Source organism: Rattus norvegicus, chromosome 2 (genome assembly GCF_036323735.1).
Source record: "Rattus norvegicus strain BN/NHsdMcwi chromosome 2, GRCr8, whole genome shotgun sequence".
NCBI classification, from domain to species: Eukaryota; Metazoa; Chordata; class Mammalia; order Rodentia; family Muridae; genus Rattus; species Rattus norvegicus.
Genome location: NC_086020.1, coordinates 53,746,414 through 53,818,502, shown reverse-complemented (window position 1 = coordinate 53,818,502; position 72,089 = coordinate 53,746,414). Strand labels below are relative to the sequence as shown.

General features: G+C 43.9%; 3 long non-coding RNA genes and 2 pseudogenes across 10 annotated transcripts; 1 reads left to right on the top strand and 4 right to left on the bottom strand.

The window, feature by feature from the left end:
• Positions 1 to 10,380: 10,380 nt before the first annotated feature.
• On the bottom strand, positions 10,381 to 16,786 carry LOC102547847 (uncharacterized). Its single transcript, XR_005500702.2, has 6 exons — positions 15,902 to 16,786; positions 13,573 to 13,674; positions 13,190 to 13,432; positions 12,617 to 12,701; positions 11,078 to 11,185; positions 10,381 to 10,577 (listed from the first exon to the last, which is right to left on the bottom strand). It is a non-coding gene; the product is annotated as an uncharacterized LOC102547847 (long non-coding RNA).
• Positions 16,787 to 26,827: 10,041 nt separating this feature from the next.
• Anxa2rl-ps7 (annexin A2 receptor like, pseudogene 7) lies at positions 26,828 to 27,440 on the bottom strand (annotated as a pseudogene).
• A 1,506-nt stretch (positions 27,441 to 28,946) lies between these two features.
• On the bottom strand, positions 28,947 to 29,541 carry Anxa2rl-ps5 (annexin A2 receptor like, pseudogene 5; annotated as a pseudogene).
• Positions 29,542 to 40,270: 10,729 nt separating this feature from the next.
• On the top strand, positions 40,271 to 51,942 carry LOC120093149 (uncharacterized). Of its 3 annotated transcripts, none has more exons than XR_005500698.2 (4): positions 40,271 to 43,837; positions 44,664 to 46,431; positions 51,183 to 51,289; positions 51,759 to 51,942. It is a non-coding gene; the product is annotated as an uncharacterized LOC120093149 (long non-coding RNA). The 3 variants fall into 3 exon arrangements; XR_005500700.2 differs by having other exon boundaries at positions 40,275 to 44,839; positions 44,964 to 46,431; XR_005500699.2 differs by having other exon boundaries at positions 40,275 to 44,884; positions 44,964 to 46,431.
• A 5,938-nt stretch (positions 51,943 to 57,880) lies between these two features.
• Positions 57,881 to 63,227, bottom strand: LOC120093165 (uncharacterized). Of its 6 annotated transcripts, none has more exons than XR_005500693.2 (4): positions 61,821 to 63,227; positions 59,168 to 59,269; positions 58,706 to 59,019; positions 57,881 to 58,084 (listed from the first exon to the last, which is right to left on the bottom strand). It is a non-coding gene; the product is annotated as an uncharacterized LOC120093165 (long non-coding RNA). The 6 variants fall into 6 exon arrangements; XR_010064120.1 differs by having other exon boundaries at positions 61,796 to 62,728; XR_010064122.1 differs by lacking the exon at positions 61,821 to 63,227 and adding an exon at positions 60,312 to 60,641.
• Positions 63,228 to 72,089: the final 8,862 nt, after the last annotated feature.

Below are 72,089 nucleotides of genomic sequence, written 5' to 3'. Positions count from 1 at the left end.
ATGAGTCTGGCCAGAAACATGAAGGGTTCACAGATCCGAGCTGCAAGCTGGCGACTTTTGCACAGTAGAGGGCGCTCAGGCGCCAGCTCTGTGTTTTGTGCCAATTCTGATGTCCAGTGGCCTTGCTAACCTTCCCTTTTTTGCAAGTGCTTGAGACTTGCTGCCCAGAAAAATCCGCTAGGCTGCCAAGGCGACATCCGAAGTCGATTTCAAACTCTACCTGATTTTGTTTCTCGGTGCGTTCGGTTAGCTGACGCGATCAAACTCTGTCAGGCAGGCTGCTGTGGGATTCTGTGGGAATCCAAGGTTCTGATCGCGTGCGTCTCATCACTTAGGGAAAGAATTAACATCTGCTGAGAGTTTGTCGGAGATGCGATGCAGATGCCCCGCCTTTCTTATTGTTTTCTGGTTCTCTGGGCCTCCAGATGTTTCCAAACGCTGAAAAATCATCTGATTCTTTTCGATAGCACAATTCGTGTCATCCAAACAGAAAATTCAAGTTTCAATCCCGCAAGTGCACCAAGAAATGCGACGCCTTTCCCGCAAAGAGGACAACTTCCGAGAAAGCAATGACCTGCATCGCAGCTGCTTTTCATTCTGTGCCTACGATTTTCAGTTTCGGCCTAGGCCTCCAATGTCATTCCGTTTTGGATGCTTCTTTCTTCTCCATGTCTTTTCTCTGCTGGGGTCCAAGTCTCAGGAGGACGCCTGGGTAACGCTTCTCACAGCACAAGCTGTACTTTAGGCAAGACTTGCGATCCTGGGCAAGTCTGTGATCAGTCCGCCCGCGCTTGTCCACAGTGGTGGGCGCCACAGCTGGGATGGGGGCCATGAAGGATTTCCAGCTAGAATCCAGCTTCACCCATTAACAATGCTGCTTCTGACCTCCCGGTCGGTGAAGTCTTCACAGCAGGGGGCGCTGTGCGGCCTGCTCTTCTCCCAGCACAGATTCAGGGTGGTTAGCCAAGGGCTTTCAATCTCTCCCCAGGAATGCCTCCCCTATTGAATTGTCCCAGAGCCACGTTCCCTTAGGTGCACAGCAGACTAGGGACAAAATCAGACAGTTGTTGAGCCTCCCTTTACCTTACTGGTTTTGTTAAAGTGGATTCTCTATCTATCTATCTATCTATCTATCTATCTATCTATCTATCTATGCATGTATGTATGTATGTATCTATCTGTCTGTCTGTCTGTCTGTCTGTCTCTTAGATAGTTTTGCTAAGGGTTTGTTTATCTTGTTGATTTTCTAAAGAACCAGGTCTTGGTTTGGTTGTTTCTTGAATTGTTTTCTTTCTTTCTAATTGATTGATTCCAGCCCTGGTTTCTATAATTTCCTGCCTTTTACTCCCTTTTTGTGTGGTTGCTTCTTTTTTTTTCCCCTAGATCTTTCAGGTGTACTTTGTGATAGTTATTTATGGCTCAACTTGACTATATCTGGAATAAACTACAATCTGGAAATGATGGCACACCTGTGCCCCAGATCTCAACAGGGAGTTCTGGAAGCACAGTGGCCTTGAAAAGCTTAGCCCCAGGCAGAGTAGTACACAGCTTTAATCCTAAGGGTTTGAGGCAGTCGGATTTCTGAGTTTAAGGTCAGTTTGTGACAAAACAAAGTTCCAGATCAAGGCTTGGGGTTACATGCCTTTAATTGGGGCCACACCTTGTGCTAGAGACCTATATAAAGACACTGGAAGGAGGAAGACTCGTTCTGCCTGCTTGCACTTACTTGCCAGCACATCTGTTGGAACCTACCTCTTCAGGATTGCAGCTTATCCAGAAGACCAGCTGAAACTGCTGGATTTTGGATTTCCCATCACAGCTGCCCATTGTTGGGTTAGTTGTGCTACCAATTGTAAGTCATTATAATTAATTCCCTTAATATATAAAGATATTCCACAAGTTCTGTGACTCTAGAGAACTCTAACTACTATGACTTTTAAATTTCTAACATGGGAACTTTCTGATTTTTTTATGGAGAGAAATTATTATGAACTTTCCCCTTAGGGCCACTTTTTTGTCATATATTTGGGTACGTGTTGACTTCATTTTGATTAAATTCTAGAAAATCTTTAATTTCTGTATTTCTACCCTGACCCAGAGACCACTGAGTAGAGAGTTGTTCTGATTAAAAGAGTGTGGAGGCTTCCTGTTTCTCTTCTTGTTGAAGCCCAGATTTAAATCCATGGTGGTCTGACAAGATACAAGGGGTTATTTCAATTCTCTTGTATCTGTTGAGGCTCGCTTTGGGATCAACTATATTCGCAGTTTTGGAGGAGGACCCTGAGGTGCTGAGAAGAAGGTCTATTCCTCTGTGTTTGCCATTGAGCTACATTCACAGTCATTCTGTAACATAGCATTCTGTCCTTGAATTCAGGCAAAATACAGAAAGCAGCTATCATGAAAGAACTATCAATTAAAAGTGTTTGATAAATTGATCTCGATAGATTTAGGAGCTGCATCTGTTGATACAAGTAATAAATTAGCTAAATCTGACACCACTCCTGAAGTGAATATATTAAATACATATTACAAGGAGAAATGTTGCAGAATAAGAAGTAACAGATAAATATAATGTTAATTATATTGTCAATTTTTTCAGATTAATATAATTACATCATTTCTCCCTTTCCTTTGCTCCCTCCAAAGCCCGAGCTACAAACAGAAACCCTGTCTCAGGAAAAAAGGTTGTAGTCTAGGTCAAACAGAAACTACATGGGTAATGGCTAACTTATTTCATTTTAAATATGAAAATCATACCAAAATGAACGCTCATTTGGTAGAGGTAATCTAGGACTAGGTTCCAAGTGCTAAAATTCTAAGTGGGAACACAGGTATTTTTTGTTTCATTTTGGTGGTTGTTGTTTGTTTGTTTTGAGATGCGGTATCTCTGTGTTGCCCTGGTTGAACCAGAACTTGCTCTGTTGGCCAGGCCGGCCTCAAACACACACAGAGTAGCCTGCCTCTGCCTCCTGAATAGTGGTATTAAATGTCTGCATCACCACTCCACAGCTGCACAGGAAAATCAACCTAATTACTGTGTTTGCTGCTCATTTCTCTATTCCAAGGAATCTGGGCATTAACAAATCCTTTACACAGTACTCCATTTTCACTTTGACAGGATTAGGCTCCAAACTCTTTTGCTCTATGAAGAAGTGTTATTCTTCAGACTTTGGAACTTGCCCTAAACTGCAGTAGAACACTATAAAAAAGCAGCTTCCAGTCTAGAGAGCATCAGGTGCTTAACTCTGCTGCTTAGGTGGGAAGCTGGAGCCATGGCTTTCATTGGATGTGCCCCGGAAGAGCTGCCTGGAAGGAAGCACCACCCAGAGCCAGACTTGAACCTAGAACTGGCCTGGGCCTGGGCAATGGATACGTTTGAGGCCCTGAGCCATCACTCCTGCCAGCACCCCTGGTGCTGTGGACCTGGGAAACCCAGCACAGCCTCACTGCTCGATGAAGCTGCATTTGGAGATGAGAGGGGACAGAAACGCTGCAGAGAGCCACATGTTGAGGAGCAAATGGATGAAACTGTAGAGAGAATTTGGGGTCCTCAAGACGTAGGAGCCTCTTCCAGGAGAAGGGTCCATTGGACTCTGAACCTGCCAGAAGATGACGAAACCCACCGAGGTGCAGAGATGCTTGCCCCAGGTGAATCCTTGAGCCAAGAGGGCTCCCAGAAACGATTCAAAACCGAGGCTGACATGAGAGAGGAATCTGGAAAGGAAAGACACCCAAGCATTGTGGACAGCATACGCCTTGAGATCCTTCAGTCCACTCCCTGGGAGGCGCCAGAGAAACATGGAGCAGAGCCTCATGCTGCCTCTCTGGACTTAAGGACTGTGCCCTACATGCCCTGGAGCCTTGAAGACTCTTTATTTTGTGCTCCTAATTGTTAAATGCATATGTTATGTAATACTTCCTTAAATCCATGTAGAGTCATTACATTCTGATGGAAAGTGTACATAATTAAAATCTTTTTTCTTGTTTTAGGGGCAAAGTCAGGATTCGAATCTGGGATATGAAGTGGTCATTAATCAAGTCAGAGGATTTTTGCTGTGGGTAGGGGTACATTGGTCATAGGATATGGACACTAACAGGCTTGGTAGGGACAAAAGAGTGGTCCGCTCACTCGGATTTCTTAAATATGGTTTTCCAGAAGAGGACAGAGTGGAAGTGTGGGTACATGAGTGGGTGTTGAAGGGATTGGGGGTGGGGGTGTGGCTGTAAGAAATCTGCAGGTTATAATGACAAGAAAGGGACAATCTGATTTTACATCTTCTGAATTGGCCACCCAGAGGTGACAGAATATCAGGTCCAGGCAAAAACAAATTACTTCCCTTTAAGCTCAGCCCTTTTCTGATATTACTGTGTAAGTTTGACTGCCAGATCCTACAAATGGTGTTCATGATTGGGTTCAAAGTACAGCAAAAGGCCTCTAATGTTTATAATGGAAAATAAGAATTCCCAGAGCCCAGAGTGCTGGTGCACACTGTAATCCCAGCACCTTAGAGTCAGGCAGATTTCTGGGTTCAATGTCTGTCTGTCTGTCCTATATAGTAAATTCCTGGACAGCATGGACTACATAGTGAGACCCTGTTCAGTAGGGAAGGACTCTTTACATGTTGTGTACAGAGTTTTACTGACAAGAATTTCAGATGGTCAGGTTCTTTGATAATCTGAGCTCTTGCAAGGGTGTGGGGTGGTGTCTGTGTGCAGAGAGGAGAAGATAATTAGCAACTCCCAGAACAAGGAAATAAATCCCTAATGCTAATAGAATTTAGGGAAAAAGTCCCTGAGCTGACCAGGTCAGTCACGGAACTGGACACAATGTAAAGCAGCACCTGAGACAGCCAATAATGTTGTCCCACTCTAGGAGTGAAAGAGCTTAGGGAAGTTGTTAGGTAGGATGCGAGGTCTGGCTAATCCCTCTACAATAGCAGCCCCTGGGGTTTGAGAGTTCAGAGATGCCTGACTTAGAAGGGGAGTGGAAATCCAAGCTCTATGGTGGCTCAGATGAGACCTACAAACCTGCCACACCCACTCCAGTGGAGTCTCCGTGACAGGAAGCTCTTGTGCTTCATTTCTGTCCAGAACAGAGGCCTGTGTCTGGAATGGCTTGGCCTCCTGGAGGTCCTGGCCGTCTCCCTACAAATAGATGATGACCAGGGTCCATGCTTGCAGTGGAGGTACCTTCTGTGTTCTAGCCTTGGTGATCTTAGCAACTTTAAGCCTGTCAACAATATCTAAATCTAAGAATATAGCAGTGTGGGAAGATGGTCATGGACCTTTAGATGTCTCAGGAACTGAAAGTTCAGACGGAAACGTCTCACACCATCCTGATCCTGATGAACTCAACGGCTGCGATGAATTCACCTGCTGCACCCATTCCTTCCCAGCAAATAGGAGAGAAATTAATTGCAGCTGTTAAGAACATGACTGTTCCAGAAAAGTCTGTCCCCCCTTTTGGGAAAGTTTTGTTCAGAATAGTAGTGACTCTTTTAGAAAGATCATGGACAAGTTCCAACAAGTTGAGCAAACTTATCGAGAGTTAACGAGAAGGAAAAAGAGAAATTAATATTGAGCAAGAAATGAGAGAAATTATAGAATGGTTACAAAAGTTTCCATATTATCTTGAGGGGCCACAAACACAGAGTTTAAACTTTATTAAAATAAAGGTAAATGTTGAATGCATACCTGGTGCCCACAGGTCTAGCAGTATAACTGCAGTTTTCTAAACCATTGTCTGCGGTTGAGAATTGTTTCCTAGACTGTACGTTCAGCTTTCCTCTTTGAAAGGGACATTTGGTGGGGTGATGAATAAGAGCTGGATGATTGACAATTATGATGTACCTGTTCTAACTGCTTAAATCTGTGCCAAGAAGTAAAGCTTTTAGCAGCAGCACACACCTGGAGTTTGTGTCTGTCTGTCACTCCGAATCTATTCCCTACCTGAAATCCAAGCCTTGGTCCCTCTGCTGATACACTCCCCTGGGTGGTCTGCAGCTCATACCTGGGTTCTGTAGGAAGGTAGTTCTTCTGTTCTTTCCTCTTTGTATTTTTATGTTTGGGCTTTGTCTGCTCATCCTAAGTAGTCTTGGCTGGTTTTCTTTCAAAACAGTTTTCCAGAAAGAAGAAATAAAATCAACCTTCAGGGACCAGAACCATCATTTAAAGGGGCAGCAGCCTGCTTCCCTGGATGTACATCCACTCCCCCATAAAAGTCCTGCCCAGTGGGGAAACCCTTCTCCCAGCTTCTCTCTCTGTTCTTGATGGATGGATTTCCACAAGAAGTCTTAATGCTGAAGCCTCCTGCTGAGCTGGAAAGCCCTTCCTGTACTCCTGAGGTGGAGGGGAAGGGGTGCTGTACTTGGTGCTGTGAGACAGGACCCTGCTCACCAGAGTCTCCTGATTTCCACTGTGGTTGGTTTACTTTAAAACGTCATTAAACAGGATATCACACAAGCATTTACATGTAAGAGTTCAATGTACTTCAGTGTCTTAGAGAACACATAATCATGACAATTGCAAACAAGGAAAGTACACTGGACATTTCCAAGTTAAATAATCCTCCAAAATCCAGAGTGCATCCCTGGGAGATCTCGGAGGTCAGCCTGAGACCTAGATATGTGACTCCTTGTGTCCAAGGCACCTATTTAAGATAAAACACCTGTGTCCAATACTTTTCAGGATGTGTTTGAAGTTCACCCATGGGTCAAAGAGGGTAGGTAGGCAGGGAATCCAGCTCTCACTTCCCTTGGGACCTTCTCTCTGTCCTCACAGTCCTACTAGATTCCACAAGGACAGTATAGCAGGACCAGTGTTATCAGGCCCATGGCTCAGTGACCAGGCTGGAAGATTCCAGAGCTTGACTGTCCTGGAGCCAACCAATGTGTCCTGGTCACTAGAGTGGCTGTCCTTTGACCTGCAGATACTCAAGCAATATCTAAGCCAAACGCCTTCTCCAACCCAGCTCTAACAAAACATTTTAGAGGTCAAAGATTCAGTAGTAAAAATAGACCATATTTGTGTATTATCTATTCCAAGGGATCCAAACTGAAAAGCCTTCTACTTTTTTAAATTTATACTTAACAAAATATAAAAAAATGCAGAAACCAAACAGTTTTGGAGTGGAGACAGTGCTCAACCATGAGTTTCAAGATAATCTCCACTAAATTTACTACAAAACTATTTTTTGTCGTTTTTGTACTAGAAAGAGAAGTTCTGCAGGAATGTCTGGCATTGGTATTGTCGATGAAGTATTGAAGTACTATTCCCCAGGTCTGCTCTGTAGAGGACATTGTGGACAGTTACCATTCTCTCAGGGATCAAAGCTGAATTATCTGAGAATGTCCACCTCTTTCGAAATGTCCAGGAGATGTAAATTGAAGAAATGTTAAAATTCAAAGAGAAACATTCTGGTCAACATTTCTATTCAGGGATTACATTATTTCCTGCAAACACTTGTAGAAACAGGAAGTTCAGAGAGAAAATTCAAAGATTGTAGGCAATGATACTTAAGTGTTTTAGTCACACTGACATCTGTGTGGTTACTCTCTACCATGGCACATGACTTAGTTCACAGATTCGTTCTTTTGGGGGAAATAAAAGATCACTTAAAATTCTTGGGAATTCTGAAATGTTAAAACTGCAACTTATAGTCCAACAAAGTACACAGGATGAATCACACGGGACATTGACCATGCTTGAGCACTGGTATCCACATCCTCAGCATGGTGTAGAGAACACAGGGGGCACTGGAGGGAAAGGGTGGGCTGCAGAGTGAGAGCCACTGACTTCCCAGGCACTGTCTCACACACGTGAAATCCAGGGGAAATGTCATCCCTGACTCTCCCAGGATCTGAGCACTGTTTTCCATAGCTGCTTCTTTTTATTCTCTACAAATGTAGTAAGGCCTGTCATTCAGACCCATTGATGCCTCCCTCCCTCCCTCCCTCCCTCCACACCTTTCTCTCTCCCTTCATTTATTTGTTCCTCTCACTGTCCAGGGCTCCAAAGCAGCAGGGTCTGGGCTGGACCTCTCCAGTGCTTCTTTCTTTCCCCAGTAAGCCTGTGGCTGGGGCTACAGCTTGCATTTATTCCTATGAAGGGAGGCTGACCAGGGGGCTTCTCCTATGCACGCTGGAGTTTTTAGGCAAGCATTGCCATCCCAGGAAAGTCATTGGTTAGTCTGCAGGCCCGCTCCTCAAGGCTGGTGGGAGCTTAGGACAATGAAAAAGCCAGAGCCAAGAGGAAAACCATTCAGAGGCCAATTCTCAGCTCAGCCTCCCAGCTTCCGGTTGCTGGCTTGTTCCCTCTTGGGGAGTCTGTCCTCAGCACTAAGTCTCAAGGCGCTTCCGGATCATCAGGGCCCCTGCAGTCCATTCTCGGGAGCCAGGTTCTCCAGAGGCTGCGACTTGTCTGGCGAATCAAGTTCTAGTCAGCTGCCTGCAGGAACCGACTTAACCCGGACCATGATTTTAAATAGCGTCCCTGACTTTATTCCTCCGCACTTTCTTTTTGTGCTTAAATCCGGGCTCCTCCAGGCAAACTGAGGTGGGATTCGGCTACAGCAAAGGATCCGGTGTCAGCCTAACCCATGGAAAACCGGCTGGGTCCGGGGAGAGAGTGTGACTGACAGGCGGCCAGGACGCTGCGGTTTCGGTTTGCTTTTGCACACTCTCTCCTCTTCCAGTCATTTCTAAACTCTGACAATTCGTCCGATTTTTTGCGGATTTCGCGCAGAATGCCCTCGGCAAATGCCCGGGCACGTTTTAAGTCCGGCAATATTTCCTAAAGCATCAGACCCCTGACCCTGGAACAGTAAGTAGGTTTTAGGTTTTTGCACTGAATCCCCTCAGTAGGTCCTGCATTTCTTTCTTTGAGCACTGTCCAGGTCGCCTACACCACACACACACACACACACACACACACACACACACACACACACACACAGGGGTGGGGGAGGGGGAGGGAGAGACGAAGATGGGAGAGGGAGGGAAGGAAGGAGGGAGAGAGGGAGAGAGGGAGGGAGGGAGGGAGGGAGAGAAGGATCCTTTTTGGACAACGCTAAGCCCTTATTGCCCCGCAGGGAGTAGGTCAGCTTGGAGGCTGCTCATTGGCACACTCTGTGGTTTAGCCAAGCACCTGGATCCAGGGAAAGACTTGTTACCCCCATCCCCCTCCGCCAGCTCCTCCACTCAGGTGAGAGGGCACAGCCTAAGCAGGAGCCAATGAGGGAGTCCATAGCCAGAAACCAAAATGATTCATTCAGGAACTGCCTATTTGCTCTTCGAAGAAGATTAATGGGGTGGTCAGAGCTGGCATGCTAATGCATTTCCCTGGTTTTGTTTGGTGCTTTTGTTGGTTGGAGGTTTACTTTACTTCTCTGGGTGTGAAGCCTCCATGTATGGCTGAATACCATTTGAATGTCCAATATCCTTGGGGACCAGAGGATCAAGACACCCCAGAGATACTTAACCAGCGATCCCACTTGCAGCCCTGTTTCTAAACACTAAGTGAGATAACCAGTGAAAGAATCCTTTGCTCTGGTGAAAGACTGAATGAAGAGGGAGTGGGGATCAGATGTGTAGCAATTATTGTTCTTCAAGAGGAATGAAGTTGTGAGGTCTACAGAGAGATGCTTGTGCCCGAAGACAGCCACACCCAATGGATGACCAAGTCTCCAGATGACAGATATCCAATTTCTCTCATTACTGGGCCCTAGGCTTGCTAGATCCATAAAATCAAGTTTTCCTCTTGTCACATGAGAGGAGCTGGGGGAAATGTGTGGAGAAAAGTTGGCTAGAAAACTCAAGGTTGCTTGAGAGGTAGGAAGAGAAATAGCCAGAAAGAGAACAAATAGCTGTGTGAAATTAATAACCTGCAACCCCACATCATCTGTAACAGAAGTCGTGAATCTGTTACTGTCCATGGCTCTGATTTAACAACATAATCAAAGTCAAAGTAACTTATGAAAGAAGGGGTTAGTTTGGATTAAGGATTCCAAAGGGTTAGAGTCCAAGACAGCAGAGAGAAGGAATGGCTGAGATTGCACACATCTTGTTCCACCACCAGATGGCAGCACCACCAGAGGGGGGAGGGGAAGACAGAGAGAGAGAGAGAGAGACAGACAGACAGACAGACAGAGAGAGACAGAGAGAGACAGAGAGAGACAGAGAGAGACAGAGAGACACGGAGGGAGGGACGGAAGGAGGGAGGGAAGGAACACCTAGAGTCACATCTTCACATCTTTCCAAAATAATCATACTTCATCATCTTTGCAAAAGAATTCAACCAATTAGGAACCAAACATTCAAATATGAGCCTGTGAGGACCTCCTTCCTTTAAACCACCACAATGAATGAAAATGTATGCATGAGTGAATAAATGAGCCAATATATTTATTAAAAATGGCAAAGATTCCATGTTGATATGCTATCAATTGCAATCAGAGTGCATGCATTGGGAGGTGCAGTGGGTCCACCACCACATCTGGGTACCCAGATATTTCCTTCAGCTCTCTGAAGACTGAAACACCAGCAAGTTCCCAAGTTCCCAGGTTATCTCTGGTTCCATGCCTAGAAGAAACAGAGTCAATGTCAAGCACTAATGGTCATCCTGTTTTAAGTTCTAAAGTAGATGGGTATTTTGTTTTGTTTTGTTTTCTTGGGTTTTTGTTTTTGGTTTTGGTTTTGGTTTTGGGTTTTGGGTTTTTTTGTCCCTGAAGGCAAGAAAGGCTTCCATTGGATGAGAGAGTTGCAGGGGGATGCAGTCCACCACAGCAGGGCAGGCACAGCAGCAGGAGGAAGAGGCCAGCTGTTCTTACTGCATGAACACTTAAGAAAGACAAGAAATGTATCTCAGGCTTTCACACCTCTATGCAGTTTGAATCTCAGGGGACAGACTCCACCATCAGAGACAGAAGGCATGGCAGCATGAGACAGAAGCATGATAGTCACATTGCTCAAAGTTCTTTCTTGTGTTAGAAAGAGAAGGAGGCAGGCCATTGATTTTGCAGTCCGGTGATGTTTCTGTGAGAGGATTTCACATGAGGTTTTTGGCTGTCCACTGAACTTACCTTACTTTCTCCAGAACCAGGAGTTCTCTTCAAGATGTCCCTTCTGAACGGCCTGGTGCAACTCTGCTCTCAACCTCCTTCCTTCCTCAAAGCTTCTTTGGTCTCTGCCTGAGTGGAAGACATTGCCATGAGAATTCAAATTCTCCAGGTGAGGTCATCAATGTCCCTGAAAATCTGTTACTGCACAGGTGGTCTGCACTCTCACCTGCTGACTCTCTCATATCTCTCTATCCCTGAGTGAATTCAGAGGACCTTTCTTCCTAAGATATGGTAGCAGGAACAATATAGATCTTGGGGATATCCCAATTCTACAGGAAACTACCCAGCTTTGATTTGCTTTAAGATATCTTCTGCACAGCACATGTGGGAGACAGGAGATATAATAATGACCCCTGAATAAATCAACAAATTGAAAACTAAAAATTTAAGAGAATAAATTAAATAAAACAATTAAAATCCCTGGTCAGTTTTGTCTTTGGGAAAACTTGTAAATAATACTTGGTGACCCATGAAACAAGTTTCACAAAACCTCGAAATATCGTAAGCAAAACATACAGAAGTAAACCATCTCTTAAGAGAAGTAATGTAGGAGAATGTGAGATATCTGGATTCTTTATAAAAAGTTACCTTTCTTTATAAAAACTCTTTGTTATGACAGATCGTTACATGATGTTTTAAATGTCATTTCCTAAAAGTCATTGCCCTTACACAATATACCTAGAGTGTATGAAAGTCTTCTCATTAGAGGTAATACCTTCCTAAATGTATGCTATACTATTTCTTTCTTTTTTTTTAAGATTTATTTATTTATTGTATATAAGTACACTGTAGCTGTCTTCAGACACACCAGAAGAGGGCATCAGATCTCTTTACAGATGGTTGTGAGCCACCATGTGGTTGCTGGGATTTGAACTCAGGACCTCTGGAAGAGCAGTCGGGGCTCTTAACCACTGAGCCATCTCTCCAGCCCGCTCTACTATTTCTTAATTCAAGGATATTCTATATTTTAAAGAGACCCATTGGTTTTTATTGTATATGTGTGAGTGTTTTTCCTGCATGCATGTGGGTTCATAATGTGTGTGCATGGTGCCCACAGAGCCCACAAGAGTGCATCAGACACTCTGAAATGTGGTGAGTATCCATGTGTGTGATTTGCAAAAGTGATTAGTACTTTAACTGATTTAGTACTGAGCCTGTCTATCCCCTGCAAGAGTACTGTAACTTGACTTATTTCTTTAATTACTGCATACTGCTCTGTTGCATGCATGTGTGTCTGTGAAGCAAATGTGTGCTGGTACCTGCAGATCCCTAAGCAGACTTTCTGACCCCTGGACCTAGTACAACACACAGATAATTTATATGAGTGTTTTAATCAAGGCTATAAAATACAGGATAGGAAAATAGGTGTTTATCAAATATCTATATATTAAACTGTATTTTTATTGTCCTAATGTCAAAAGACACAATTCCCAAACATGGTAACATTCAGAGTCTAGAAAATGCTCAGTTCGTAATTTTAGAATCATTTGAAAGACTAACTTGGAGACTTCTTGGGGCTGGCTGTATGCAAAAAAACACAATGCTACTCTCTGCTTCTTCCAGATATATGCTGTCGATAATATCTCTAAAAGAACAAAACAAATCAGAATTTAGAATAAAAACATAAATCAGTCTTATGAGTTTGACCTTAGTACAGGGAGTTTCAAGATGCCCTGGGCTACATAGGGAGATCTTAAATAAAACAGAAGGAAGGAAGGCAGGGAGGGAGGAAGGAAGGAAGAATAAAGCAAAAAAGAAGAAAAGAAAAAGAGATGCATCTCTCTCTCTCTCCCCCCCTCTCTCTCTCCTCTCTCCCTCTCTCTCTCTCTCTCTCTCTCTCTCTCTCTCTCGCTCCCTCTGTGTGTGTGTGTGTGTGTGTGTGTGTAAAAATGTTTTTGGAGAAGATGGAATGAAAATACTTTTAGACGAAAGACAAATGTTTACAGTGGAAATTTCATCCTAAAATATGGGATTTTTCCTAAAGAGAAATAAAGAAAAGGACAGCATAGAGCTTTTTATGTGTACAGAACTTAGCACTTAAAAGCAGGCTTTGGGAGGTTACAAAGAACATACCAGGGAAGAAGATAGAGTTTTGTATCCAGAGACTTCTTTACAGGCTCTAGTGCACTCCAGGATCCCTGATCTGGTCCAGCCCAGTTTAGCATCTACAAGTGTGGTCTCAGGAAGGCTCTGTTGTTCAGGTGCACAGCTCCTTTCTGAAGAGAAGCTGGTTCCTGCTCTGGGAGGCAGGATCTTGCCTCAAGACATTTGCTTTACCCTGTTGATGGTGTCTCCTGGGACACTATCGATGCTGATCTAGGAGACAATCAGGGTGTGAAGAAAACTCATGTTCTTTGGTCTTTAGTGGGCTAATGTGCGAAGTTAAACTGGTAATCCAAGGGGAACCAGTTTAACAATTGAATCAAGAATATAAATTCCCTCTGCAATCCCTTTACCTTCATGATCGAAATGAGAAGTTGATCCTTCTCAGAAAGGCTGAATTTTTCATAAAATCAGCCTTTGAAGTTGAATGTCTCTTCTGTAAATAAATGTCGAATCTGTAAAAACCAATCAGCAATGTTCATGAAAAGTCAATCTATTCAATGGAGTCTGAAATATCTAAGGTCTCACCACTCTATTCTGACTCAGTTTGCTTTGCCCAGACAGTTCTCAGCCCTCTACCCCACCCTCCAACGTCCACACATTTGAGATTTTTCATCATTTGAATAAAATATCGATCTTTTTAATGTAGAGTCAATCCTTCAAGTAATAAAATCCAAGCTTTAAACAAAAATCTAATCTGTTCAATAAAAAGTGAGTTTTTGAATAAAGAGTCAGTCATTGATGAAATAAAACCAAAGAAAACAAAAGACAGAAAAAACCCTACTTCTATATTAAAGTGTTTCCTTCTAATGGAAATTCCCCTTTTGCTATACCACTGCAGTCTCAGCCCCGTGAACATGGAGACTGAACAAGGAGACACCAATAGCCATGCAGACCTGGAAGTGGGGGAGCCCATGAAGCCTCAGCCTTAGCAAAACAAATCAAAACAAGCAAACAAACACCGCAGTCAACCAAACAACAACAAAACAGGCAAGACAGGATGTCCCCCATACCTGGGCTGTGGTGGTGCATGCCTTCAATCCCAGCACTAAGGAGGCAGACACATACTTTCCCTCCCTCCCTCCTTTCCCCCTTTCTAACTCCCTCCTTTCCCCCTCCCCTGCTTTCCCCCTCTTACCCAGTCTCTATTGGTCTCCCCCAACCTCCATACAGGCTTACTTTATGTCTCCCTAGCTATCCTAGAACTCACTTACTAGACCTGGCTGGCCTAGAACCCAAAACTCAGCTGTGTCTGCCTCTGGAGTGCCGGGATTAAAGGCGGGCACCACCACTGCCAGGTGCAAGCTGATCTCTTGATTTGAGACCAGCCTGGGTTACAGAGTGAATTCCAGGACAGCCAGGACTGCACACAGAAACCATGTCTTGAAAATCATAAGCAATACCAACACCAACCACAAAACACAAACCAACCTATCAATCAACTACCACCACCACCACCACCACCACCACCACCACCACCACCACCACAACCACCACCACCACCACCAACACCAACCAAAATCAAGTAATCTGATCAAGAGAAACAGTCTTCCCAGGTAAGAGCTCCCAAACTGCTTACCCAATACCAGGGCTCAGCCTTACTTGGGACAGTGTACAGACTGATCAAGTTGTCCGTCTATGTTAGGAATATACACAGGAACACCCATGTACACACACATACACAAAATAAAATAATTAACATATACCACGAACATGGAAGAGAGGCTGTTGCCACTGGGGTACATAGACGGGGATGGAGGGGGAGAGTAAAGCAGGAAAATAAGTTAATCATATTTTAATTTCAAAAGTAACAAAATTAAAAAAAAATACACTTTCCGAGCCAAGCTTGGTGGTGCACATGTTTAATCCCTGCAGCCCCCCAGGCAGCAAGAGAATCTCTTTAGTGCAAGGGCAGCCTGGTTACATAGGATCTTCCAGGACAGCCAGGGATAAGTAGAGATATCCTATCTCAAAACATAAATACCCAGGGGCCAGAGAGATGGCTCAGTAGTTAAGGGCACCCACTGCTCTCCCAGAGATCCTGAGTTCAAACTGGGCAACCACATGGTGGCTCACAGCCATCTGTAATGCGATCTGATGCCCTCTTCTGGTGTGTCTGAAGACTGCTATAGTGGACTTATATATAATAAATGAATAAAACTTTAAAAATAAATAATGAATCAAAACACATTCTTTAACATTCAGACTTGATTTTCTAACCAAGATGGGCTATGGAATGAAGTATCCCTAATTTCTAAGAACCTCACATTCTACTTCTCAAATCCTTAATGGATTCTGAATCTAAATGTGTTTAAGAACATAAATGTTGCATGCACTCTGAACATGCTTCTACTGTTCCACATATGGCTTCCCCTTCTTTCAGTCAAATAGAACTAGTTTAACCACTAGTTTAATCCAATGTTTGCTAAATTTTGAACAGTAGAAGGAGGCAAAACCATACAAGATGTCAGAAGTTATAATTACAAAACATATTTCCTATTGTAAAGGAGCTTCAAAACCATGTTTAAATGGAAACTCTCATTTTTATGTGAAATTTGTACTGAGGTATGGGACTGACTCAAAGAGGAAAAGACGTAAAGATACAGTCAAAAGTTAAACTCTGTGATAAAGAAATTTCTACAGTTTAAAACCCAAACCTGGGATGAGTCTTCCAACACTTACAGGAGCAGGGCTGGTGGGAGGTTCAGTGTCTACACCAGGAGAATTACTTAGTTTCTCCTGCTGTGGTTCAGGCTCCTGAATTAGAATCTGGGTTTGGCAGAGACTGGACTGATTCTGCTGTGATTTAAATTCACTCTTCTTTGCAGCTTCCATCCATTCTGAAGACTGAAGCCCAATCCCTTTTCCCAAACTACAGCAAGTGCCCTGCTGGGTGTAGAGCCTCCAGGCCCAGATGAGCAGGGACCTTCCTCCATAACACGGCCCAAGGGCCAATCAGGCAAAGGAATACAAGGTTTTTGCTGCCTAGATTGCTGGTGGTTTAACAGTCCCCTTTCCGTATCCCCTGCTATGGATGGCTTCAATCTGGAATTGGAGTTCATCCTAGGTGGAGATCCAAAGCTCCCAAGGTCACAGAGCAGTGGGAGGTGAGCAGCAGGGCCAGGCTAGCAACATCTGGATGGGACAGATTTCTCTCTGCAAATAGCCACCAGGTCCTCTTGGGCCCAGCACGTGCATTTTGCTGAATGTAAGAAGCAGTTTTCAGGTGCCAGGGTCATCCAGGTGGAATACAGCCAGGAGAGCAGTGTGTCTTCAATTTTGATGTGTATTTTCAGCACAGCTCTGGTCTGAGCTGTCTTTAGAGAAACTCCAGATACCAGGAAACCCAAGTGTAGCCAGGACAGGCTTCAGGTGGGCTTTGGGGGTGGGGGATACCCCGGGTGCTCTGAAGGCAACTCTGGGCCTTCTTCAAAGGCCACAGGGCAGTGGCTGAACTTTCTAGCTGTTCCTGCTTCTGTTCAGGTCTGGTCTGCCTTAGGTTTCTTTTTCTCAGCTGCTGACAGGGTCCCTGTTTCCTCTTCTGAGCCTATTTGCTTTCTGGTTTTTAGCAATGGTGCAACTTAAATGGTTTTCCCCTGTGTGTGTTTTTATAGGGGTGAGTAGGAGGCTGGTAAGCCAGGATTTGCATAAAGCTGGCTTGAGGACTCTTCAAAGACAAACTCAGCAGGCTACAGAAGGCCTTGCCCTACCACACTGAGGTGCTAAGCAGGCACAGCTGTACTAAACTTGTAATACAGAAGAAAGATTTATTTATTTAGTGTGTGTGTGTGTGTGTGTGTGTGTGTGAGACAGAGACAGACAGACAGACAGACAGACAGACAGACAGACAAAGGAGAGAGACACAGAGAGACACAGAGAGAGACACCTAGAGAGAGAGAGAAAGAGAGAGACTGAGGGGAGAGAGAGACACACACACACAGAGAGAGAGAGAGAGAGAGAGAGAGAGAGAGAGAGAGAGAGAGATATTGATCTGTCGTCATGTACAACAGAAGAGGGACTCTAATCCCATTACAGATGGTTGTGAGCCACCATGTGATTTCTGGGAATTGAACTCAGGACCTCTAGAAGAGCAGCCAGAGCTTGTAAATGCTGAGCCATCTCTTCAGTCCCCTGGAAATAGTCTTAAATATTGCAATTCATGTGGAATCACGAATGACCCTTGAGAGACAAACTGCTCCCATGTGTAAAACAAGACAGGCAGTGTCACCACACTTGATGTCTGGAGTCTCATTGAGCCATAGAAGTAGAAAGGGCACTGAGTGCACTGACGACCACAGAGTTGGATGGATGCATCAGACCTGAGTTTCCATGAACAAATTCATGCTAAAGCAGCACTGGATTTTTTTTCCACTCCAAGACAGGGTATGTTTTGTGTAGCATGGCAGGGATTGTGGGGTTTCATCAGTGTCTGCCTCTGTAAACTGAGCCACTGGTATCTTGCTTCCAGGCGGAAGGCAGGCACCGAGCAGGAAATTGTGCTACTAATAGGAAACTGTGCCACCGATGGCAAGTGGGAAGTCATGAAACCGAGATGGGCAAATGCTCACAGAATGGAAGAAACTCCTCCATAGCTTTTCTTCTGGCAGAAGATTTGGTATCTGAATGCACAAAGAACTCAGATTGTTTTTAAATCATTTTAAAGAAACTCTTTTATCTTTATTTTATATTTCTATATTTATTATTTCTGATTTTTATGTGCATTGGTGTTCTGACAGAAAGCATGTCTGTGTGTGGGTGTAATAGGTCCTTGAATAGAGTTATGTGCCATTGTGAGCTTCTGTGGGTGCTAGGAATTGAACCTGGGTCTTCTGGAAGAGCTGCTTGTGTTCTTAACTGGGACTGAGCCATCTCTCCAGGCTCCAGGATTCAGAGTATTAAAGAAGAGAACACCTGTTGGGATACACTACATGAAACTGTCTCTGTCCTTCCTCACCTGCCTAAGGGATTTTCTTATTTGCTTTAATTAGTTGGATGGTGGGAGGTGGGAGGAAGAGAGGACTCTGGGAAGAAGAAAGAGAAGCAGGAAGGCCTTTTTCCAGGAGACAGGGGAGGAGATGGATGTGATCCCAGGCCTGGAAGGGATTGCTAGGCACATACTGGATGGGGCCAGATTGGCAGGTGAACTGGGCTGAGCTACTTGAATAGTTGCCCAGCTGAGGCCTAAGGCTTTGAAATATCAGAAGGTCTCTGGTTTTTCTGGGGAAAGCTGGTAAAGGAATAATTACCACTGGACTAATTTCCAGCATTAGGTAGTATCAACAGAATATTAATAATCTTTCATTTATATTACCCTTTTATGTTGCCTCTCTTCCCTTTGTGTTCTCATAAGAATTGGGCATATCCTATTCTGTCAAATCTTTCTCTGATTCATCACTTTGCCTGCCACTCAATTAAACATCACTTTCAAACATGGCTGCTTCCTTCTGCAAACTAACTTAACCTTCATTGTGTGATTAAAAAACTCTGCGTAGTTATTACTCTAATGAAATGACTTTTAATATACTCTAGGTATACTCATTAAAGAAAAAGGATTTTTCTATCCCTTTCACTTTACTTTTTAAATTGTCAATATTTAAATATTTGACAACTTAAAAAGTAAATAATGTTGAAAACTTCATCTTACCATTTCTTTAAAGGAAGAGTTTTATAAACAAATGGTACTTTCTGTAAATTATCCAAATACCGCTCATCCTCCCAATTTACTTCTCTTGAGAGACTCTGTATATCTTTGTTGGTGTACAGGAATCACCACACAAACCACGCAAACACTAATTCAGACAGATAGGGATAGTTTTCTGAATGCACACCCAAGATTGATCAATCATTGTCGCAGGACACACACACGAGCTGGTTGTGATGCTGGTTTGTTCTTAGGGCAGACTTTTTATAGGAAAACCAGGTGCAGAAGGCAAGGGGCGGGGATTGTTACATTTTTGCCTAAGTAGACAAAGTATTACCAGCTGACCTTGAAGCTGATTGGTACCAAGTGATATTAACGGAGGAAGCGGTCAGGGGTTTTCCAGAGCATTGGGATAGCAGAGCATGAGTAATAAACCATATCACTGTGACCGTTTAGGAGAATTTTCAGAATCAGCTATGATTAATCACTTCTGAGAAACGGAATCTGAGAGCCTGAAACTTAACTCCACCTTATGATTAAAATGGAGACTGAATACAAAATGGCTACAGTTGGGTTAAATGGCTACAGTTAGTGAGGAGGGGGCCTCAACACTCTGAATGCCTTAATCCCTTGTGTGATTTTGTGAGTCATTTTATGTACCCACAATACAATTTTATAAGTTTTCATAAAGTCAAGGATATCTGGTTTTTTTTAATCTTCTAATTTAAATTATTACATTTAGTTTTCACATTATTCGTTAGTTTGTTTTCAAAGAAATACCTGGAACCTGGTCTGTAGTTCAGGTTGGCCCCACACTCAGCGGCGCGTCTGCCTCTGCATCCTATGTGCTGGGCTCAAAGTAATGCACCACCACTGCTCTGCCATGTTTTTCGTATTTCTTTTATTGATTTATTAAGGAGTAGTTTGTTGTGGTAAAAATAAAAGAATGTTTTCTTTTATCCCATGCTAGTGCTGGCACTGTAGGGCCACATGGCATCTGTGGGATATTTTCATCTCAGTCAGCAAAGTGTCTCACCCGCTAAGCTCCATCCCATCTCATGCTGTCAGTGGCTACTCTGTGAGCCCAGCAGCAATCTCTCTGCCTATCCATTTCCCAAAGCGGTGACTGCCATGCCAGTTTCCTACAGAGACCAGTTTGACACAGAGACTGCCTATCTTGCAGCTCTCTTACTGTGGACTCATGAATGAACACACCACACAATAACCTCTGATCCAATTGATAGGATATAATTTGCCCACGTAGACAGCACGAAATCCTGTACACACCCATCCCTTAAAAAATAGCCATAACAACCTGATTCTGTGTGCAGAGAAGAGTCTTAATATCTGCCGCCATGTTCTCCCAGCTCTTTCCTCTCGCTCTGGCCCCTCCCTCTTGCTTCTAAGACTGTGTTCCCGCCCATCCTTCCTTCTCGTCCAATGACAGACCTTGTTCTAACCTGTACCTGCTGTCACCTACATAATGACGTCAACGTACAATAATAGTTCATAAGTCTCTTGTCTTCTGCATGAGCTGTGCAGAAGACCTATCTTAAAGCAAATGGATGTTGGTTATGTTCACACAGCATTGGGATGTCCCAGAGAGCTCTAGTGTTGCTGTGTGTAATAACTTAGGGAGAAATGTGCTCTGAATTCACTCAGGAATAGAGCGGTACGGAGGGGTTAGCAAGTGAGAGTTCAGGCCGCCTGTGTAATGACATATCATAATGGACATTGGACATTAATGATCTCACATGGTGAACTTTGAATTTTCATGACAACATCCTCCATTCAAGCAGAGATCAAAGACACCTAGGTGAGAAGAGACTCTGAGCAAAGGGCACCTGGTCAGAAAGGACATCTTGAAAAGAAGCTCTGGAGGAACTAAGGTGAGCTCTGTGGACAATGAATTAGCCATGTGTTCAAATCGTTCAAATAAACATTTCTGGGGTTCACAGTCAATAGCCTGCACTAGGTACCCCAAATTGGTGGTCTGTTCTTTCATCCACTACCCCCTGTGTGGGATGCTTTAAGATTTATTCACAGGTCCATTCAGTCATTCTCTGATGTTTTAAATGGCAATTCTCACAGTCTCATATGTTTGAATGACAAATTTCTAGTTGGTTGAATGTTTTAGGCATGTGACCTGCACACTAGAGGTTATGTCTTAACGCAAATGAACATTGCATAGTCTCACCTATCAATGGGTTGTGCAAAGACGTATACTGTTCCCAAGTGTCATGACATAGGAGGAAGTGTGATCTGGAGTTTTCAGAACAGGAGGGACAAGGGTGTCAGCAATGAGAGTGCAGCTCACCTGTGCAACACCACCTTGTGAACAGCGTTGGAAGACAGTGGTGGTATATGGAGAATTTGAATTCTCCTGGCAATGTCCTCCATTCAACAGAGATCAAAGAAGCTTGGGTGAAAAGGAGGGGCTGAGAGCAGAGCTGTGCCAGGCCATTCAGAAAGGACATCTTGAAGAGAACTCCTGGACTTTGGCTCTGGAGGAAGTAAGGTGAGCTCTGTGGGCAGTCAATGAGCCATGTGTGATCCCCTCACAGAAACAAATCTGAGCCATACAGTCAATGGCTTGCCTCCTGTCGCACATCCCACCGAAGAGCTTTGGGCCATAGAGTGGCAGTCTCCTGCCTCATGCTACCATACCCTCCAGCCATGATGATGGAGTCCTTCTGAGTGGGAATTGGATGGCTCTGTGCTGGAAGGTTGTGGAAGCATTAGGAAGTGGAACCTGGCGAGAGGAAGTGGAGAGGTGAGAAGGAAGGCGAACCTTCAGGGATGATAGCTGGGCTTACTGCTTGCTCCATCTCTGGAGTGAGAGTTTCTGGTTGTGTCACGTGATGATTTTCTGGAAAGTGTCTTATGAGAGGGTGTTCAGCTGAGACCAAGCCATAAAATCCAGAGCAAGATCATAACCTCACCCCGACCCCCAAAGAACAGCCAGGGGAAAACCACAGTGGGGAAATACCTTATCTCAGAAGGGGCCAACTGTGCTGGAAAGCCCTATTTCACCACAAGGTTGAACGCTCATGACATAAGAATGGAGACCCTGAGCACCTGTGACCCCTCCAGTAGCCACCACTGAAATTCTAAATTACCTAATGCTTCCAGAGAGTTCCCTGTCCCTATAAGAGGAACTGCATGCCTTTGTTTGAGATCTACATTTTATTCAATGGTTGGATTACCGCCGCACACCCATGCTGTTTGTTTCTGCAGAATAAACCCTCACTGTTTTTGAGATTTTCAGACCCTCACAATAGGATTCGATCCCGGAGACCTAACAACTGAAACTCTTCTCCACTAATTGTTGGCGACAGACAGACCACACTTGCTCCAAGTCTGAGGTCTGCTCATGCTCTGTGAACATCAGGCTGGGGACTCTAGTATGACAGCATTGACTTGCTTCCCCAGGGTCCTCTTTTGGGAACTGAACCTCTGGTTTCTGGCTTCCAGTACAGAAGGGAGGAGCCAAGCTGACAGAATTGCTGTGTTCTCTGCAAGAATCAGTTGCCCAAAATGCAGCTGTCGCCTGACTATAAATCTCCTAACACCTGGGGAACAAGGCACAGGCCATGGATGAAGATTTTCCTGGCTGGGGACACAAACAGGCTGAGCCTCTGTAGCTCTCCCTGCTCTATCAACCTCACAGACAGGTAACTGGGCTCCATAGCACAAACACAGCTCTCAGCAGGGGAGGTAAAGAGATAAGGCCTTCTGTATCTTCATCTTCCTCAATTTCTCTGTTTCAGTTTCTCTGTGGTACAGAGTTTATGAGAGCTGTGTCTACTTAGCAGCTTGGTGTGCTGGGGCAAAGCCTTCTGCAGCCAGCTGGCTCTGCATTTTCAAAGTCTACCAGCCAGCTAAACCAGCCAATCCTGGTTTGCCAACCTCTACCTGACCCCCCCAAAAACTGCCAGCATGCTCTCCGTTGAGGACCAGGTTAAATTGTATCATTGCTAAAAACCAAAAGCAAACATGGGTGAGGAAGAGGAAATGGAGATCCTGTCAGAAGCCAGGAAAAGGAAACCTAAGGCAGATCATGGCTGAGCAGATGCAGAAGAGCCTAGACAATTCAGCCACTGCAGGGTGAGGGCTGCTGGATCACTGGGGAAGGTACTGGTCTGGCTTCTGAGTACTTGGGACAGGGCTCCCTAAGGATGACCTTGTGCTGGTCCTGACTGGACCTGGATTTCCAGAGGACTGCAGTTCATCTGCATCCTGTCCACCACTCTCAGGGGTCAGGGAGTGGCTGGAAACACACAGACAAATCCCGACACCACTGAGCTACTGCCCTTCTAGCTGTGCTGGCCCTGGTCACATGGTTGACTGAAAACTGCTTGTACTGAGCAAAGGGGAATTTCCCCTGCTGGCTCAGAAAACTTGCAGAAACTTGGAGGCCCAGCCAAAGAGGACCTTGTGGCCATTTACTGACAGAAATCTGCCCCACCCAGAACCAGCTGGCTTTGCTCTGAGACCCTGGGAACTAGGAGCCTTTAATTTCCATCCTGGATGAATGTTAGTTCCAGATTGAAGCCATCCTTAGATGGGATGGGTGGTGGGTGGGTGGATGGCAGATACAGAAAGGGGATGACAGGAAGACCAAGAGCAATCCAGGCAGCAAAACCTTGTACTTGTCTCCTTGAGTCAGGTCTTCTCATGACTGGGCAATCACACTCCAGGATGTATCTGGATCTGGAGACATGTGGAACCCCTCCGGCCAGGTTATGGAGGAAGATCCCTGCTCAGCAAGTCTGGCAACTCAACACCCAGCACTAATTAAGAAAAAGCAACTGAATTTCCAAACGGGAGCTGCAATGTTGGCTGAGTGTACGCAGCAGCAGAACCGATCCCATCCCTGCCAAGACCCAGGATTCTGAACTTCAGAAGAAACTAAGTAATTCTCACTGTGTAGACATTGAACCTGGTAAGTGTTGGAAGACTCATCCCAGGTTTGAGTTTTAAGCATTAAGAACTTTTCTGTCACATAGTTAAACTTCTCGTTCTATTCTTAACGTTTGTTCCTCTTTTAGACAGTCCCATACATTAGTACAAATTTCATGTAAAAATGACAGTTTTCATCTAACCATGGTTTGGAAGCTCCATTATGAAAGAAAACACACATGCTTTGTGATTATGGCCAATGTTTAAAAGGCAGACTCTCTAGGAAGAGGACAGTGTTTCCTACAGAGGGTGAGCATTTGTTCAAAGGGTTGACTGAGTGAGGAAAAACACTGCCTTTACACCACCATGCATCTATTTATAAAACTGGCTTCAGTTAGAGGATTGGTCTGTATTAAAGAGAATGTGATTTTATTTTTTATTTTTTATCTTTTGAGATAGGATCTCTCTCCATAGCCTTGGCTGTCCTGGAAGTAGCTATGTATCCAGGCTGCCCTTGCACTAAACAGAATCTCCGGCTGCCTGTTTTTTTTATTGAAATATTATTAATTACCTTATTTTCCTCCCTTTTCCTCCATCCTCTTCTATGTGCCCCTGTGGTAACAGCCTCTCTTTCTGTATATGTAGCATATATGTGATGGTTAGCATGTTTGTGTGTGTGTGTATACTTGGTGTACTTGTGTGTGTGTTCCTAATGTACAAATACAACCTGATCAGTCTGTACAGTGTCACTGGGATGTCCATGATTTCAAGGCTGAGCACTTGGCTTTAGAAATTTGAGTTGGGAGCTCTTCCCTGGGAAAGACTGTTTCTCTTGCTCTCAGATTCCTTTGGTGGTCTTATGGTTTTTGGTTTTTGTTTGTTTGTTTTGGTTTTTTAAAGTCAGTTAGTTATTTAGTTATTTTTCTTCTTTTCTTAATTTTTATTATTATCTCTAATTTTTTCACCTTTATTAAACTGGGTATTTCTTATTTACTTATTGATTGTTATTCCCTTTCCAGGTTTTTGGGCCAACAACCCCTAACCCCTCCCCATCACCTTCTCTGTGGTTGTTCTGCTCCCCATCCTCCCAACATTACTGCCCTCCCCCAAAAAATCATGTTCACTGGGGGTTCAGTCTTGGCAGAACCAAGGGCTACCCCTCCCACTGGTGCTCTTACTAGGCTATTCATTGCTTCCTATGATGTTGGAGCCCAGGGTCAGTCCATGTATTGTCTTTGGGTAGTGGCTTAGTCCCTGGAAGCTCTGGTTGCTTGGCATTGTTGTTCATATGGGGTCTCAAGCCCTTTCAAGCTCTTCCAGTCCTTTCTCTGATTCCTTCAACTGGGGGCCCGTTCTCAGTTCAGTGGTTTAATGATGGCATTCACCTATGTATTTGCTGTATTCTGGCTGTGTCTCTTGGGAAAGATCTACATCCAGTTCCTGTCTGCCTGCATTTCTTTGCTTCATCCATCTTATCTAGTTTGGTGGCCATATATGTATGGGCCACATGTGGGTCAGGCTCTGAATGGGTGTTCCTTCTGCCTCTGTTCTAAACTTTGCCTCCCTATTCCCTCCCAAGGGTATTCTTGTTCCCCTTTTAAAGAAGAAGTGAAGAAATCGCATTTGGTCATCCTTCTTGAGTTTCATGTGTTCTGTGCATCTAGGGTAATTCAAGCATTTGGGCTAATATCCACTTATCAATGAGTTATTTAGTTATTTAGTTAGTTATTTAATTAATTCGTTAGTTAGATACTTAGTTAGTTAGTGTGTTTGTCTAAGGCTAAGGCCTCATGGGCTCCCCCACTTCCAGGTCTGCATGACTATTGGTGTCTCTTTGTTCAGTCTCCATGTTGGCAGTGCTGAGACTGCAATGGTGCCGCAAACGGTGAATCTTTATTATAAGGAGTCGCTTTAATATAGGGCAGAGCTTGCTGTAGTTGTTGTTACTTTGTTTTCTTTAATGACTGATCACTTAAAAACTCACTTTTTAAAAACAGTTTAGGTTTCTATTTAGAGCTTGGATTTTCTTTTTAAGAAAATGATTGGTGCTACATTAAATACATCGATACTTCATTCAAATGCTGAGAATCTCCTGTACAAGCTGAATATTTATATAAAGATATGTATAACAACATCTCCTGAAATTAGTGATTGACAGCCATATTAATGAAGTCAAGCGAAAGTTTTAAATCCAGTTTATTAATGGCCAGATAAAGAACAGTCTTGTGCCTCTGAAAAGTCTGGTTCTGCCTGAAAACATAAGCACCTAGAAATAAAATCAAATTTGCTGTGTGCCTCTGTCTGCTGATAGCACAGCAGAACTTACCTTGGCTGACAAGTCTCAGCTTCTCATGAACCAGGACAGACAGCCCAAAGCTCAGGCACTGGACATGGGAAATCGCTGAGAGTCTCATTCTTGGCCACACACTGCTCACTGCTGTAGGGTTTGCTGGCCTGGATCTTGGAGGCAGAGTTGCAGGTCTCTGAAAACGAACCATTTTCGTTTAGGACTTATATTTCCTCCTGCTCCCCTATTACTACGGAAAAGCCAGCAGGCAGGTGCACTATCCGTGGACATATCCAAGGTCACAAGACTGGGCTAAAACCCGGACAGCAAAACTGAGAAGCCATCAGGCCTCCATCTTTGGCCGCTTGTCTCCAGACCAAAAGCATATCAGGGAAATAACCCGGAGACCTCCTTAGAAAGAAAGAGTAGAGCGACCTAACAACAGGGTTTGGCCCCGACCATGCCTTCCCTGAACTGCTAGAAACATGAAGCCAGAGCTGCCTTCCCATTGCAGGTTGCATCAGGATTGCCATCTTCCTGGCCTTCCCTTGAATCCTAGAAACCTGCGATCCTGGGTGAAGCCAATATCTTTGAAAACGGGCTGGCACAACCCAAAACATCCCTTTGAAATCATCTATTAAAGGATTAAGACAGGACACAGACCATCCAAGGCAAATCGCTGGGTTTCTTTATTATAGCAGCAGGGGGCGCCCTGAACAGCCAGCTGGGAGGAAATGGAGAGGTTTAGGCACAGGGATCCTCTTTGGCACAGACCTAGCTATAAAACACCAGAAAGGCGCCTGCTGTGCCCTAAGGCTCCCTGATGCCAAAGGCCGGCCCGCAGTAGCCACACAGCAGGAAGCTTAGCCCGCCAGGAATGCGCTCTAGTGTCCTGACAAAGTCCAGAGTCGTCTTCTCCAGTTTCCGGTGGCTGGTCGCTGGCACTCACTGGAGAGACCCTTGCCACAAGTCTCGGTGTTCAGTGCTTCGTCGCCACGGGGGGGCGCTGTGGAACTGGACTCGGGCTGCACCCTCACTGCAAATGATTCTTCTGCAGCATCCTCCCGGGTTCCCTGAGTCGCGGGTTTCTCTGGCTGTTCCTCGTCGACGTCACTCACGCAATCCGGAATGCTGGGCTCCGAGGTGCTCTGGCTCCTGCGAGAAGCGGTCCGTGCGTAGATTCCCGGGAAGTCACCCATCCAAACTGGAAGCCTATGTTCGTCTTGGTCACCGCCTTCGGATGGGAACGCGCCAAGGACCGGATAGAAGGGAAGAGGCCAGGGACCGCGGTCTTCCGAGAAGCTGGGGAGCAGAGGAGGCTGGGCGTCTTGCTCCGGGGGGACCGAATCCCAGGCCTGCTTCACTTGCACGGACCAGAAAGGCGACTTCATCCCTAGAGCAGCACTTGCCTTGGGGGACAGCAGCAAGTGCATCACTGCAGCCTGAGGAGCTTTTGCCGGCTCTGGTTGCTGGGTATTTGTAGTCTTCGAGGAGAGTCGGAAATTGGAAAAGTTCCCTTGCTGAAACTGTGACTTTGCTGGACGGAACTCCGAATGAAACCGTAGCTTTACCGATGGCTAACCGCACGAAATCGGCTTTGGACACCGAACCGAATGAAAACGTAAATTTACCTAGGACAAACTGCACGAAATCGGCATTGGCCAATTAACTGAATTAAACGTAACTTTACCGACAGCCAACGGCACGAAATCGGTTTTGGACACTTAACCGAATGAAAACTGAACTTTACTGATGACTGACTGCACGAATTCGGCTTTGGACTCTTAACCGAATGAAAACTTAACTTTACCGAAGACTAGCTGCACGAAATAGGCCCTGGACATGTAACCCAAGGAAAACATAACTTTATTGATGCCCAACTGCACGAAATCCGCTTACAATAAGGAAATAGACCATTAAAAATACCAGGAGAAGCAGACCGTTGACGGACTGAAAACGTAACTTTACCAATGACAGACTGCACGAAATCGGTTTTGGACACGTAACCGAATGAAAACTCAACGTTACTGATGGCCACCTGCACGAATCCACTTTACAGGTGTAACCGAATGAAAACGTAACTTTACCGAAGACTGACTGCACGACCAAATGAAAACGTAACTTCACGACGGCCCACTGCACGAAATCCGCTTAAGGCAAGCAAACCGACCATTGAATTTCAACGTTTAGAAACAACCAGAGCTTGAGACATTTAACGGACTGTAAGTGAAACTTTACCGATGACTGACTGTAGGAAATCCACTTTGGACTCGTAACCAAATGAAAACGTAATTTTACCCAAGGCCAACTGCACAAAATACGCTTACGGAAAGCAATCCAAGCATTGATATCTCAGCGTTTAGAATCACCCTGAGGCCGATATGCCAAGTAAACAAATGGAAACCCAGAAGATCTCTTCGTATTCCCTCAGTAGTGGCTCTGAGAACAGTGGGTTCACAAGGAATTCCACCGCGGCCTCCCTGACAAAGTCACAAAACAAAAGAACAACCGCGTACAAAAAAGTCCTGAAATAAAATCGAGTACAGGGTTTGAAATCACCGTCGGATTTCAAATCCACAATATTGAGAGCCAGCAAGAACTTGGGCCATCGGACACCTCACAGCTACCAGAAACACAAAGGTTAGTGATGCTCCAGCGGCTGGGGAAGATGCTTGAATTCAAATGAGGAAAAAAAAAAACTTTATTGAATAAAAAAAAAAAGGTAGATGATAGAAAGAAAGAAAGAGAAAGAAAGAAAGGTCACAGACCATCGGAGTCAAATCGCTGTTTCTTTATTGTGGAACAGGGGGCTGCACTGAGGACACTTGGCTGCAGGGAGGTGGGGAGGGGAGCAGTACAAAGACTTGTAAGGAACTTGCTCTAAAGGGGGAAGAAAGTCACCTGTTGCTCTCTAAGGCTGGGTGCTGCCCAAAGCTGCCCGCAGCAGCCACACAGCAGGAAGCTGAGCCGGCGACGAAGGCTCTCCAGGAGTCCTGACCAAGTCCAGAGTCTTCTTCTCCAGTTTCGGGTGGCTGGTCGCTGGCACTCACTGGAGAGACCCGTGCCACAAGTCTCGGTGTTCAGTGCATCGTCGCCACGGGGGGGCGCTGTGGAACTGGACTCGGGCTGCACCCTCACTGCGAATGATTCTTCTGCAGCATCCTCCCGGGTTCCCGGAGTCGCGGGTTTCTCTGGCTGTTCCTCGTCGACGTCACTCACGCAATCCGGAATGCTGGGCTCCGAGGTGCTCTGGCTCCTGCGAGAAGCGGTCCGTGCGTAGATTCCCGCGAAGTCACCCATCCAAACTGGAAGCCTATGTTCGTCTTGGTCACAGCCTTCGGATGGGAACACTCCAAGGACCGGATAGAAGGGAAGAGGCCAGGGACGGCGGTCTTCCGAAAAGCTGGGGAGCAAAGGAGGCTGGGCGTCTGGCTGCGGAGGGACCGAATCCCAGGCCTGCTTCACTTGCACGGACCAGAAAGGCGACTCCATCCCTCGAGCAGCACTGGCCTTGCGAGGACAGCAGCAAGTGCGGCACTGCAGCCTGAGGAGCTTTTGCGAGCTCGGGTAGCTGGGTATTTGTAGTCTTCGAGGAGGGCGGGGTCGGAAATTGGGAAATTTCCCTTGCTGAAACTGTCAGTTTGCTGGACGGAACTCCGAATGAAAACATAACATAATGTACTGCAACCTGCACGAAATCGGCTTTGGACACGGAACCGAATGAAAACGTAAATTTACCGAGGAAAAACTGCACGAAATCGGCATTGGACAATTAACCGATTTAAAACGTAACTTTACCGACGGCCAAAGGCACCGGTTTTGGAAACGTAACCCAGTGAAAACTGAACGTTACTGACGGCGACCTGCACGAAATCCATTTTGCACGTGTAACGGAACGAAAACGTAATTTTACCGACGACGGGATGCACGAAGTCGACTTTAGATAGGAAACCGAATGAAAACGTAACTTTACCGATGGCAAACTGCACGAAATGGGCCCTGGATACGTAGCCCAGTGAAAATGTAACTTTATTGATGCCCAACTGCACGAAATCTGCTTACAGTAAGGAAACCGAACATTGATTTTTCAACCTTTAAAAATACCAGGAGAAGCAGACAGTTAACGGACTGAAAACGTAACTTTACCGATGACTGACTGCACGAAATCGGTTTTGTTCATGTAACCTAATGAAAACGGAACGTTAATGATGGCCACCTGCACGAAATTCACTTTGCACGTGTAACGGAACGAAAACGTAATTTTACCGACGACGGGATGGACGAAACCGGCATTGGACGGTAACCGAGTGGCAACTGTACTGTACTGATGACTCTGCACGAAATGGGCTTTGGACACTTAACCGAATGAAAACGTAACTTTACCGATGACAAACTGCACGAAGTGGGCCCTGGACACGTAACCCAATGAAAACGTAACTTTATTGACGCCCAACTGCACGATATCGGCTTATAGTAAGGAAAGGGATCATTGATTTTTCAACCTTTAAAAATACCAGGAGAAGCAGACAGTTAACGGACTGAAAACGTAACTTTAGCGATGACTGACTGCACGAAATCAGTTGTGGACTCATAACCTAATGAAAACGGAACCTTACTGACAGAATCCACTTTGCACGTGTAACCGAATGAAAACTTAACTTTACCGACGACAAGCAACAGGAAATCGGCTGTGGTCAGGTAACCGAATGTAAACTGTACTGTACTGATGACTCTGCAAGAAATCGGCTTTGGACACTTAACCGAACGAAAACGGAACTTTACCGATGACAAACTGCACGAAATGGAGTTTAGACAATTACCCGAATTAAACCGTAACTTTACCGACGGTGAACAGCACGAAATCGGTTTTGGAAACGTAACTCAATGAAAACTGAACCTTACTGAAGGCCACCTGCACTAAATCCACTTTACATGTGTAACGAAACCAAAATGTAATTTTACCGACGACGGGATGCACGAAATCGGCATTGGAAAGGTAACCGAAAGGAAGTCATTACTGTATTAATGACTCTGCACGAAATGGGCTTTGGACACTTAACCGAATGAAACGTAACTTTACGGATCACAAACTTCACGAAATCGGCTTTGGACAATTAACCGAATTAAAACGTAACTTTACCAACGGCCAATGGCACCAAATCGGTTTTGGAAACGTAACCCAAAGAAAACTGAACGTTACTGACGGCCACCTGCACGAAATCCACTTTGCACGTGTAACAGAAAGAAAACGTAATTTTACCCACGACGGGATGCACGAAATCGACTTTGTACGGGTAACCTAGTGAAAATGTAACTTTACCGATGACAAACTGCACGAAATGGGCCCTGGACACGTAACCCAATGAAAAGGTAACTTTATTGATGCCCAACTGCACGAAATCTGCTTACAGTAAGGAAACCGAACATTGATTTTTTCAACCTTTAAAAATACCAGGAGAAGCAGACAGTTAACGGACTGAAAACGTAACTTTACCGATGACTGACTGCACGAAATCGGTTTTGTTCACTTAACCTAATGAAAACGGAACGTTACTGTTGGCCACCTGCACGAAATCCACTTTGTACGTATAACCGAATGAAAACGTAACTTTACTGATGACAAACAGCAGGAAATCGGCTTTGGACAGCTAACCAAATGGAAACTGTACTGTACTGATGACTCCGCAAGAAATCGGCTTTGGACACTTAACCGAATGAAAATGTAACTTTACCGATGAAAAACCGCACGAAATGGAGTTTGGACAATTACGCGAATTAAAACGTAACTTTATGCACCGCGAACAGCTCGAAATCTGTTTTGGAAACCTAACTTAATGAAAACTGAATGTTACTGACGGCCACCTGCACGAAATCCACTTTGCACGTGTAACCTAATGAAAAGGAAATTTTACCGACCGCGTGATGCACGAAATCGGCTTTGTACAGGTAACCGAATGAAAACTGAAGTGTAGTGATGACTCTGCACGATATCGGCTTTGGACACTTAACCGAATTAAAATGTAACTTTACCGACGGCCAATGGCACGAAACCGGTTTTGGAAAAGTAACCCAATGAAAACTGAACGTTAATGATGGCCACCTGCAGGAAATCCACTTTGCACGTGTAACGGAACGAAAACGTAATTTTACCGATGACGGGACGCACCAAATGGGCCCTGGACATGTAACCCAACGAAAACACAACTTTATGGATGCCCAACTGCACGAAATCCGCTTACAGTAAGGAAACCGACCATTGATATTTCAACCTTTAAAAATACCAGCAGAGCAGACAGTTAAAGGACTGAAAACGTAACTTCACGATGGCCCACCGCATGAAATCCGCTTAAGGCAAGCAAACTGACCATTGATTTTTCAACGTTTAGAAACAACCAGAGCTTTAGACACTTAACGGACTATAAGTGTAACTTTCAGATGACTGACTGCACGAAATCCACTTAGCACGTGTAAAGGAACGAAAACCTAATTTTACCGAAGACGGGAGGCACGAAATCGGCTTTGGACAGGTAACCGAATGAAAACTGAACTTTACTGATGACAAACTGCAGGAAATGGGCCCTGGACACGTAACCCAGTGAAAACGTAACTTTATTGATGCCCAACTGCAGGAAATCTGCTTACAGTGAGGAAACCGACCATTCATTTTTCAACCTTTAAAAATACCAGGAGAAGCAGACAGTTAACGGGCTGAAAACGTAACTTTACCGATGACTGACTGCACAAAATCTGTTTTGGACGCGTAACTGAATGAAAACTGAATGTTACTGTTGGCCACCTGCCCGAAATCCACTTTGTACGTGTAACCGAATGAAAGGGTAACTTTACCCAGGACAAGTAGCAGGGAGTCGACTTTCAGGTAATGCAATGAAAACTGAACTGTACTGATGACTCTGCACGAAATCAGCTTTTGGACACTTAACGGAATGAAAACGTACTTTACCGATGACAAACTGCACCTAATCGAGTTTGGACAATTACCCGAATTAAAACGTAACTTTACCGAGGGCCAACAGCACGTTACTGACAGCCACCTGCAGGGTTCGACACATACCCTAATGAAAACTGAATTTAAAGATGGCCAATTGCACGAAATCGGCTTTGGATACATGACCAAATGAAAAGGTAATTTTACTGAGGGCCAGCTGCGCGAAATCGGTTTTACTTAGGGTCAATTTTACTGAGGGTCAACTCCAGGAAACCGGCTTTGGAGACATAACCGAATGAAAACGTACTTTTACCGACAACAAAGTGCACGAAATCGGTTTAAGGTAAGGAAACCGACCATTTGATTTTCAACCTTGAGAAAGGCCAGGAGCTGGAGGCACTTAAGGGACTGAACACCGAACGTTACCGACGACTGACTGCATGAAATAAGCTGGGGACACGTACCCGAATGAAAACTGAATTTAACGGCGCCCAACTGCACGAAATCCCCATAAAGTAAGGAAACGGACCATTGAATTTTCAACCTTTAGCAATACCCTGAGCAGACAACACTTAACCCAGAGAAAACGGAACTTTAGGGACGACTGACTGCATGAAATCCGCTTTAAACAATTAACTGAATGGAAACATAACTTTACCATTGGCCAACTGCACGAAATCGGCTTATAGGTAAGGAAAGCGACCATTGATTTTTCAACCTTTAGAAACACCGGGAGCCAGAGACACAATAAACAAACCAAATTCTGGGGATCACATCACATCCCCTGCATACCTACGCTATGGGAACAGTGGATTCGGCTGCTTGTCAGAGTCCGATCCCAGTCCCCACACAAAAGTGAAATCAAATAAAAATAACGTAAAATATATCGCATATGGTGTTTGTAATCACCTTCGGATTTGGTCTGCAGTGTGCTCATCGCTGAACGGAACTTGGCTGCCTGAAAATGTAACTTTATGGAAGGCTGGCTGCTAGAAATGGCTTATGGAAATGAGTCTGAGGATCGATTTTTTTCCTCCTTTAGAAAGGACGCTAGACTGAGTGCCTGAGGAACTGAAACCCTGGCAGTCACATAGCAGGTCCTACCTACTCCCTATGGGAACAGTAAGTTCTCAATGAATCCCACCAGAGCCTGCCTGGCGGAGTCCGTTCGTGGTCCAACACAAACCTACAATCTCATACAAAGTCACGGAGAAAAAATCGTGTACTGTGTGTTTGTAATCAGCATCGGATTTAGTTCTTATTCCGCTGAGCTCTAAACGGAACTTGTGTCTTTGGACACTTAAGGCCAGGAAAACGTAATTTTACCGAAGGCCTACAGCCCGAAAGCGGAGGATTGATTTTTCTCCCTCTAGAAACACGCAGAGGTGGGAGGCCCAGAGTGCCTGGAGGAGTGGGATTTTGGGCGCAAAAAGAAACTGCAGAGGAGTAAAGTCAGGGATGCAATTTAAAACCACTGTCGGGTTTTAGTCCTGTCCTGCAGACAACTGACAGGAACTTGATTAGACTGACAAGTGGCAGCCTCTTGAGAACCAGGCTCCAGAGAACCGACTGCAGGGGCGCTGATAATGGGGCATCCCCTCAAGACCTAGAGCGGGTGACAGACACCCCTGAGGTACACAAGCCAGCGACCTGAGGCTGGGAGGCAGAGCTGAGGATCTGCCTCTGATGTGAGAGTACATACACTGTCTCAGCCTTAGACACACTGGAAGAGGGCATCAGATCCCATTACAGTGAGCCACACTGTGGTTGCTGGGAATTGAACTCAGGACCTAGGAAAGATTAGTCAGTGCTCTTAACCACTGAGCCAGCTCTCCAGCCCATGGCTAGGACTTTTCATTGGCCTGTGCTCCCTCTGTTCCCACCCACCAGCCTTGAGGAGCTGTCTGCCACCAAGGACTTGCCCAGGGTCGCAAGGCTTGCACGAAATCTAGATGTGCAAGGGAGAAGCCCTCAGGTCAGCCTCTTTCCAGAGGAACAAATGCATGCTTTAAACATAGCCACACACTTCCTGCAGAAAGGAAGGCATGCGGGAGAGGGCCATCGCAAACCATGACTCTTTGGAGCCCTGGACCATCCCTTCGCCAGATATCATTGGTGCAAAGAAAGGAAAGCCATCCTGACAGAGTTTAGGTGCCAACACCCAGTCCTAGTTTTCCAGGGTAGGGGTCCGATGTCTGTGTATTCTCTCTGTTTGCCTGCAGGAACCTGATTCCGGCAGGCAAAGCACAGAAGAACAAAACTACATAAGTAGTTCAAAATCACCATCTTTTGTCAGCCCCATCCAGGTAGCAGGAAAACTAGAAATGTCATGGAGAAACTTAAAGAAATTCCATTGAGTGTTTGTGCAAACACCGAATGGCACAGAAACCCGTTGGCCCACTGAACCTGCCTTACAGGATCCTGAGGAAGTGAGCCTGTTTCTCTGAAGCTATCCACGTGAAACTGTCCGATTTGGAGCTGAGAATTGGACACCTTCGTTCTCAAGAGAAATACAGCCACTGGCCATAGGTTAAAATCTGCCAGAGAGAAAACTGTTCAGGCTCTGCTACTGCTTTCGAAAGGAAGGGATTGGATTGGGCTCTGCTAAGGGAAGGGAGGCTTAGAAAACACTGGGTGTTCACTAAGGTGATCTGCCACAGGGGAACCGCTGGACACTGGCAAACCCAGAAGGATCTGCCACATTGTCACACAGCTGTGGTCCTACCAGTGTGCTACAGGAAGTCCACGAAGGCAGTGAGCTATCTGAGGGGAACTCTACTACTCTTGGCTTTTGGAGTTTTGAAGAAGAAGGAGAAGGAGACAACACCACTTTGCAGGCATGGATTGTGAAATTTCGGGAAAACCAATAGAACAAAGAAAATGCCATTGCTAGTAGTAAAAGATATATGCAGTGATGGCGTCCTCAGGGGAGAAGGAATACCCTCATAGCAGAAGGCGGGGGGAGGATGGGATAGGGGACTCATGGATGGGGAAACTAGGGAAGGAAATGACATTTGAAATGTAAATAAAACATACCCAATTTACAAAAAGGAATAGTGATGGAGCTGCAGGTTGAGAAGACTCCTTTAGAAGATGATAGAAACCTGAGTTTTGGAAAATGAGGAGAGCTGGCTGAGTGAGGAGAGGGGAGAGGGAGATGATCTCAACCAGACATGCTCTAATCATCATGAAATAAGATTTTATTCTTCAGCTGGAATTACTTAATCCTAAACATGCTATGAGTACTTCCTGATGGTTCCCCTCAGTTTTAAAGAATTAGATATTAAGCAAACTCCATTTTATCTAAGTGAAATTTTTTTACAGGTTTCAATAGATGGGATACTCTGTTCATCCTGTGGAATCTATAGACTGGAAATGTGGGAGAGAACAAATACATCTAAACACATCATAAATAAGGTTTCCATTACCATCCTGAACAAGGTATTTATAAATAAGGTCTTAATGAATCCTTGGAAATTATTCACTGATATTACTTTTTTTTTAAGGATTTACTTATTTATCATCTATAAGTACACTGTCATTGTCATCACACACATCAGAAGAGGGCATCAGATCCCATTACAGATGGTTGTGAGCCACCATGTGGTTGCTGGGAATTGAACTCAGGACCTCTGGAAAAGCAGTCAGTGCTCTTAACCACTGAGCCACATCTCCAGCCCATTCACTGATATTTCTATGTGCAAGAGAAACATATAGTTAGTCGTAAAGTCTGCCCAAAGTGACAAGGACAGTAGGTGAAAGACCTGTATTTGTCTAATCTGAAAGCTTTGATTGAGGAAATGAAAACAAAAACAGTAAAAAATAAAAATAAAAATAAAAAAGGAAATTAGTGTTGTTGGACAGAGGATGGGATCCCTCAACTCCTGTATTTATTGAGAACCTACTGTGACAAGCTAGCCTGGGCATGGTAGAGTACACCTTTAACCTCTTCACTCTGAAGGCTGAGGAAAGTTTATCTCTGGGTTTGCGGCCAGTCATCTCTACAGAGCAAGTACTAGGACAGCCAAGGCTAAGCAGTGGAACTGACTTCCTCTCACACCAGGCAAAGACATGGTGCAAAGACATGACATGCATCCAAACAAATACACACATAAAAGAGGAGACCTGTACTGAGGACCGGAGGCAGCGATGGTCACAGGACTTGATGCATTGGTAGAAGACATAGGTTAAGTTCCTAACACCCGAATACCTATAAACAGGCACACAAATGAAGCCAGCTGAGCAGTGGACCCACACCTTTAATCCAACACAGGAATGACTGAGGCAGGAGGACCTCTGTGAATCAAGGCCAGCCTGGTCTACAGAGTGAGTTCCAAGACAGTCAGGGCTACACAGAAACCCTGTCAGGAATGTAAAAACAAAATGGGGAACAGGAGAAAAATACAGAGGAAGCAGGGGAAAAGCAGGAGGAGGAAAAGCAGGAGGAGGAAAAGCAGGAGGAGGAGGAAGCAGAGGCCTGTGCAACATAAGCTACAAAAAGAGCTGCAAATCTTCTCTAGGCAGCTGTGAATTAGACTGCATTGTCTGGTGCATGGCCCACCGGAACAGAAAGGGAGAAATCTGTCCGTGAGGTTGTTTCAACTCACCCACCCCAACCTGACAAAGTTAGAGTAATTTTGGTGAGAGAATGACTGGCAGACAAGCAAACCTGTGGGCCATTTCTTCATTAATACTGGAAGTGGGTGGGCTTAGCTTGGTGTGAGAGGAGCCAGTGCAACCTCTGGGCAGGTGGTCCTGAGTTTTACAGGACAGTAGGTTGAGCAAGCTATGAGAAGGAAGCCAGTAATAGCATTTCTTTGTGGCCTGCTTCAGTTTGGGTGTCCTTGGGTTCCTGCCTTGACTTCCTGACTTGTTTTCTCTTCATGAAGGACTACAATTGTGAGATGATAAACCCTTCCTCCATGGGTTGATTTTGTCATGGTGTGTTATTACCACACATCATAGCAATTGAACCTAGCCAAGAGAGACACCCACCCCTGTTCACAAATCAGTCCCTCCTTGGTCTGTGTGGAGTCAGAGCTCAGGTTCCAAATCTAGGCAAAATGTAACGCAAAACCCATGATGCACTTCCCAGGATTCTCCCCAATAGATGGTAAGTTAGTTCGATCTTCCTGGCTTCAAATTGGAGTGCCCATGGATAACACAACTCAGAGGCACAAACCAGGGCCATTCCTCTTTAATGAACCACACATTTGCGAAGGCCAAGGAGGCTCAGGAGCAGCCATCCTAGTTCCTATTACATCTGCACAAGAAAGGACACTCTTGGGATTCTTTGAATCTAGAGCAGGAGACATGATTTCAGGACAGAAGAGTACTTAACAACACTTCTCAGGAATATAAAAGAGGGAAAATAAGACTGAGAGAGTCACATACAGCAGCAATCCCGGACTATACTCTTCTCAGTCTGTCTGAGGCAGAGATCACACTGCAGACTGGGCCCTGACTGGGAAGTGATTGGAAAAGGATGGTAGACAAGGCTAGCTCTGGGCTCTCTGTGTTTGCCACATTTGTGAAGAGGGAGGAATTGCATACCCAGCCAGCTCAAGTGCGGTGTCATAGGCACCCAGTGGCACTGATCATACCTAGCTATCCTGATGAAATGTACTCAGAAGGGAGTTGTCATTGAGGTCAGTATGAAATAACAAACCTCAAGGGAGAGCCCATCATCTGTGCAGCCATATGAACACCAGTGTGGTCCTGCCTTGAGAGAGAAGATTTATAAAGGACCTGACTTCTACAAGGACAAGCTACAGGTTATACAATCCCAAGTAACCGCAGTCAATACACACACACACACACACACACACACACACACATACACACACACACACACACATATACCTTGTTTCTTCTCTTTCTATGCCTGCAAAATAACAAACAAAAACAGTTATCCTGTGCATGAGATATGGCCCAATGATTAAGAGCACTGAGTGCTTTTCCAAAGGTCCTGAGTTCAATTCCCATCGACCACATGGTGGCTCACAATCATCTGGAACAGGATCTGATGACCTCTTCTGGTGTGTCATACAAACCCCTTGTATCTCGTCAGACCACCATGGATTTAAATCTGCACTTCAGAGAAGAGAAACAGAAAGCCTACACACTCTTGGAATCAGAACAACTCTCTACTCAATGGTCTGTGGGTCAGGGTAGAAATACAGAAAGAAATTAAAGACTTTCTAGAATTTAATCAAAATGAAGTCAACACCTACCCAAATTAATGACAAAAAAGTGGTCCTAAGAGGAAAGTTCATAATAATTTGCCTACATAAAAGAATCAGAAAGTCCCCATATCAGAAATTAAAAAGTCATATTAGAGTTCTCTAGAGTCACAGAACTTGTGGAATGTCTTTATATATTAAGGGAATTAATTACAATGACTTACAATCAGTATTCCAACTAACCCAACAATGGGCAGCTGTGATGGGAAATCCAAAAGTCCAGCAGTTTCAGCTGGTCTTCTGGAGAAGCTGCAATCCTGGCCAGATAGGTTCCAACAGATGTGCTCGCAAGTAAGTGCAAGCAGGCAAAGAGTGAATCCTCCTTCTTCCAATGTCTTCATATAGGTCTCTAGCAGACAGTGTGGCTCAGATTAAAGGTGTGTAACCCCATGCCTGGATCTGGAACTTCATTTTGTCAGAAGTTGATCTTAAACTCAGAAATCTGACTGCCTCAGACTCCTAGGATTAAAGCTGTGTACTACTTTGCCTGTGGCTAACCTTTTCAAGGCCACTATCCTTCCAGAACTCACTGTTGAGATCTGGGGCACAGGTGTGCCCTCATTACCAGATGTAGTTTATTCCAGATGTAGTCAAGTTGACAGCCAGGAGTAGCTATCACAAAGTACACCTGAAAGTTCTAGGGAAAAAAGGAAGAAGCAAACTCACAAAAGGGGAGAAAATGCAGGAAATTATAGAAACCATGGCTGGAATCAATCAGTTAGAAAGAAAGAAAACAATTCAAAGAATCAACCAAACCAAGACCTGGTTCTTTAAGAAAATCAACAAGATAAACAAACCCTTAGCCAAACTAACTGATAGATAGATAGATAGATAGATAGATAGATAGATAGATAGATAGATACATAGATAGATACATAGATAGATACATAGATAGATACATAGATAGATACATAGATAGATACATAATAGATAGATAAATAGATAGATAGATAGATAGATAGATAGATACATAGATAGATACATAGATAGATACATAGATAGATACATAGATAGATAGATAGATACATAGATAGACAGACAGATAGAGAATCCACATTAACAAAACCAGTAAGGAGAAGGGAGGCTCAGCAACTGACACTGAGGGACTTCATAGAATCAGTAGATTTTACTTCAAAAACTTCTACTCCACGAAATTGGAAAATCTGAACGAAATGGAACCTTTTCTAGATAGATACCACTTACCAAAGTTAAATCAAGTTCAGGTAAACCATTTGAACAGCCCCACAACCCTTGAAGAAGAAGTAGCAGTCATTAAAATCTCCCAACCAAAAAGGCACAGGGCCAGATGGTTTTGTTAGAGAATTCTACCAGATTTTCTAAGGAAAGCTAATTTCAATACTCCTCAAATTATTCCATAAAATAAAAGCTGAAGGAACACTGCCAAACTCATTCAGAGAGGGCACAGTGACCGTGATGTCTAAACTACACTAAGCCGCCACAAAGAAAGAGAACGTCAGACCAATTCCTCTCATGAACGTTGATACCAAAATACTCAATAAAGTCCTCACAGACTGAATCCAGGAACATATCAAAAAATCATCAGGATGAAGGAAGCTTCATCCCATGCATGCATCGATGATTCCTTATATGAAAATTCATCAACACAGCCCATGATAAAGACAAACTGAGAGTAAACATATCACGTGGTTATCTCATTAGATGCTAAAAAGAGCTTTGATAAAAACCCAACACCCCTTCATGGTAAAAATATTAGAGAAATCAGGGATACAGGGCACATATGTAAACACAATCAAAACAATATACAACAAGCCAATAGCCAACATCAAACTAAAGGGAGAGAAACTGTCAGAAACCACCCAGGGAGAGTGCATCAGTAGGGGCCAAGGCTTGGATTTTAGGTGGAGAATGGATTTGGCTTGACAGGCAGACACAAATCTGAGATATGTGTTGTTGTAAAAAGTTTTATTTTTTTGGCACAGACTTATATGGTCAAAACAGGAATATCATACTTGGCGATATTTATTACCCCATCAGATGTCTCTTGTACAAAGGAAACTGAGCATACAGTCTAGGAGTTTTTAGTCGCAGATAATAGTGTAGAAGACTGTGGTTATAATGTCGGACTTGTGGGCATCAGATGTACATTCAATACTTACCTTTGTTTGGATAAAGTTTAAACTTTATGTTTATGGCCCCTCAGGATAATTTGGAAACTTTTGTAACCATTTCATGGTTTTCTTCATTTCCTATGGTCTTCTAAAAAGATTAGACCACCTTCTCTTAGACAAAGCAATCGTTCTATACACAGCCTATTGATTCTCAAGCCTCTCTTCTTGTGAGAGCGCCCACCACAGAGGTCAAGTCCTCCTAAGTCTTTCCCAGTAACCAAGCTCAATATACTTTGTCTTCTTACTGTTTACCACTACTCACCTTGTCAAATCTATGTCATAAGTCCCCATCCGTGGGAATGGTGCATCTGTAGGTTTATAATAATAAGGATCTCTATATCTAGGGGCCTGCCACCATTGTCCACTAATTTTAATAAACAAGACTCCATTCTCCAGTTTAGTCTCTAACCCTAATTTTTGTAATTACTTTTTGTTCAATGATAGTTCTTCTTTTTCTTTTAGTTAATTCTTGATAACTTTGCTCAACTCGCTGAACCTGTCTTTCCAAAAAAGTCACTACTATTCTGAATCATGCTAAACAAAACTTTTCCCAAAAAGGGGGAAAAGACTTTTTGGAACAGTCATGCTCTTAATAGCTTTAATTAACTTCTCTCCTATTTATTGAGAACTAATGGGTGCAGCAGTTGATGGTGTGAGATGTTTCCGTCTCTGGACTTGTAGTTCCTGGAACATCTAAAGATACATGACCATCTTTCCACACTGCTATATTCTTAGATTTAGATATTGTTGACAGGCTTAAAGTTGTTGAGATCACCAAGGCCAGAACATAGAAGGTACCTCCACTGAAAGCATAGACCCAGGTCATCATCTTTTTGTAGGGAGACTCCAGGACCTCCAGGAGGCCGAGCCATTCCAGGCACAGGCCTCTGTTCTGGACAGAAACGAAACACTAAGAACTTCATGTCACAAGACTCCACTGGAGTGGGTGTGGCAAGAAATTTAAACCATTTCCATTAAAATCAGGGAGGAGACAAGGCTGCCCACTCTGTCCCTATCTCTTCAATGATATAATAGAGCTTCTACACAGAACAATAACACAACTAAAAGAGATCAAGAGGACACACATAAAAGGAAGAAGTCAAAGCATTGCTATTTGTGGATGACCCCCAAAATTTGTAGAACTCCTACAGCTGATAACAACTTAAGGAAAGTGTCTAGATTCAAAATTAACAAAAAACAAACAAACAAACAAACAAAAACCCAAAAGACCAGAAGCCCTCATGAGAAATAGGCCAATGAAGAAATTAGAGAAATGTCACACTTTAAAATAACCAGGAATAATATAAAATATCTTGGTGTAATTCTAAGCAACCAAGTAAAAGATCTGTATGACAAGAACCTCAAGTCCCAGAAGAAAGAACTTGAACACGATATCTGAAGATGCAGAGATCTCCCATGCTCATGGAGATATAGGATTCACATAGTGAAACTGGCCATCTTACCAAAAGCAATCTACACATTCCATGCAATCCCCATCAAAATTCCAACAAAATTCTTATAGAACCTGAAAGAGCAATTCTCAACTTCATTTGGAAAAACAAAAAACCCAGGATAGTCAAAAGAATCCTGAACAATAAAAGAATTTTGGGAGGAATCACCATCCCTGACCTCAATCTGTGCTACTGGGTAATAGAGATAAAACCCCACAGGGTATAAGAATTAAAGAACCAGAAATAAACCACACATCTATGGACATTGGGTATTGATAAAAAAGCCAAAACCATTCAATGGAAAACAATCAAAGCATCTACAAAAAATGGTGTTGGCTAACTGGATGTCCACCTGTAGATGAATGAAAATAGATCCATATTTGTTATCCTGCACACAACTATAGTCCAAGGACCTCAATATAAAATTGGATGCACTAAGTCTCATAGAAGAGATAGTGGGAAATACCCTTGAAAGCATTGCTACAGGAGACAAGTTCCTGAATGGAATACCAAGGACTCAGAATCCAAGATCAACAATTGATAAATGGGACTTCATGAAACTGAAAAGCTTTGTAAGGCAAAGGACACTGTCAATAGAACAAATCGGTAGCCCACAGATTAGGAAAGGATCTTCAACACTCTTCATCTGACAGAGGGCTAACGTCAAAAATGGAGAAGTAACATAAGAAGTTAGACTCCAGCAACCCAAGTAATTGAACAAAAAATGTGGTACAGAACTAAACCGACAGTTATCAACAGAGGAATCTCCAATGGTCCAGGTGAGCCTGGGATGCAGGCACCCGTGGTCTCCACGTCCGGATACAGCTTGTAAGATTGATTTCTGTGTTTCTCCAACTGACTCAAGTGGACAAAGTACCAGGATTTTCCTGCCTTAGGCAATCTCCGTACCGCTCATCCTTACTGTATCCTTCTTGTCTAACGACGGTTCCAGTCATCCTGGATGTGAAGATGAATCAGCTGGTCATCTCCTGCTTCTGTGTAAGCGCGCATCCAGAGGCTCAGCGTTTCTGGTCCTGGGTGGTGGGAAGTGCTTCAGCAGAGCCAGGGCAGAGACTTCTGGGCAGAGTGGATTTGTGTGTGAAAATAGACTTCTGAGTCTCTTGGGCTGAATGTTTGGAATGTACTGAGGTCTTTTAGCCTAGGCCTTAGCCTGTACACTTCTCCTACCAGAGCCCTGATCTACAGTGCAGACTCTTCTTGGTGCTTCAAGGTCCACACAGTACCAGTTGGTCTGCAGATCTTTTTCCGGCTAATGGCTTCAATATGTCCTCTGTCGTGGCAAAGTTTGGGTTTGGTTCTAGGAATGATAGAAATTTTATTGTCTTCTCTGAGCTTTCTTAGAGATTTTAGTCCCTGCCACTATTTGTGTTGGGCTGGGTAAAGAAGATGTTGTCAATAGCAATGAGGGTTCAGCCCTCTCTTCCCCGTGTAAAATATTTTTAAGTGCAGAGCTGGCTGGCTGCCAGGCTGTAGTTGGGAAAACTGAAACAAAAAAACCTCTTCAGGAGCCACAAACTAGGCTCTCCCTGGTGTGAGTACAGTTTATGCCAAAGAACAAAGTTTGTGGTCGGTGAGATTGAAAGGTGCTTTGAATGAATCAGTTAAACTAGCAAAAAGCCCAGACTTCTGCGGTCACAACCTAAAGAAACAGCCTTTGGCCTCTGCCTTCCTAGCTGGTCCCAGGAGAAATTTCCTACCTGTGCGCCTCTTAGGGAATCTCACCCCAGGCTTGTGGCAGCCTCTGTCTGGAAAAATCTATTCTGGCAGAGCACAGAGCTAGCTCAGCTCCTCCCTTCTTTCCTAGACTCAGCAGAGGAGGACCCTGTTCGCTATGGTGCCAACAACTGTGAGCAGCAGCCAAGGCAGGGGAGCCTGGGGGTGCGGATCCTCTCCAGGAGATCTAACAGAACTGCAAGTCTTCTCCACCAGCAGATGGCGACTGATAGACCACGCTAGAACAAGCCTTGCTTCAAGACCGAGGTCTGCGCATGCTCCTTGAACACCAGGCTGCGGGCTGTTCCAGATGTATGCTAGAGTAAACAGCATTGCATTACTTCCCCGGTGTCCTCATTTGGGACCTGAACCTCTGGTTTCTTGCTTCCAGGACAGAAGGGAGGAGCCAAGCTGACAGGATTGCTGTGTTCTCTGCAAGAATCAGTTGCCCAAGATGCAGCTGTCACCTGATTATAAATCTCCTAACACCTGGGGAGCAAGGCACAGGCCATGGATGAAGATTTTCCCGGGTGGGGACACAAACAGGCTGAGCCTCTCCTGTTCTCCCTGGTCTATCAACCTCACAGGCAGGTAACTGGCTCCACAGCACAAACAGCTTTCAGCAGGGGGAGGTAAAGAGATAAGGGCGTCTTTCTCAATTTCTCTGTTTCAGTTTCTCTGTGGTACACAGTTTAGGACAACTGTGCCTGCTTAGCGGCTTGGTGCGCTGGGGCAAGACCTTCTGCAGCCAGCTGGCTCTGCATTTTAAAAGTCTCCCAGGCACTTAAATCAGCCAATCCTGGTTTGGCAACCACCACCCACCCTCCAAAAATCACAAGCACGCTGGGGTTGGGGTGGGGAACAGTATAAATGTGTCATTCCTAAAAACAGAAAGTAAATGTTCCCACAGAAGAGGAAATGGAGAGTCTGTCAGCAGCCAGGAAAAGGAAACCTAAGGCAGATCATGGCTGAGCAGATGTAGAAGAGCCTAGACAATTCAGTCACTGCAGGGTGAGGGCTGCTGGATCACTGGGGAAGGTACTGGTCTGGCTTCTGAGTACTTGGGACAGGGCTCCCTGAGGATGACCTCGTGCTGGTCCTGATTGGACCTGGATTTCCAGAGGACTGGAGTTCATCTGCATCCTGTCGGCCACAGACAGGGAGTGGCTAAAAACACACAGACAAGCCCAGACACCACTGAGCTGCCTCCCTTCTAGCTGTGCTGGCCCTGGTCACCCTGACACCTTAAAACTGCCTGCATTGAGCAAAGGGAATTTCCCCTGCTGGCTCAGAAATCTTGCAGAAACCTGGAGGCCCGGCTAAAGAGGAACTGGTGGCCATTTACTGACAGAAATCTGCCCCACCCAGAAGCAGCTGATCTTGTTCTGAGACCATAGCAGCGAGGAGCCTTTGATCTCCATCCTGGATGAATGTTAATTCCAGATAGAAGCCATCCTTAGATGGGATGGGTGGTGGGTGTGTGGACGGCAGATACAGAAAGGGGATGACAGGAAGACCAACAGCAATCCAGGCAGCAAAACCTTGTAGTTGTCTGTATGAGTCAGGACTACACATAACGGGGCAATCACACTCCGGGATGCGTCCAGACCTGGAGACATGTGGAACCCTCTGGTCAGGTTATGGCTATCCCTGCTCACCAAGTCTGGCAACTCAACATCCAGCAGTGCCCTTGCACTAGTTAAGAAAAAGCAACTGAATTTGCAAAAGGGAGCTGCAATGTTGGCTGAATGTAAGCAGCAGCAGAATCAATCCCATCACTGCCAAGACACAGTTGCTGATGCAGGATTCTGAACTTCAGAGGAAACAAAGTAATTCTCCCTGTGGAGACATTGAACCTGGTAAGTGTTGGAAGACTCATCCCAGGTTTGAGTTTTAAGTTTTAAGAACTTCTTTGACACATAGTTAAAGTTTTGGTTCTATTCTTAATGTTTGTTCCTCTTTGAGACAATCCTATACCTTTGTACAAATTTCAAGTAAAAAATGTCAGTTTTCATCTAACCGTGATTTTGAAGCTCCATTGTGAAAGAAAATACTCATGCTTTGTAATCATGGCCAATGTTAATCAAGGCAGACTCTCTAGGAAGAGGACAGTTTTTCCTACAGAGGGTGAACATTTATTCAAAGGGTTGACTGTGTGAGAACATCGCTGCCTTTAGACAACCACGCCATCTATCTATAAAACTGGTTTTAGTTAGAGACTGACTTTAAAAGGATGTGTTTTGTTTTGTTGTTTGTTTGTTTTGAGATAGGATCCTTCTACATAGCCCTGGCTGTCCTGGATGTAGCTATGTAACCAGGCTGTCCTTGCACTAAACACATTCTCCTGCTGCTTGGGTGTTGCTTAAACGTATACACCACCAAGCCTGGCTCAGAAAGTGTGATTTTTTAAAAAAAATTAGTGTTTTTTTAATTAACATGTAATTACCTCATTTTTTTTGGTTTCCTCCCTCCCTGCATCTTGTTATAAGATCCCTTGTGGTACCAGCCTCTCTCCCTGGTTTTGCAGCATATGTGTGTTGGTTTGCATGTTTGTGTGTGTGTATACTTGGTGTGCTTGTGTGTGTGTTCCTAATGTATGAATTCAACCTGATCAGTCTGTACAATGTCACTTGACTTCAAGCCTGAGCACTTGGTTTTAGATAATCAGTTTGAGAGCTGGGGAAGACTGTTTCTCTTGCTCTCACATCCCTTGGCTTTGTTGTTTGTTTTGTTTTTAAAAGTTAGTTAATTAGTTTGTCTAATCCATTGGCTTCATGAGCTCCCCCACTTCCAGGTCTGCATGGCTATTGGTGTCTCCTTGTTCAGTCCCCATGATGGCAGGGCTGAGACTGCAGTGGTGTAGCAAAAGGGGAATTTCTATAGAAGGAACCACTTTAATATAGAAGTAGGGGTTTTTGCTGTATTTTTTTTGTTTTGTTTCATTTCATGAATGACTTCATTCAAAAAACTCACTTTTATTGAACAGATGAGATTTTTGTTTAAAGCTTGAATTTTTTTACTTTAAGGACTGACTCACCATTAAATAATTGATAATTTATTCAAATGAGAAGGAATTTTTTGTAAAAGTCAAATATTTATTTAATGATGGACTTAATAATAACTCCAGAAATTAGGGAATGACAACCATGTTAATGAAGCCAACTATGTCCAGATAAAGAACAGTCTTGTACCTCTTAAAAGTCTATGAAAACCAAGCTCAGATGTACAAAGAGTTTAAAGGCAGAACCACAAATGCTTGGTGGTCTTAAAAGGCAGATAGTGTTAAGGGAAACCATGGAACTTTCATAGACATAATATTGTCAATTAGTTTTTGCCTATATGTTTCTTGTTATTTTAGTTTACTTTAATTATTTTGGTGACTACATCTGCCCCATGGTCAAGGCCAGTGAAATCTGAAATGTGTGGATATTGGAGGGTAGAATAGAAGGCTGAGAATTCTCTGGGTAAAGCAAATTGAGTCAGAATAGGATTGTAAGACCTAAGGTATTTCAGCATCCACTAAATAGATTGAATTTTCACGAGTATGATTAACTGGTTCTTACATATTCAACATTTATTCACAGAAGAGACTTTTAACATGAAAGGATGATTTTATGAAAATTTAGCCTTTCTGAAAAGGATCAATTTCTTATTTAGATCACAAAGGCAAAGAAAGTGCAGGCTGAATTTATTCTGTGCTGTTTCAAGTTGTTCCCCTTGGATTACCAGTTTAACTGCACACATTAGCACACTAAAGCCCAAAGAACACCAGTCTTCTTCAGACCCTGGTGGTCTCCATTTTCCACATCAGCATAGATAGTGACCCAGGAAACAACAAATGTCTTGAGGCAAGTTCCTGCATCCTGGAGCAGGGACCAGCATCTCTTTAGATTGGAACTGTGCGCCTGATCAATGCAGCCTTCCTGAGACCAGGCTTATAGGTGCTAAACTAGGCAGGAGCAGATCATGGCTCCTGGAGTGCACTAGAGCCTGTGAAGACGTCTCTGGATGTAAAACTCCATCTTCTTCTCTGCTGTGCTCTTTCTAACCTACCCATCCATAGCCTACTTTCAAGTCCTAAGTCCTGCAGAGACTTCTGAACATGCTCAAAAGTAAAAGCTCCGTGCTATTCCTTTCTTTGTTTCCCCTTTTAAAAAAATCTTTATTTTAGGATAAAATTTCCACTGGGAACATTTGGCTTTCATCTAAAATTACTTTTGCTCCATCCTCCCCAAAAGCATTTTTACACACACACACACACACACACAGAGGAGTAAGAAATAGAGTGATTCCTTCCTTCCTTCCTTCCTTCCTTCCTTCCTTCCTTCCTTCCTTCCTTTCTTCCTTCCTTCCTTTCTTCCTTCTTTTCCTTTTATTTAGGGTCTCTTTATGTAGCCCAGGGCATCCTGGAACTCACTATGTATTTCATGCTTGTTTCTGAACTCAAAAGTACTAATATCAGAGTCATGTACCATCACAGCATAAAGAGTGATTTATGTTTTTAGTCTAAGTTCTGGTTTGCTGTGTTCTTTTAGAGACATTATTGAAAGCAGACGTCTGAAAGAAGCAGAGAGTTAGTTACGTTTTGTTTCTTGGGTACAGCCAGCCCCAAGATGCCCCCAAGTTAGTTTTTCAAATGATCTAAAATTACAAACTGAACACCCTCTAGAATCTGAATGCTACCATTTAAAGGAATAGAAAGGAGGTTTGATATATAGATATTTGATAAACACCTATTTTCCTATCCTATACATTATAGTCTTGATTTATGTGATCTGTGTGTTGGTCGAGGTCCAGGGGGTCAGAGACTCTCCTTAGGGATCTGCAGGTATCAGGCACACATTTGGTTCACAGACACACATGCATGCAAAACAGCAGTGTGCACTAATTAAACAGATAAGTCAAATTGAAATACACTTGCAGGGGATAGAGGGAGGCTCATGAGTTCAGAGTACAAATCACCTTTGCAGAGGACCCAGGCTTAGTTCCCATCACACACATGGAGCCTCACTGCATTTCAGAGTGTCTGAAGCACTCTGTGGGCTCTGTGGGCACCATGCACACACATTATGAACCCACATACATGCAGGAAAAACACTCACACATATACGATAAAAACCAATGGGCCTCTTTAAAATCTAGAATATCCTTGAATTAAAAACTTGTATTGCATTCATTTAGGATAGTATTTCCTGTAATGAGATGACTTTAATAAATGCTAGGTATATTGTGTAAGCACAATGATTTTTAGGATATAACATTTAAAACATCATGTATGATCTGTCATAAAAGAAGAATTTTTATAAAGAAAGGTAACTTTCCATAAAGAATCCAGATATCACACATTCTCCTACATTACTTCTCTTGAGAGATGATTTCCTTCTTTACCTTGTGCTTATAGTATTTCTAGGTTTTGTGAAACTTGTTTCATGGGTCCCCAAATATTATTTATAAGTTTTCACAAAGTCAAAATTACCTACAATCTTATTTATTGTTTAATTTAATTCATTCTGTTAGTTTTTTTCAATTTGTTGATTTATTCAGGGGGCATTCCTAAGTCTCCTGACACCCACATGAGCTGTACAGGAGAAGATGTGTCTTAAAGCAAATCAAAGCTGGATAGTTTCCGGTAGCATTGGGATCTCCCAAGATCTATAGTGTTCCTGAGTGTGATACCTTAGGGAGAAATGTGCTTTGAGTACGCTCAGGAACAGAGAGCTATGGGACGGTCACCAAGTGAGAGTGCAGACCACCTGTGCAATAACAGATCCTAAGGGACATTAATGGTCACACATGGAGAATTTGAAATCTCATGGCAATGTGTAGGTTGATGTCTATATGCAGCAGGTGAGGGCTGGCACAAGTTAGGTCAAGGCCATGTTTGGAGAGTAAAAAAAAATAAGGTGGGGGACAAAGCTTTTGTAAGGCGGGAGAGAATGGGAAGGAAAAGGAGAATCAAGATGGAGACAGGGAAGGACGACCCAGGGCTCGGTGGTCTTGAATGGCCCTAGGCAGTTAAGTATATTTCATAAGGGATGGATTTCTGTAGAGAAATTTATCTTATCTAGGTGGGAGGTTGTGAGTTTACTGTGTGGATGTATTGTGGATGGAGAATTTAACATGTAAATCTGATTGGTAAATTACAGTTTATTGAGTCCTGATTTCACTGAGTGGTTGGGAGTTTGTACTTTACCTACCAGGGAACGGTTGTGGAGAGTCAGGACAGAGCCCTTGGCAGGGAGTTGCAGTAGGCCAGCTACTGCTGGACTTCTACAGCCCTGATTTTACTGTGTAGCTGGAACCAGAGAGTTTGCAGCTAGCAGAGCCGTTTGGAGAGATACTAACCAGAGATGAATTATGGGTAACTAGACATGGCTCTCCATGCCAGAACTAACTCTAGAGACCAGCTTGGCAAGGTGCACCCTGGATCAGCTCACCGACTACCTGGGTCAGAGAGTACCTGGGGGCTCTGAGGAGCCACTGAGATAAAAGAACCCTGCACTATGATAAATCCCTACGGGTGCCAGCACAGAGTGGGATAAAAGGTCCGACATTTTTTAAATAATTAATAAATAAATTAATACAACAGTAATGTCCTTCATTGAAACAGAGATCAAAGAAGCTTTGAGGAGAGAAAGAGGCTGAGAGCAGAACTGCACCAGGCCATTCAGAAAGGGTATCTTGAAGAGAACTCCTGGAGTTTGGTTGTAAAGCAAGGTAAGTTCAGTGGACAGTGAAGGAGCCTCGTATGAAATCCTCTCACAAAACTGTCTCTGAGCCCAAAATCAATGGTCTGCTTCCTGTCACATAACACAAGAAAGGTCTTTCAGCAATGTGACTATCATGCTTCTGTTTCATGCTGCCCCGCCTTCTGTCTGTGGTGGTGAAGTCTAACCCCTGAGGTTCAAACTGCCTTAGAGGTTTGAAAGCCTGAGATACATTTCTTGTATTTTTTAACTCCTGGTGAAGTGAAAACAATGGACCTCCTCTTCCTGCTGCTGTGCTTGCCCTGCTGTGATGGACTTCACTGGAACTCTCTTACCCAAAAGAAGTCTTTCTTGCATTTTGGGGGTGTGAGGAAAGCAAATAAACATCGTTTGGGGTTTCGTTTGTTTGTTTTGTTTTGTTTTGTTTTTTAGAGCTTAAAAACAAAATGACTAAAAGTGGTTGACTCTGTTTCTCCTAGGCGTGGAACCAGAAATAACCTGAGAACTTGCTGGTGTTGCAGTCTTCCAAGAGCTGCAAGAAATATCCGGGTACCCAGAGGTGGTAGTGAAACTACAGCACCTCGAACACATGCACCCTGATTGTAATTGATAGCTATAAGCATGGAAGATTTGTCATTCTTTATAAATATGTTGTTTCATTCATTCTTCCATCCAATTTCCATTCATTCATTCTGTGGTGGTTTAAAGGAAGGTGGTCCTCACAGGCTCATATTTGAATGGTTGGTTCCTAGTAGGTTAAACTCTTTTTGAAAGATAAGGAGGTGTTCTCATTTTTGGAAGGAAGTGATTCTAAGTGTTTCTCCCTCCCCCTCCTCCTCCCCTCCCCCTGCTCCTCCCTCTCTTCATCTTCCTGTGTCCCTCTCCCTCTTCCCATCTCTCTGACCTGTTAATCTGTCTCTCTGTCTCTTGCTCACTCCTTCCCTTCTGGTGGTGCTGCCATCTGGTGGTGAAACACGATGTGAACAATCTCAGCCATTCCTTCCCTCTGCTGTCAAGGGTTCTAACTCTGTGAAACCATAATCCACACTAACCCCTTCTTTCACAAGTTGCTTTGATCTGGATTATGTTGTTTTATCAGAGCCAAGGAAAAGTGACAGATACACGCACCCTTTTCTGTTTGCCCACATGTGAAGCCGCTTGTCCTTGATTTCATGTAGCTCTGTGTTCTCTTTCTAGCTCTGACCCCTTCCACCTCTCAAACATCCCTGAGATCATTAGGCAACTTTTCCCCACACATTTTCCTGAGGGACTCACATGTGACAAGAAGAAAACACGATTTCATGTATCCAGCAAGCTTTAACACACAAATGAGAGACAATGGATATCTGTCATCTGGAGACTTGGTCATCCATTGGGTGTGGCTGTCTCCAGGCACAAGCATCTTTAAGCAGACAGTACAACTTCATCCTTCTTGTGAAGAACAATAATTGCTACACATCTGATCCCCACTCCCTCTTCATTCAGTCTTTCACCAGAGGAAAGATATATCATTGGTTATATCACTTAGCATTTAGAAACAGAGCTGCACGTAGGGTCACTGGTTAAGTATCTCTGGAGTGTGTTGATTCTCAGGTCCCCAAGAATATTGGACATGCAAATGGTATTCAGCCATTCATGGGGATTTAACACCTAGAGAGATAAAGTAAACCTCCAACCAACAAAAGCACCAAACCAAACCAGGTAAATGCATTAGCAACCAGATGCAGCATTTTTTGAGTTATATCTTTAAAAACTGTAAATGTGCATAGAGACCGCTACAGTGTCAAGTCAGGCACACAGTGAAAACTGTGAAGGCTCGTAGAACGTGGCTGCACTGCAGTCTTATGAGGGAGTCCCAGAGAGATCCCTTAGTGCTACTGTAGGAGAAGCTGAGGTATCAAACCAGACCAGTGACTCATTGCAATGAACATTCTCAGGTGAAGCTGTGTGCACAAAGGGGTTTACTATGTGACACAATGTGACATACCACAGCTGTCATATAGGGATGTTTTATTCATGTATTCATTTTTATTTTGCAGGATTTCAAGGGGAGAGGGAGGATATGGAGGGATGGGAAGGTGAATGTCCTGTAAATGTACATTTCACAAAGAATCAAGACAAAGTTTAAAAACATTAAGGAAGTTATACTTATTAATATCTCTAAATAAAATTTTCATGGAATAGATACTAGACAAAAAATTGGCCATGAATTTGTAGGAGACCTGGGACAGGTACCTTGAATGGTATAGAAAGAGGAAATAGAAAAAACATGTTCTTGCTAAACAATCTCAAATATGTACAAAACCTGATAAATGTTATGGTAGCCAGATATTGGCTACACCGGCCCTGTACAACATTGAAACCACACATCCACTCCCCCATAAAAGTCCTGCCCAGTGGGGCAAACCTCCTCTCTGCTTCTCTCTCTGTGTTCTTGATGGATGGATTTCCACAAGAATTCTTAATGCTGAAGCCTCCTGCTGAGCTGGAAAGCCCTTCCTGTACTCCTGAGGTGGAAGGGGAAGGGGTGCTGTACTTGGTGCTGTGAGACAGGACCCTGATCACCAGTCTCCTGATTTCCACTGTGGTTGGTTTACTTTAAAACGTCATTAAACAGGATATCATACAAGCATGTACATGTAAGAGCTCAATGTACTTCAGTGTCTTAGAGAACACATAATCATGATAAGTTACAAACAAGGTAAGTACACTGGACATTTCCAAGTTAAATAATCCTCCAAAATCCAGAGTGCATTCCTGGGAGATCTCGGAGGTCAGTCTGAGACCTAGACATGTGACTCCTTGTGTCCAAGGCACCTATTTAAGATAGGACACCTGTGACCAATACTTTTCAGGATGTGTTTGAAGTTCACCCAGGGGTCAAAGAGGGTAGGTAGGCAGGGAATCCAGCTCTCACTTCCCTTGGGACCTTCTCTCTGTCCTCACAGTCCTACTAGATTCCACAAGGACAGTATAGCAGGACCAGTGTTATCAGGCCCATGGCTCAGTGACCAGGCTGGAAGACTCCAGAGCTTGACTGTCCTGGATCCAACCAATGTGTCCTGGTCACTATAGTGGCTGTCCTTTGACCTGCAGATACTCAAGCAATATCTAAGCCAACAGCCTTCTCCAAACCCAGCTATGACAACATTTTAGAGGTCAAAGATTCAGTAGCAAAAATAGACCATATTTGTGTATTATCTATTCCAAGGGATCCAAACTGAAAAGCCTTCTACTTGTTTAAATTTATGCTTATCAAAATATCAAAAAATGCAGAAACCAATCAATTTTGGAGTAGAGACAGTCCTCAACCATGAGTTTCAAGATAATCTCCACTAAATTTACTACAAAACTATTTTTTGTCGTTTTTGTACTAGAAAGAGAAGTTCTGCAGGAATGTCTGGCATTGGTATTGTCGATGAAGTATTGAAGTACTATTCCCCAGGTCTGCTCTGTAGAGGACATTGTGGACAGTTACCATTCTCTCAGGGATCAAAGCTGTATTATCTGAGAATGTCCACCTCTTTCGAAAGGTCCAGGAGATGTGAATTTAAGAAATGTTAAAATTCAAAGAGAAACATTCTGGTCAACATTTCTATTCAGGGATTACATTAATTCCTACAAACACTTGTAGAAACAGGAATTTCAGAGAGAAAATTCAAAGATTGTAGGCAATGATACTTAAGTGTTTTAGTCACACTGACATCTGTATGGTCACTCTCTACCATGGCACATGACTTAGTTCACAGATTCGTTCTTTTGGGGGAAATAAAAGATCACTTAAAATTCTTGGGAATACTGAAAAGTTAAAACTGCAACTTATAGTCCAACAAAGTACACAGGATGAATCACACCGGATGTTGACCATGCTTGAGCACTGGTATCCACATCCTAAGCACGGTTTAGAGAACACAGGGGGCACTGGAGGGAAAGGGTGGGCTGCAGAGTGAGAGCCACTGACTTCCCAGGCACTGTCTCACACACGTGAAATCCAGGGGAAATGTCATCCCTGACTCTCCCAGGATCTGAGCACTGTTTTCCATAGCTGCTTCTTTTTATTCTCTGCAAATGTAGTAAGGCCTGTCATTCAGACCCATTGATGCCTCCCTCCTTCCCTCCCTCCCTCCCTCCACACCTTTCTCTCTTCCTTCATTTATTTATTCCTCTCACTGTCCAGGGCTCCAAAGCAGCAGGGTCTGGGTTGGCCCTCTCAGGCCTTCTTTCTTTCCCCAGTAAGCATGTGGCAGGGGCTACAGCATGCATTTGTTCCTATGAAAGGAGACTGACCAGGGGGCTTCTCCTATGCACGCTGGAGTTTTTAGGCAAGCTTTGCCATCCTAGGAAAGTCATTGGTTAGTCTGCAGGCCCGCTCCTCAAGGCTGGTGGGAGCTTAGGACAATGAAAAAGCCAGAGCCAAGAGGAAAACCATTCAGAGGCCAATTCTCAGCTCAGCCTCCCAGCTTCCGGTTGCTGGCTTGTTCCCTCTTGGGAAGTCTGTCCTCAGCGCTAAGTCTCAAGGCGCTTCCGGATCATCAGGGCCCCTTATCCAGGTTCTCCAGAGGCTGCGACTTGTCTGGTGAATCAAGTTCTAGTCAGCTGCCTGCAGGAACCGACTTAACCCGGACCATGATTTTAAATAGCGTCCCTGATTTTATTCCTCCGCACTTTCTTTTTGTGCTTAAATCCGGGCTCCTCCAGGCAAACTGAGGTGGGATTCGGCTAGAGCCCAGGATCCGGTGTCAGCCTAACCCATGGAAAACCGGCTGGGTCTGGGGAGAGAGTGTGACTGACAGGCGGCCAGGACGCCGCGGTTTTGGTTTGCTTTTGCACACTCTCTCCTCTTCCAGTCATTTCTAAACTCTGACAATTCGTCCGATTTTTTGCGGATTTCGTGCGGAATGCCCTCGGCAAATGCCCGGGCACGTTTTAAGCCCCGCAATATTTCCTAAAGGATCGGACCCCTGACCCTGGAACACTAGGTTTTAGGTTTTTGCAGCGAATCCCCTCAGTAAGTCCTGCATTTCTTTCTTTGAGCACTGACCAGGTCGCCTACACACCACACACACAGACACACACACACACAGACACACACACACACAGACACACACACACACAGACACACACACACACAGACACACACACACACACAGGGGTGTGGGGGAGGGGGAGGGAGAGAGGAACGTTGGAGAGGGAGGGAGGGAGGGAGGGAGGGAGGGAGGGAGGGAGGGGGGGGGGGAGAGAGGGAGGGAGGGATCCTTTTTGGACAATGCTATGCCCTTATTGCCCGGCAGGGAGTAGGTCAGCTTGGAGGCTGCTCATTGGCACACTCTGTGGTTTAGCCAAGCACCTGGATCCAGGGAAAGACTTGTTACCCCCTTCCCCCACGCCAGCTCCTCCACTCAGGTGAGAGGGCACAGCCTAAGCAGAAGCCAATGAGGGAGTCCTTAGCCAGAAACCAAAATGATTCATTCAGGAACTGCCTATTTGCTCTTCCAAGAATATTAATGGGGTGGTCAGTGCTGGCTTGCTAATGCATTTCCCTGGTTTTGTTTTGTGCTTTTGTTGGTTGGAGGTTTACTTTACTTCTCTGGGGGTGAAGCCTCCATGTATGGCTGAATACCATTTGAATGTCCAATATCCTTGGGGACCAGAGGATCAAGACACCCCAGAGATACTTAACCAGCGATCCCACTTGCAGCCCTGTTTCTAAACACTAAGTGAGATAACCAGTGAAAAAATCCTTTGCTCTGGTGAAAGACTGAATGAAGAGGGAGTGGGGATCAGATGTGTAGCAATTATTGTTCTTCAAGAGGAATGAAGTTGTGAGGTCTACAGAGAGATGCTTGTGCCCCGAGACAGCCACCCCCAATGGATGACCAAGTCTCCAGATGACAGATATTCAATGTCTCTCATTACTGGGCCCTAGGCTTGCTAGATCCATAAAATCAAGTTTTCCTCTTGTCACATGAGAGGAGCTGGGTGAAATGTGTGGAGAAAAGTTGGCTAGCAAACTCAAGGTTGCTTGAGAGGTAGGAAGAGAAATAGCCAAAAAGAGAACAAATAGCTGTGTGAAATTAATGACCTGCAAGCCCACATCATCTGTAACATAAGTCGTGAATCTGTTACTATTTCATGGCTCTGATTTAACAACATAATCAAAGTCAAAGTAACTTATGAAAGAAGGGGTTAGTTTGGATTAAGGATTCCAAAGGGTTAGAGTCCAAGACAGCAGAGAGAAGGAATGGCTGAGATTGCACACATCTTGTTCCACCACCAGATGGCAGCACCACCAGAAGGAAAGGGGAAGACGGGGGGGGGGGGGGGGGGAGAGAGAGAGAGAGGGAGAGAGAGAGACAGAGAGAGAGAGACAGAGAGAGAGAGACAGACAGACAGACAGACAGACAGACAGACCGAGATAGAGACAGAGACAGACAGAGAGAGAACACCTAGAGTCACATCTTCACATCTTTCCAAAAGAATCATACCTCGTCATCTTTGCAAAAGAATTCAACCAATTAGGAACCAAACATTCAAATATGAGCCTGTGAGGACCTCCTTCCTTTAAACCACCATAGAATGAATGAATGAATGAAAATGTATGGATGAGTGAATAAATGAGCCAATATATTTATTAAAAATTACGAAGATTCCATGTTGATATGCTATCAATTGCAATCAGGGTGCATGCATTGGGAAGTCCAGTGGGTCCACCACCACATCTGGGTACCCAGATATTTCCTTCAGCTCTCTGAGGACTGAAACACCAGCAAGTTCCCAAGTTCCCAGGTTATCTCTGGTTCCATGCCTAGAAGAAACAGAGTCAATGTCAAGCACTATTGGTCATTCTGTTTTTAAGTTCTAAAGAAGATGGGGTTTTGTTTTGTTTTGTTTTGTTTTGTTGGGTTTTTTTTTTTGTTTTGGTTTTTGGTTTTGGTTTTTGGGTTGTTTTGTCCCTGAAGGCAAGAAAGGCTTCTATTGGATGAGAGAGTTACAGGGGGATGCACTCCACCACAGCAGGGCAGGCACAGCAGCAGGAAGAAGAGGCCAGTTGTTCTCACTGCATGAACACTTAAGAAAGACAAGAAGGGGTTGGGGATTTAGCTCAGTGGTAGAGTGCTTGCCTAGCAAGCGCAAGGCCCTGGGTTCGGTCCCCAGCTCCGGACAAAAAAAAAAAAAAAAAAAAAAAAAAAAGACAAGAAATGTATCCCAGGCTTTCAAACCTCTAAGGCAGTTTGAATCTCTGGGGTCAGACCCAACCATCAGAGACAGAAGGCATGGCAGCATAAGATAGAAGCATAATAGTCACATTCTGCAAAGTTCTTTCTTGTGTTAGAAAGAGAAGGAGGGAGGCCATTGATTTTGCAGTCCAGTGATAATTCGGTGAGAGGATTTCACATGAGGTTCATTGGCTGTCCACTGAACTTACCTTACTTCCTCTAGAGCCAGGAGATCTCTTCAAGATGTGCTTTCTGAACGGCCTGGTGCAACTCTGCTCTCAACCTCCTTGCTTCCTCAAAGCTTCTTTGACCTCTGCCTGAGTGGAAGACATTGCCATGAGAATTCAAATTCTCCATGTGAGGTCATTAATGTCCCTGAAAAATCTGTTTTCAGGCTCCATTTTTCAGGTGCACAGCTCCTTTCTGAAGAGAAGCTGGTCCCTGCTCCCGGATGCAGGATCTTGCCTCAAGGCATTTGCTTTACCCTGTTGATGCTGTCTCCTGGGACACTATCGATGCTGACCTAGAAAATGGAGACAACCAGGGTGTGAAGAAAACTCGTGTTCTTTGGTCTTTACTGTGCTAATGTGCGAAGTTAAACTGGTAATCCAAAGGGAACCAGTATAACAATATTGAATCAAGAATATAAATTCCCTCCGCACTCCCTTTACCTTCATGATCGAAATGAGAAGTTGATCCTTTTCAGAAAGGCGGAATTTGTCATAAAATCAGCCTTTCAAGTTAAAGGTCTCTTCTGGAAATAAATGTCGAATCTGTAAAAACCAATCAGCAATGTTCATGAAAAGTCAATCTATTCAATGGAGTCTGAAATATCTAAGGTCTCACCATTGTATTCTGACTCAGTTTGCTTTGCCCAGACAGTTCTCAGCCCTCTACCCCACCCTCCAACGTCCACACATTTGAGATTTCTTCTGCCTTGATCATAGTGCAGATGTAGTCATCAAAATAATTAAAATACCTAAATCAACCACAAAGATATAGGTAAAAACTAATTGACAAAATCATGCCAATGAATGTTTCAAGGTTTCCCTGATCATTATCTAATTTTGATGTCAATTTTTGGTTCTGCCTTTAAAACCTTTGTACTTCTGAGCTTGGTTTTCCTAAAGTTTTCAGAGGCGCCGATCTGTGCTTTATTTGACCATCAATAAAAAGGGCTCAAAACTTTTAGTTGGCTTCATTAACATGGTTGTCGATCACTAATTTCTGGAGTTATCCTTAAATTGATCCTTAAATAAATTGTCAGCTTGTACAAGACTATTCATCATTTGAATAAAATGTTGATCTTTTTAATGTAGAGTCAAACCTTCATGTAATGAAATCCCAGCTTTAAACAAAAATCTAATCTGTTCAATAAAAAGTGAGTTTTTGAATAAATAGTCAGTCATTTATGAAATAAAACCAAATGAAACAAAACACAGAAAAACCCCTACATCTATATTAAAGTGGTTCCTTCTAATGGAAATTCCCCTTTTGCTACACCACTGCAGTCTCAGCCCCCGCCAACATGGAGACTGAACAAGGAGACACCAATAGTCATGCAGACCTGGAAGTGGGAGAGCCCATGAGGCCTCAGCTTTAGACAAACCAAATCAAAACAAGCAAACAAACCCCCAGCCAACCAAACAAGGACAACAACAAAGGGGCAAGACAGGATGTCTCCAGATACCTGGGCTGTGGTGGTGCATGCCTTCAATCCTAGCACTAAGGAGGCAGAGACATACTTTCCCTCCCTCCCTCCTTTCCCCCCTTTCTAACTCCCTCCTTCCCCCCTCCGCTATTTACCCCTCTTACCTGGTCTCTATTGGTCTCCCCCAACCTCCATACAGGCTTACTTTATGTCTCCCTAGCTATCCTAGAACTCACTTACTAGACCTGGCTGGCCTAGAACCCAAAACTCAGCTGTGTCTGCCTCTGGAGTGCAGGGATTAAAGGCGGGCACACCACTGCCAGGGGCAAGCTGATCTCTTGATTTGAGACCAGCCTGGGTTACAGAGTGAATTCCAGGACAGCCAGGACTGCACACAGAAACCATGTCTTGAAAATCATAAGCAATACCAACACCAACCACAAAACACAAACCAACCTATCAGACAATCAACTACCACCACCACCACCACCACCACCACCTCCACCACCACCACCACCACCAACAACCAAAATCAAGTAATCTGTCCAAGAGAAACAGTCTTCCCAGGTAAGAGCTCCCAAACTGCTTATCCAATACCAAGGGCTCAGCCTTACTTGGGACAGTGTACAGACTGATCAAGTTGTCCGTCTATGTTAGGAATATACACATGAATGCATATGTACACACACATACACAAAATAAAATAATTAACATATACCACGAACATGGAAAGAGAGCCTGTTGCCACTGGGGTACATAGAAGGGGATGGAGTGGGGAAGTAAGGCAGGAAAATAAGGTAATTATATTTTAATTTCAAAAGTACCAAAATTTAAAAAAAAAAAAAACTTTCTGAGCCAGGCTTGGTGGTGCACATGTTTAATCCCAGCACCGCCCCAGGCAGCAAGAGAATCTCTTTAGTGCAAGGGCACCCTGGTTACAAAGGTTCTTCCAGGACAGCCAGAGCTAAGTAGAGATATCCTATCTCAAAACATAAATACCCAGGGGCCGGAGAGATGGCTCAGTGGTTAAGGGCACCCACTGCTCTCCCAGAGATCCTGAGTTCAAACTGGGCAACCACATGGTGGCTCACAACCATCTGTGATGGGATCTGATGCCCTCTTCTGGTGTGTCTGTGGACAGTATAGTGTACTTATATATAATAAATGAATAAAACTTTAAAAATAAATAAAAATAAAAGCACATTCTTTAAAATTCAGACTCAATTCCCTAAAAAACATGGCCCTAATTTTCTAAGAACCTCACATTCTGCTTCTCAAATCCTTAATGGATTCTGAATCTAAATGTGTTTAAGAACATAAATGTCGCATGCACTCTGAACATGTTTCTATGGTTCCACACATGACTTCCCCTTCTTTCAGTCAAATAGAACTAGTTTAACCACGATCCAATGTTTGCTAAATTTTGAACAGTAGAAGGAGGCAAAACCATACAAGATGTCAGAAGTTATAACTACAAACCATATTTCCTATTGTAAAGGAGCTTCAAAACCATGTTTAAATGGAAACTCTCATTTTTATGTGAAATTTGTACTGAGGTATGGGACTGACTCAAAGAGGAAAAGACGTAAAGATACAGTCAAAAGTTTAACTCTGTGATAAAGAAATTTCTACAGTTTAAAACCCAAACCTGGGATGAGTCTTCCAACACTCACAGGAGCAGGGCTGGTGGGAGGTTCAGTGTCTACACCAGGAGAATTACTTAGTTTCTCCTGCTGTGGTTCAGGCTCCTGAATTAGAATCTGGGTTTGGCAGAGACTGGACTGATTCTGCTGTGATTTAAACTCACTCTTCTTTGCAGCTTCCATGCATTCTGAAGACTGAAGCCAAATCCCTTTTTCTGAACTACAGCAGGTGCCCTGCTGGGTGTAGAGCCTCCAGGCTTGGGTGAGCAGGGACCTTCCTCCATAACCTGGCCCGAGGGGCACTCAGGCAGAGGAATACAAGGTTTTTGCTGCCTAGATTGCTGGTGGTTTTACAGTCTCCTTTCCGTATCCCCTGCTATGGATGGCTTCAATCTGGAATTGGAGTTCATCCTAGGTGGAGATCCAAGGCTCCCAAGGTCACAGGGCAGTGGGAGGTGAGCAGCAGGGCCAGGCTACCAATATCTGGATGGGACAGATTTCTCTCTGCAAATAGCCACCAGGTCCTCTTGGGCCCAGCACGTGCATTTTGCTGAATGTAAGAAGCAGTTTTCAGGTGCCAGGGTCATGCAGGTGGAATACAGCCAGGAGAGCAGTGTGTCTTCAATTTTGCTGTGTATTTTCAGCACAGCTCTGGTCTGAGCTGGCTTTGGAGAAACTCCAGATACCAGGAAACCCAAATCCAGCCAGGACAGGCTTCAGGTGGGCATTGAGGGGGGGGATACCCCGGGTGCTCTGAAGCCAGCTCTGGGCCTTTTTCAAAGGCTACAAGGCAGTGGCTGAACTTTCTAGCTGTTCCTGCTTCTGTTCAGGTCTGGTCTCCCTTAGGTTTCTTTTTCCCAGCTGCTGACAGGCTCCCTGTTTCCTCTTCTGAGCCTATTTCAATTCTGCTTTTTACCAATGGTGCAACTTAAATGGTTTTCCCCTGTGCGTTTTTATAGGGGTGAGTAGGAGGTTGGTAAGCCAGGATTTGCGTAAAGCTGGCTTGAGGACTCTTCAAAGACAAACTCAGCAGGCTGCAGAAGGCCTTGCCCTACCACACTGAGGTGCTAAGAAGGCACAGCTGTACTAAACTTGTAAAACAGAAGAAAGATTTATTTATTTAGTGTGTGTGTGTGTGTGTGTGTGTGTGTTGTGTGTGTGAGAGAGAGAGAGAGACAGACAGACAAAGGAGAGAGACACAGAGAGACACACCTAGAGAGAGAGACAAAGAGAGAGAAAGAGAGAGACTGAGGGGAGAGAGACAGACAGACAGACAGACACACACACACACACACACAGAGAGAGAGAGAGAGAGAGAGAGAGAGAGAGAGAGAGACTGAGGGGAGAGAGAGAGACAGACAGACAGACACACACACACACACACACACACACACACAGAGAGAGAGAGAGAGAGAGAGAGAGAGAGAGAGAGAGAGAGAGAGAGAGATTGATCTGTTGTCATGTACACCAGAAGAGGGAATCTAATCCCATTACAGATGGTTGTGAGCCACCATGTGATTTCTGGGAATTGAACTCAGGACCTCTAGAAGAGCAGCCAGAGCTTCTAAATGCTGAGCCATCTCCTCAGTCCCCTGGAAATAGTCTTAAATATTGCAATTCAGGTGGAATCACAAATGACCCTTGAGAGACAAACTGCTCCCATGTGTAAAACAAGACAGGCAGTGTCACCACACTTGATCTCTGGAGTCTCATTGATCCATAGAAGTAGAAAGGGCACTGAGTGCACTGATGACCACAGATTTCAATGGATGCATCAGACCTGAGTTTCCATGAACAAATTCATGCTAAAGCAGCACTGGATTTTTTTCCACTCCAAGACAGGGTATGTTTTGTGTAGCACGGCAGGGATGTGGGGTTTCATCAGTGTCTGCCTCTGTAAACTGAGCCACTGGTATCTTGCTTCCAGGCGGAAGGCAGGCACCGAGCAGGAAATTGTGCTACTAATAGGAAACTGTGCCACCGATGGCAAGTGGGAAGTCATGAAACCGAGATGGGCAAATGCTAACAGAATGGAAGAAACTCCTCCATAGCTTTTCTTCTGGCAGAAGATTTGGTATCTGAATGCACAAAGAACTCAGATTGTTTTTAAATCATTTTAAAGAAACTCTTTATCTTTATTTTATATTTCTATATTTATTATTTCTGATTTTTATGTGCATTGGTGTTCGGACAGAAAGCATGTCTCTGTGTGAGTGTAATAGGTCCTAGAATAGAGTTATGTACCATTGTGAGCTTCTGTGGGTGCTAGGAATTGAACCTGGGTCTTCTGGAAGAGCTGCTTGTGTTCTTAACTGGGACTGAACCATCGCTCCAGGCTCCAGGATTCAGAGTATTAAAGAAGAGAACACCTGTTGGGGTACACTACGTGAAACTGTCTCTGTCCTTCCTCACCTACCTAAGGGATTTTCTTATTTCCTTTAATTAGCTGGATGGTGGGAGGTGGGAGGAAGAGAGGACTCTGGGAAGAAGAAAGAGAAGCAGGAAAGGCCTTTTGCCAGGAGACATGGGAGGAGATGGATGTGATCCCAGGCCTGGAAGGGATTGCTAGGCACATACTGGATGGGGCCAGATGGGCAGGTCAACTGGGCTGAGCTACTTGACCGTCTGCCCAGCTGAGGCCTAAGGCTTTGAAATATTAGAAGGTCTCTGGTTATTTTGGGGAAAGCTGGTAAAGGAATAATTACCACTGGACTAATTTCCAGCATTAGGTAGTATCAACAGAATATTAATAATCTTTCATTTATATTACCCTTTTATTTGCCTCTCTTCCCTCTGTGTTCTCATAAGAATTGGGCATATCCTATTCTGTCAAATCTTTCTCTGATTCATCACTTTGCCTGCCACTCAATTAAACATCACTTTCAAACATGGCTGCTTCCTTCTACAAACTAACTTAACCTTCATTGTGTGATTAAAAAACTCTGCGTAGTTATTGCTCTAATGAAATGAGATTTAATACACTGTAGGTATATTCATTAAAGAAAAAGGATTTTTCTATCCCTTCCACTTTACTTTTTAAATTGCCAATATTTAAATATTTGATAATTTAAAAAGTAAATAATGTTGAAAACTTCATCTTACCATCTCTTTAAAGGAAGAGTTTTATAAACAAATGGTACTTTCTGTAAATTATCCAAATACCGCTCATCCTCGCAATTTACTTCTCTTCAGAGACTCTGTATATCTTGTTGGTGTACAGGAATGACCACACAAACCACGCAAACACTAATTCAGACAGATAGGGATAGTTTTTTGAATGCACACCCAAGACAGATCAATCAGGGTCCCAGGACACACTCAGGAGCTGGCTGTGATGGTGGTACAGACTTTTTATAGGAAAACCTCATGCAGAAGGCAAGGGACTGGGATTGTTACATTTTTGCCTAAGTAGACAAAGTATTCCCAGCTGACCTTTATGCTGATTGGTACCAAGTAATATTAACTGAGGAAGTGGTCAGGGGTTTTCGAGAGCATTGGGATAGCAGAGCATGAGTAATAAACCATATCACTGTGACCATTTAGGAGAACTTTTCAGAATCAGCTATGATTAATCACTTCTGAGAAATGGAATCTGAGAGCCTGAAACTTAACTCCACCTTATGATTAAAATGGAGACTAAATACAAAATGGCTACAGTTGGGTTAAATGGCTACAGTTAGTGAGGAGGGGCCTCAACACTCTGAATACCCTTAAGCCCTTGTGTGATTTTGTGAGTCATTTTATGTTCCCCAATACAGTTTTATAAGTTTTCATAAAGTCAAGGATATCTGGGGTTTTTTTATCTTCTAATTTAAATTATTACTTTTAGTTTTCACATTATTGGTTAGTTTGTTTTCAAAGAAATGTTTTCCCTTTTTAGCCCCAGATGACCCGGAACCTGGTCTGTAGATCAGGTTGGCCCCACACTCAGCGGTGCGTCTGCCTCTGCATCCTATGTGCTGGGCTCAAAGGCATGCACCACCACTGCTCTGCCATGTTTTTCGTATTCCTTTTTATTGATTTATTAAGGAGTAGTTTGTTGTGGTAAATATAAAAAAAAATGTTTTCTTTTATCCCATGCTAGTGCTGGCACTGTAGGGCCACATGGCATCTGTAGGATATTTTCATCTCAGTCAGCAAAGTGTCTCACCCGCTAAGCTCCATCCCATCTCATGCTGTCAGTGGCTACTCTGTGAGCCCAGAAGCAATCTCTCTGCATATCCATTTCCCAAAGCCGTGACTGCCATGCCAGTTTCCTACAGAGACCAGTTTGACACAGAGACTGCCTATCTTGCAGCTCTCTTACTGTGGACTCATGAATGAACACACCACACAATAACCTCTGATCCAATTGATAGGATATAATTTGCCCACGTAGACAGCACGAAATCCTGTACACACCCATCCCTTAAAAAATAGACATAACAACCTGATTCTGTATGCAGAGAAGAGTCTTAATATCTGCCGCCATGTTCTCCCAGCTCTTTCCTCTCTCTCTGGCCCCTCTCTCTTGCTTCTAAGACTGTGTTCCTGCCTATCCTTCCTTCTCGTCCAATGATAGACCTTGTTCTATCCTCTACCTGCTGTCACCTACATAATGACGTCAACGTACAATAATAGTTCATAAGTCTCTTGTCTTCTGCATGAGCTGTGCAGAAGACCTATCTTAAAGCAAATGGATGTTGGTTATGTTCACACAGCATTGGGATGTCCCAGAGAGCTCTAGTGTTCCTGTGTGTAATAACTTAGGGAGAAATGTGCTCTGAATTCACTCTGGAATAGAGCGGTACGGAGGGGTTAGCAAGTGAGAGTTCAGGCCGCCTGTGTAATGACATATCATAATGGACATTGGACATTAATGATCTCACATGGTGAACTTTGAATTTTCATGACAACATCCTCCATTCAAGCAGAGATCAAAGACACCTAGGTGAGAAGAGACTCTGAGCAAAGGGCACCTGGTCAGAAAGGACATCTTGAAAAGAAGCTGTGGAGGAACTAAGGTGAGCTCTGTGGACAATGAATTAGCCATGTGTTCAAATCGTTCAAATAAACATTTCTGGGGTTCACAGTCAATAGCCTGCACTAGGTACCCCAAATTGGCGGTCTGTTCTTTTTATCTGCTAGTCCCTGTGTGGGATGCTTTACCATTTATTCACAGGTCCACTCAGTCATTCTCTGATGTTTTAAATGAAGGCAATTCTCACAGTCTCATGTTTGAATGCCAAATTTCTAGTTGGTGGAACTTTTTAGGAAGGATCAGGAGGTATGACCCTTGTGGAGAAAGTTCGTTTCTGGGACTGTATGTTAATGTTTCAGAAGACTCCCTTTACTCAATCTCCCTCTCCCTCTCCCTCTCCCTCTCCCTCTCCCTCTCCCTCTCCCTCTCCCTCTCCCTCTCCCTCTCCCTCTCCCTCTCCCTCTCCCTCTCCCTCTCCCTCTCCCTCTCCCTCTCCCTCTCCCTCTCCCTTTCCTCTTTTTCTCCCCTCTCTCCTCTCACTCTCCTGACTTCTGGGGATTGTTCAACATGTAAGCTCTCTCAGTTATTCTCTCTATCTGTCATCATGGACTCTTAACATTTGAAACCTTAAGCTAAGCTAAACTCTTTCTTTTAGAATTTGCCTTGGTCATTGTGTATAATCACAGCAATAAAATAGTAACTAGGACACATTCATTCATTTTCTCTATTGGATGATATGAGTTTGCATGATGTTAATTTCGAACAATGGTATTGTCCTCTTTGAGCCTATTCTTCCTACTTCTCATCCTTTCTGATCAGCCCATCTTATTTCCCACACAATTCCCCAGCTACTTTCATATCATTGGAGCAAAACACGGTTTTATGTCTCTAGCAAGACTAGGACCCACGCATGAGAGACATTTGGTTCCTGTCACCTTGAGAATCGGTCATCCATTCACTGATTATCTCCAGTTGCACCTATCTTCCTGAAAACCATATGCCTCTGTGTTTCTCATGGAGGGCAATAGTTGTTGTGCATCCATCAATCACACTTTCTTTCCCTGTCTTCCATTGCTGGGCACTTCCTTCTGTTCCATAACTTAGCCTTTTTCATAACAGAGCTGATCTCAACATCAATGTGTAAGGAGCTTTGCTAGTTATGCCCCTCAGGAGTTTGGGTTATCATACAGACATAGCCAAGACCAAGAACCACACCACAGCAACCCCAAATGGCACAGAAATGGCATCAAGAAACCCTGGTCACAAATACACAAGTCTTTTACAGGGGCTGACTCAATATCCAGAGGAACATGCACTACTCAGGAAGTGTAACCAGAGAGGCCCAAAGAAGACACAAGGCCTGAGGAGACACAGGCTAAGCCTGCAAGGACAATCAGTGAGCAGGCAGAGGACATTAAGGCTCTTCTCAAGCCGAAAGCAGTTATGTCCAAGATGTCAAAGGGCCCAGCTCCAAACCCAATCATTTTTCTTTATCACTCCTCTCTGGTCTGGGAAGTAGATTTGAAGCTACCTGGCCAAGAGTCATGGCATTCCCCAAGCATAGTGCAAGGTTCAAACCAAGGCAGAGGCCATTTCTCCCGCTCTGGCCCAGGTTTCAGCTCCAGTTCAGGCTCCCAAATGTGCCCATGCACTTGTGAAAGGGAAATGAAATAGATGCAAATGTAACAAAAAGAAAGAAAATGAAAATAAATATAAAATGAAAGGACAAGTTGAAATATAAAGGAATAACACAGGGCTGGAGAGAGGTTCAGAGGTTAAGGGTACTGACTGCTCTTCTAGAGGTCCTGAGGTCAATTCCCAGTAACCACTGGGATCCAATATCCTCCCCTGGTGTGTCCCCCACAGTGTACTTATATAATAAATAAAGAAATCTTTTTTAGTAAATCTGTTTTTTCAAGGGAAACCTGCTGAGTTACCTCCAACTGTGGAGAACTTCCTCTTGTGGTGAAGCTCAGACCTCACCCAATGATCATAATTCTTCCAAGAACCAGAAGTAAGGGGTTGACCATGGTAAAGGAACTTCCCAAGTCAGGACTGCAGGAGGCTGAGTCTCTGTCTGCTCCCCTGAGACACCCTAATCCTTTTGCATCGGCACAGACCAGAAAATCTGGCTCCAAGGCACAAGCAACAGTCACATTAGCCTGAGTTACACAACTACAGTGTTATGTGTTCACGCTTATATGTGTTTGTATGTGCACTCCTAAATATGCAAACACAACCGGATTGTTCTGTATAATGACACTGGTATTTATATGATTTCAATACTGAATACATGGTATTGGATAGCGCTTTGGGGGGCTCTTCCTGGGGACAAATATTTCTTTTGTTATCTGGATTCCTTTCTTACTCTTAGTGGATGTTCTAGTGATACATAGTGGAGTTATATAACTTCCTGGTTAGATGTCTACTTGTGCTTTCCTTGTTCAGTTCTTGTTTACACAGCCAAGTTGATGAGACGTCACATGTGTAGCAAAAGGTGGATATTTTATGAAGAGGATATTTAATGTATAGGTTGGAGTTTTATGTAAAAGGCTGAATCTCTGGGCAAATGACTGACTTCTTATGGAGCAGACCAGCTTTTTGTTTAAAGGTTGCATTTTTAAATTTAAATGATTCTCTACATTAAATAAATTAACACTTTTTCCAAAAGACTTTTTATTCACTGGACATTTATTTATGGATTCATTCCATTAAACAGATTGATCATTTAATGGAAATTATTATCTGTTTTTATAGGTCCAACCTTTATTTAAAAGATTGACTTTTTATTAAAAGATTGGTTTTATGGAAAGAAAAATAGCTCTAATGGAAAAGATTAACTTCTATTTTAGATCTGCAAGGCAAGGAAAACACGGGGTGAAATTTTATTGTAATGATTCAAGTCGTTTCCTTAGGATTGTCAGTTTAACCTCACATGATGTACATTGGAGCCCAAAGAACATTAGTTTTCTTCAGACTCTGGTTGTCTCCATTTTCCAGATCAGCACAGTGTCCCAGGAGACATCATCTCCAGGTAAAGTCAAATGTCTTAGGCAAGATAGTGCATCCTGGAGCAGGGACAAGCACCTTTTGAGACTGGAACAGGGCACCCGAACAAAGAAGGCTTCCTGAGGTCACACTTGTAGATGCAAATCTAGGCCTGAAAAGATCATGGAGCCTGGAGTGTGCTAAACATGGTGACTAATTCTCTGGGTATAATACCCCATCTTGTTCTCTGATAAGCTCATTTAACTACCCTGATCCTACTTTCTTTTTTTTTAATTTTATTTAATTTTCCTTTATGTATGTGTGAGGGTGTCAGATCCACTGGAAAAGGAGTTACAGACAGATGTGAACTGCCATGTGGGTGATGGGAATTGAACCCAGGTCCTCTGGAAGAGTAGCCAGTGTTCTTACCCCTTGAGCCATCTCTAGCTCCCACCACCCCCATATCCTCCTTTCCAAGTCCTCATGTTTAGAAACACATTGGGACTCAGTTAAAGTTGCCATGTGGCTCTGTTTTCTTGTTTCTCTTTTGCAATAATACCCCCTCCTTTTTAACCTTAGGATGAAAATATATAGCTTTTATCTAAAAGTACTTTTTAAACATCTTTACCAAAATAAGTTCACAAAGACACACAAACACAAACACACACACACACACAGAGTGAGAGAGGCAGACAGGCAGACAGACAGACAGACAGACAGAGGTCTTTCTTTCTTGCTGGGGACCTATAAGCATTGCACTCTGCAGAGGATTGATCCAACTGAGGTAAAAAACTGAAACTTAGGTTAGCACAAATTATCCCCTGCTGGGTGAAAAACTTTTGAAGTCTGACTAAGTGGTTTATTTTTCTTACACACTTAAACACAGTAAAACTGCAGGGTTGGGCGGGATTCCTCATGACGAGTATCACAACAAAGCTTAAGGCAGGGCTACACTGAACTCCTGTGCAAAGTTCATCTCTTTAGCAAAGCACCTGTGACCCTTTCCACAGGAATGGGTGCCATTCACTGAGAAGCGGTTGTCAGGAGTCTGTGCAGAGGAGTTTGAAATAAGCACAAGGATGGGATCTTTGGACTGAGAGATAATGCTCAGCATTGTGGGGACTTCCATGAAGGCTGCCTTTACAGATCAGCAAAAGGCCACCAGGTTGTTAGCAACATCCACTCTGGGCATCCAGGAGAACAGGTGTCACTTTCTTCCTGTGAAGAAAAAAGCCTGTGCATTTGACAATTCTGGTTTCTCTAGTGTTTCTCTGTGAGCACATTGGCATCCTGCCCTCCTACACTTTCCGTTTAGCCCAGGTAGTTTTGGATCTTCCTAGGTAGACCAGGCTGGCCTCTGCCTCTGGAGTGCTGGAAGCAAAGGCTTGTGCCAGCATACCTAGCTAAGACAGTCCAAATTTTGTTTTGTTTTGTTTCTTTTAAGAAAAAAAAAGTTGGAAGCAAGCTAGTGGTGGCATACACCTATAATCCCAGTACTCAGGAGGCAGAGAAAGGTGGAAGTCTGTAAGTTCGAGGCCAGCCTGGTCTGTAGAGCTGGTTTTAGAACAGCTAAAGCTACACACGGACACATTGCCCCACGTTTTCAAACCATGCATTTGAGGGAAGCAAAGTCCAGTACTGCTGGATCTCAAGTACACCTAGGAAGACCCTAACGTTGGCCTTCGAATGGCTCTAAGATTATTTTCCAAACACTGTCTAGATTTTGGATGTCACCATTTGTTAACATTTTGTCACTACCATTATGAAAAGGAAATTTAACATATAGATAGATATTTGATAAACATCTATTTTCACATCCTCTGTGTCAATGCCTTAATTTCTAAAACACACACACACACACACACACACACACACACACACACACACACACATGCACACACATTAGGAATATTTTTAGAAGTTATAAGAGATCTTCTGATCTCTTTTATCATCTTTTGTCAACTACTGGCACCAAACATTCACACTGTGCATGGATATACAAGTCCACAAAACACCACAACATTAATAAAACAAACAACTTTTAAATACTGTAGAAGGGACCAGAGAGTGCAAGCTCAGTGGTTAAGAAGACCAAAAGATCCAAACTTAGCTTCCAGCAGCCATAAGTTGGCTCAAAACCATCCAATTCTAAGGAGTCCGGAAAGCTTGAACTGGTCTCTGTGAGGTACCAGGCACATGTACACACAGGATGCACAGAAATGCACACAGACTAGCGCTCAGAAACACAAAGGCAGAAATAATGCATCTTTAAAAAAAAAAGAATGTTTCACTTTTAAGAAAGTAGCCATTCCTCTAATGAAGTGACTTTCAATATGTTCTATGTATATTCA